The following is a 70,986-nucleotide window of genomic DNA, read 5'->3' as shown; positions in this document are numbered from 1 at the left end:
AACATCGGAGAAGGCGACAGAGAAGACCGTGGATATGTGATTCGCAATGGCATAGTGGTTGTCCTTCGCTGCGCGGTTATTCCTGATGGCAGTATTTTGTGATCCATGGATGGTGAAATACATTTTGCAAGTTTCTCAATGATCATTGATATCTCAGACAGGGCAAAACTAACCTCTCCTACAGAGGCATATTGCTCTCTATCTCTCTCTAGGAGAAAACCATGTGGCCTTCTACTTGTCTAGGAGTATAATTCTCAGATGCAAATAATGATCCATAAGCATCTTGGTTTGCTTTCATGCCAATACATCTCTATCTTGACAAATACAAGGTTCTCGAAGGCTCAGTTTGTTTTTATGGAAAATAAGTGATTTGAAAAATATTTTCTAAAAAATAATTGCTTATATCGCTTACAAATATTTATAAACCAAAAAAAAAAAAAATTCATTGCCTACGCAAATGTTTTAGACACAAATTCTTATTGGTAATGACGATATTTTTTTCATGGACTAATTATCCGAAGCAATACGTGCAATTTTTTTTAGGAAATTATTTTCGAAATCACTCATTTCTCGCGAAATAAACGGAGCCTAAGCATACTGCCTTGTGAATTCGAAGTCACTCAATGGGTTGGGTCAAGACTGCAAAACCCAAAAAGAAAAAAAAGAAGAAGAACGAAATCAAATCATTGACGACATTGATAGATAATCCAAGCAAGAATGACGCAACTACTCGTCACGGTCCATGAGTTGGGGCGTTCGTTTCTCAAAACTTCAGCTTAAACTATACTTTATTCCAAAATGTTCCATCAACTTAGGTCATGTTAATCTAATAACACCCCATGAGTTTGACCACATTGACCCAATATCCCTCGAGTCCATTGCTGGTGATAATGGCTAGCCGACAATCATGTGCTCATCACGTGCATGTTTCATACCTTTCCTAGGATAATTTTGATTCAAGAACGACTGTAATCCTTAAAAAATTGAAATTAAAAAAAAACTCTCAATTGACTATACCCCGTATTTCTATCTATGCTCGAAAAACATGAAACATGTATGTGTCCACTGGCCAGCCATTATTTTCGACGGCGATGAGCTCAGGAACTCCCTCCAAAGGTGGGGATTCGAACCCCCCACTTCTCCCTTCCCAAGTGAAAAGAGTGGCCACTAGAGCAAATCTCAACAGTTAATTGATTGAATTAATAAGGTATTTTAAAACAAAATCGAATCTGCCGGAGAAATTTTTAAAAAGGCACCACTTTCCCAAAATGGCCGAAACACATCGTTTAGAGAGAACTGATTAGATTCGACTGGAAATCCTGGAGATAATTTCATGCAAAGCAATCTTTGATTCTTGAACAAAGGGTGACGTCAGAGGTGCAGAGCTTTCTCAAAGATGGAGAGAAGAATCGGAAGGCAAGGCTCGTTCAAAGCTCGTGGTTTTCATTCTTGGATGGAAAAATACCAAAAAAAACTTAAACTAATTGCAGTTGTGCCTGTTTAGTCATAAACATTTTTTTTTGTCAATTTAGTTATAAAGCTTTTGCATTTGTGCCAATCAAGTCCTTCCGACCAATATTGCCTGGCCGATGCTAATGTGGTATTGTCGGCGTTGACGTGAACCTTTATTAATAGTATTTTAATAATTTTTTGAATTTCTTATAATCTATTTTTCTTTTTTTTTCTCTTTTTTAGTTCTTCTTTTTTTCTGGATTTAGGGTGGCGAGGATCGGGACACCCTCAACGGTTTTGGCCGAGTGCCACGACGTCCTCGCCGGCCAGGGAGAGGGCGCGCAGCCCCTCGCCCAGATTTGGCACAATGCTCTCAGCAGATCTGGCAAGGCAAGGACGCCACAAGGCTATAATGGCCATCGCCAACCCTAAATGCAGAAAAAAAAACTGTATAAAAGAAGGAAAAAATTATAATAATATTACTTTAAAAAGTCCACGTCAGCAATCGAAATATAACTTCCACAACCAAACACATCATAAGTTTACATCTTTTCATACGTAAACGTGAAAGAAATATACACTGATTGGATCGATATTGCCGTGCCGAATCGTAAGTTCGCAAGCGAAGGCTCGCGAAATTTACAAGATTACCGATTTACAAAGGGGATTCAGCGATGCCCCGTTCAGGTGTGTAGAAACACCCGAAATGAACCATCAACAGCCAAACGAAGGCGAGAAGCTCTCCACCTTTGCTCAGCACCTGCACATGTGCCTCTCCCTTAGTATGAACCGCCGCATAACACAGCATCTCAACCCACACTCCGCTCATCACCTTCCACTTCCTTTCCCCGAGCCTTTCCATCTCTTTTGCCAGATTGATCCCTCGGCCAAGCGGTAATTCCATGAACAAATCAGCCGTGAACATTCTCTTGCATAGCTCCTCCACATCTTTGGTCCCGTGATTCATCTTGAGACGCTCTAAATCGACAACCACCAGCTTCGACCTGAGTGGAGCGACACCCACCACGGCAGACACCACGTTGGACCGATTGAGAAAAAGATACAGCATGTAGTCGGAGAGCATCTTGCTGAATTCCCTTTCGTCGTTTCGGGCGGTAAATGGTTTCTCCATGTTGTACCACACTTCAGTAGCAACATGCCACAGTATAACGCTGGTGTCGAAACTATCCTCGGTGACATGCCTTAGAATTTCGCCACAATCGATCTCCCCAAGGCTACTCTTGAGAGACAGAGCACCTCTAGCCTCGACTATGTCCCTCACCTCTTGCAGACTTTCAGCATGCTCGGATTTTTTTCTCACCTCCTCATAGATAAAGAACCATAGCTTCTTAGTGACGGGATTCTTGGACACGTACTTCGTATTCGCCACAGTCATTGTCCACGTACTCAGACCACAGCGTTCGCCAATTGTCTCACCGGCTTGATGGAAACAAGAGATGATCTTCTCCGCCATACGGGACGAAAAACTGCAGATAGTAGTAAAAGCGATGGCGGCCCAGCTCCGACCGCACTTACACATCTTTGGCGGACTCTCCACAAAGACCATGGAAAAAAGGTTGCAAGCAGAGATGGATTCTGACCACCTTCGACATATAAATGAAGGAAAAGTACATTAAAAGTGTCATAACTTTTGTACGGCGTTCACTTGAGTGCCATAACTTTCAAAATATTCACTTAAGCGTCATAACTTTTAAAAATCGTTCACTTGAGTGTCATGTTGACGTGGCAACCGGAAAAGCTGACGTGGCAGCCGGAAAAGTTACTGTAGCACGCCGAGAAAAGTTACTGTAGATGCCGGAAAGATAACGTGGTACTCTAGAAAGCTGACGTGGCACGCCGGAAAAGTTACGGTGGCACTCAAGTGAACGATTTTGCTCCGACATAGCACTCAAGTGAACGATTTTTGAAAGTTATGGCACTTAAGTGAATGTTTTGAAAGTTATGGCACTCAAGTGAACGTCGTACACAAGTTATGACACTTCTAATGTACTTTTCCCTATAAATGATGTATCTAAGGCATCATAAGTAACATTGGCGTTAGGCTCTGGTTTGTACGTGGCGTATCGGGGCGTCCTCACCCGGTACACAAAGTATAGTAACGCTCGGAAAAATGAATTTAGCTCATTTGCGGCAAGATTCCAATCGGAGAAAACGAGCATAAACGAAGCTATAACATCAAGAGTAATACCTCCAAAAAGAAGGATATAAGTAATTTTTACATCGAGTTCAAGGAGCTGATGTTTCTTCATCCGATTGAACATGACTAAAGCTATCACAATGGCAGTGAACACTAGGAAGCAGAAAATGTAGCTCCCCTTGGAATATATTACCAATGCTTTTGTGTGGAGCATCTCATAAATGAAATGGAGTTCGACAGATATCACCCTCAACGCATCCACCGCGGAAACTTTGCGGAAATACTCACGGCTCGTTTCCCGTTGTTGATATGTGAACATGACATCTCCGAGGATGGCCGTAAAGATTCGAAAGAAGGAATAAGCATGATTCACCACAATAGGCTCAAAAAGATTTGCTTCTTCTTCATCAGAATATCCCTACTCTAGAACATCGAGTTGTCCAACAAAGCACTTACCTTCCTCCTCCAATGATGAAACAGTCAACTCCAAATCTTCATCACTAGAAGGCACGCGTATTGTGAGCATCGACTCCCTAAGCCTGTGGAGGCTTGAGCGATTAAGTGCTAGTGTCCTCTCTGCATTTTTTATAACCGCGGCAAGAAACACCAACATTGTTGGGATCACTGATGACTTGTCACTGAGAAATATCTGCACAAAGACATAGATGGCGGCAGCAGCTTGAAAGATGAGAGTGAGCAGGTGGCGTCGCCAAAGCGAATTGTCCTCCAGAGAGAAGGCGGTGATGGTGTCCGGACCGCCAAGATGTAACAAGAGAAATGAGGCCCAAAATGCCTGAAGTGCTCCTTCTACTTCGACTGCACGAGCGGACAAATTGCCTTGGCTGTGAGAAATGAGGCCAATCCCAAATGCAGCTACCCAATCAGCCATCACATAGGCCAACCACAAGAGGAAAACAATGTGTTTGTTGGTTGTTTTCTTTTTAAAGGGGGCAAATAGAATGAGAAAGACCTGAAGCAATAGGCTCAATATGATGGAGCCTCGGATGTTCCAGTTGTTCCACAGGTCTGAAATAAAGCTAAATTTCATGTTTTTGCTCAATGTGAATTTTATCGATGCTCTCTAATGTAATTTCGGGGACAACAAAATGCATAGGAGGAGTTGTGGGGGATGCTTATATACATGTTAAGATGGTTCCTTGCTTCACAGTGATAAGGCAAAATCTATTCAAAGCCAAAGAAAGCAAAAGTATGGTGAATCGATCATTCCATGGATGTACACAAGCAACGTATCTCGTGCATTCAATGGCAGAAGAAAAGTCTCTCATTCACGGATAAAGCTTATCGCTTTATGTCGGTTGATATCTTATCATTCGAGTGGTTCTATCTAAATTCTGCTTGCACATTCAAAAGTGACCATATGAGTTTCAAACTATGAAAATCCAATATCCATCACTAGTTTAGTGAAATGTTTGGTGATACCACATCTCGCATGAGACTTGAGGTTGCTGATGAATAAGATACTATCTAGCAAGTTACATGGGTGTGCCGGTATAGGATAAGTAGGACATCCCCACATAATATCCCTTCTGTTGTCCCGTATAATTTTCAACTCATTCATGGGTCCACTTTGTGCTTGGATTCCTGTGCTTGAGTCTAGTAGAAGCAATTCCAATCAATTCTCTTGCCTTGTGAATTCGAGTTCACTCAATGGGTTGGACAAGATTGCCAAATACAAAAGTAAAGACATGAAAAGAATCAAATCATCCAAGACATGGATCGAACATACAAGTAAAGAATATGAGGCAACAGGGCCTACTCGTTATGATCCAAGGGGTGCTGCACGTCCTCTTTAGGGATTCTTGGAGTGGCGTCCGTTTTCAAAATCACCTTTAAATTTGGCTTTATGTTAGAATACCCTCTGAACTTAGATCATTTTGATCCGATCATCTCATTGAAGTTGATCATTTTGAACCGATAGCTCCTAAGTATTACAGGTGAAAATAATGGCCGGCCGACGAAAATGGGATCGTCTTCCCAGGGGTATTTTGTTCCATTGTCATCGTAACCTAAAAGGTTTCAAACAAAATTTAAAAAAAAAAAAATCATTTGACTTTACCTCGTATTTCTCATGCATAGTAAGCGCCTAGCTGGGTTCCGTTCAGTCCACAACACGACATTCTCATTACAGTTCTCCTTCTACATTGTTTTCTTTCTAATGGGTGCAACTAGAATGAGAAAGACCTGAAGCGAGAGGCTAAGTATGTGAATCCTTGGATGTTCGATTTGTTCAACATATCTGAATTGGAGCTAAATTGCCATATCTTTTGCTTAGCTTGAGTTTTACCTTTGCTTTCTTGAGGACAACAAAATGCTTAGGAGGATTATTGGGCAATGTTTATATACATGTCAAGAACAGTTCCTTAATTGTTTGCTAGAATGCAATATCTTTTAAAAAGGCTAATAATGCAAAAGAATCAGGAATCAACCATTTCACGAATGAACACAAGTAAGGTATCTCATGTACTCAAAGGAAAAGAAAAGTACCTGATGCACGATGTTGGTTATTGCTTTGTGTCAAGTTGACGTTTTAACATCCAATCAATCGTATCTTAGTTCTACTTGCACATCAATATTTGAGTATCTAAATTTCGAACTATGACTATTCAGTATTCATGATTAGTATAGTGAAGTGTTTGGTGATATCACATCTAGAATGACACCGTCGTCGCGACCTAAAATTAAGAAATTCCATTATTAGGTTAATTAGATTAGTTAACCTAATTCGGACTCTCCCAAGTACTACCGGATCGCAACTTAAGTTCAATTACATGCAAAATTTATTAATTTGGAGTCGCCACTAATCTTTTATGGTAGGTAGATTAGAAACCTAAATAAAGTATTCAGGAGAAAATACTTTATTTCATACGAACTAGAGATTAAATGGATTCGGGGACTTGATTACATTAACTTTTCAATTAATTCCCTTTGGTACCCGATTTTCATAAAAAAAAAAATCCTTAATTTGATAATTTGAATTAAAAAAAAATTTGGATTTTCTTTTATTAAATGCAATGCTAATGCAATCTAATTATATAACATGTGAGATGAAATGACATGGCGAAAATGCATGACATGGCTTAATGACGTGGCAAATAAGCATGACATGGAAAATATAAATATGATAATGCAAACTAAATTATACTGCTATGCAAGGTGAATGATATTTTTTGTATTTTTTGTGATTTTCGAATTAATGAAAAATTAAGTTGAGAGACTACCCTAAAATGAAATAACATCCAATTTAATTTGAGAAATTGATTTCTCAAAGTCCTAATTTTTATTTTATGTTATTTTCATGCAAAAAGTGAAGAGAAATGTGATTTAACTTAAGAAAACGTGACATCTTTTTTGAATTTTTTAGGAATTTATTTAAACCATGAAAACAATGAAATTTGAACAAAAGTAAACAATATTGCCCATAAAACACCTTTAAATCCGAAATTCCGGTTTTATTCACAACATTTCCCGAGATTAGGGCTAGCAAGTGAATATATTATAGAATTAGGGCTAGCAAGTAAACATATTATAGAATTACCGTCTGTCTTATATATATATAATTCACACGTACGGGCACAATCGTACTTCGAGATCAAAGTCATATGTTGACTTTAATGTATGTTTTCCGAGGGATAAGGCACATTTGGGGAGCATGTGTTGCGGGCAATATTGTTTACTAATGTGCAAATTTTTAACAACCAAAATAAGATAAACATGAGATGCACATAAAATAAAAAAGATAAGATAAGATGCAAAAATAAAATCCCTTACCTACGGATAAGCGCCTAATTTAAACTATAGGATAATATTGCATTATCGCTAATACAATATTATCTTATCCACAAGGATTTACAAGCTTTCAAAAATAGGCAATATTATCTGCAAAAAATCGTTAGCGATATGCAAATATTCGGCAACAAGTATTCTAAGATTGAAAGTGTTACCTAATCTCACAGATAGCTTTCCGAATTTGAATGGATTCTCGGAGAATCACGGACGGACAGCTGTGGATTTCATGATCCGCAAGGCAAAAGGAGTTCGGGGGACTTGCGAACCCCGACCGTGACGGCTCACCGAGGGAGATTGAGGAATTTTTCTGGGTATTTTAATTTGATTGAATACTCTCCGCCAGCACGACACAAAATCTCTCCACTTTGACCCAAGGCCAACACAATCGACGATGATGATGAGGAGTTGGGCGCTTGAGACCTCAAACTGAACCTGGGCCATAGAGTGAGTTTGCGGTTGGTAGTCAACAGGTAACACCGGATCGTCAGGCTTGACGAAACCCGAGCAAAGAAGACTTAGACAGGCAACTCATATCGATGAGGGCTTGGCGGTTGTCTGCGGAGGCATACAACCTACACAAGGGAAAATTCATTTATGCACTGAACAAGCTCGAGAGACTTGAACTGAAAATTAAAGTATCAATGTAGGGCTTGGAGCACGAAAACTGATCGCCATGTTTGTGGAAAATTCAAAACGTCATCGTTGGAGGGACTCGGAAGCAGCGATAACAAATGCCGAAGATCGCTTCAATTGGATAGGTGGACGATTGTCTCGTCGTCGCGGCTCGGGGATACGTCGACAGGACCAAGGCGAAGCTGGAGCTGATATGTGAACTGGACCGTCACCATATATGAAGAAGCATAATCCATATAAGAAAAAAAGGCACTCTGTTAGTGAAATCAATAAAATAAAAAAAATTTCTTTCTTAGTTGTGGATGTGTCGGATGACAGGGATGATGAAAAGCTCCTTGAATTGCTCCTGATTTCCCATCGCTCCTCTTCGTACGAGTAGCAGGCTTCAAGCCGTGGAGAAGAGAGCTTTGGCCTTCCTTTTTTTTCTCTGCCGAGTCCTTCTGTGAAGCTCCTCAATTTTGCCAGGAAATTGTCAATGTGTTCGGCCTCCCTCTTGATGTGAACCCTAAAGCACCTATATATAATATTGAGTTAGGATTTCGTGTTATTTTTATTATTTGCAAAATTATCCCTCAACTTTGAATAATCGCAATTTGATCCGGAGATAAAATATTATGTCCATAAAGCCTTTTTTTTCTTAATTAATGGGCATTTTTAATTTAAAGGCTTTTTTCTCAAAGTAAATATTAAATTGGCTGATTTAAGCTCAAATTAGATCTCAAGACCTTGATGAATTTTTCGGAATTGCCCTCTAGCTAGCCGAATTTTGCTCTGAGCTTTGGTCCACCGCTTGTCGATTTCAATCCATCTTCTCCCACCGATCCCATTAAATGTAAATGCAATGTCATGCAATATGATGCTAAAAATAAATCTGATTATTTTTTGGTAGGAATTAAAATTATTTCCTAATTTTTTTATGCAAAATAAATGACTAAAAAGATTAGTCAGAATTTAGGTGTCAATTAACTGTATATTATTGATGAATAGGATGCTATCTAATATGTTATATGAGTATCAACCGTGTTTGTCAAAAGACTCAATGCATTCAAAAACCCAATGAGGTAAAAGAATAGTGAACCGATCATTTTGCGAAAGAACATAAGCAAGATATCACTTGCATTTAATGGCCGAAGAAAAGTATCTCAAGCGTTCAATGGCAGAAGAAAAGTATATCTTGCATGGACGACGTTCACTGTTTTATGTCAGGTTGATGTTTTATCAACCAATCCGTACTATCTCAAAAGTACTTGTACATCCATTTGTAGCTACCTGAGTTTCGAACTACGAAACTTTAGTATCCATGATTTGTCCAGTAAAATGTTTGGTGATACCACATGCAGCATGGCACTTGAGATTATTGATGAATAAGATATTTTCTAACATGTTATATGAGTGCACACGTTGATGTTTTATCAACTAATCAGTCCTATTTCAATGTTTCTTGTACATCCATCTATAACTACTTGAGTTTCGAACTACGAAACTTTAGTATCTGTGACTAGTTTAATAAATATTTGGTGACATCATATCTAGCATGACACTTATTTTGTGGGAAGTAGCATGACACTTGAGATAATTGACGAATAAGATACTATCTAACATGTTATGTGAATAACATCTGGCGAGCTCTTCATGGCCCTCGGCCTCGCCGGCCCCAAGGGTTGGTGGGAAAAAAAAATCTAAAGAAAAGAAAAAAAAAACAAAAAAAATTCAGAAAAAAATTATTAAAAAAAGTCTATGTCAACACCAATAGTTCCACGTCAGCATCAGCCCGTCAGATGGGCTGAATTGGCACAAAATGCAAAAGATTTATGACTGAATTGATAAAAAAAAAGTTTAGAACTGAATTGGCACAATTGTAATAAGTTTGGGATATTTTTGGTAATTTTCGTAATTAGATTAGAAGGATGTGGTATGCAAGAATGAAATGGCCCCCATTTTTCACTTCTACCGTCTCGTATAATTTTCAATCCGTTCAAGGGTCCACTTTGTAGTCATGTGCCATTGTCTACAGGCTACAGCTGGTTAGGGAGCAAGTTGGTCCCGAAATTTGCAGCATTGTTTATGAGGAATAAATATTAGTCGCACCAGATTCTTGCTTGAGTCTAGTAGAAGCAATTCCAATAGGGTCGATTTGCCTTGTCGATTCGAATTCACTGAACGGGTCGGGTCAAGATTTGCCAAAAATATAAGCAAAAACGTTAAGAAATCGAATCATCCAAGACATCAATAAAGCATCCAATTAAAGAATGTGAGGCAACAGGGCCTGCTTGTTATCAAGCGAGTCAATGAGTCGGGTCGTGTTTCTATAATACCCGAGCCGAAAAAATGGAGGAATGTGCATGGCCCGGCCCGACACGAACCGGAACACTCTAGAAGACAATGCAAAGTGGTCAGGGTCAGGTCAGGTTTTCGTGTTTCGGGGTTGCTTTTCTCCGTACTCGTCGCTTTTGCCTCCATTGAACATTAATTGCCAGAGTGTCCAACCCTTCCGTCCCTCGTTTGTCTCCTATTTCTTGTGGCCTCAAAACATCCAGCATTGCCAGGCTCTGACCGGAAATCATCAATGGAGGAGTTGCCATCAGCTTCGCTTTCACCCACAGATGCAGAATCTGAGTCTTCGTCAGGATTTTTGGAACTTCCACTCAGCCCCATCCTCGACAGAGAATACACGTCAGTCTTCATAACCCATTCCTCCCTTCGCGTCTCCATCATATCGCCATCGGATTCTCCCTCGTGCTCAAGTGTCAACCCCTCCCTTGGCGTACAGATGAAGTGATCGATCAGCGAGACAATCAAACTGGACAAAATACCCGATCCGATCTGAACGCGACCCGATCCGATCCGAAATCTTACAAATTCCCAGAATTTTAAGTGATTACAAGCCAAGTATCTCGTGCATTCAATGGCTAAAGAAAAGTACTCGATGCACGATGATGTATGTCGACTTTGTGTCGGTCTGATATTTAATGTCCAATATCCATCTGTGACTATCTGAGTTTCAAACACGAAAATTCAGTACCCATGATTAATCCACTGAAATGTTGGGTAATATCACTTCTAGCGTGACACTTGATATTGTTAATGAATAATATACTATCCAACATGTTATATGAGTGCCCACTATGTTTGTCCAGTATTAAAAAAAAACCCCACGACGATAAAGGAATCGTGAACCAACATTTCGCAAAGGAACACAAACAAAGTATATCACGCATTCAATAGCGGAAGAAAAGTATCTCGTGCATGAACGATGCTTATTGTTTCGCGTCAAGTTGGTGCTTTATTAGCCAACTGGTCCTATCTCAATGGTACTTGTACATCCATCTGTAATTCCCTCAGTTTCGAACTATGAAACTTCAATATCCATAGCTTAGTGAAATGTTTGGTGATACCACATACAATATGATGGTCGATATTATTAAATGAACAAGATACTAATATGAGTTTCCATATTGTTTGGGGGAAACTCATGAAAAAGGAAATCTAGGAAAACGGTTTGCTTTCTTTGTTAGGTGATACGTTACCGAAAGCTTTTTCAAGTGTTTGGTTCTCATTGAATAGTGATTACAATCCTTTTTTTTTTCTTACTTTGTCTTCTTCTTTCACCGGTCGTCGTGCCTCGGCAAAATCAATCACAATGCTTATATATTATCAAAGAGTCGTAACTTCAAACTTCAAACCCAACCTTTTAATATATCTTGTTTGATTATCTATCGAGGAACATGTTTAGGGTGCTTAAGATGTGTACAGAATAGTTTGATTTTTGAAATATAATCGCCCATGTCTCGCAAGAAAATAAGTACTTTTCGAGTACCGTAAATTTTCCTTTTGGCAATCGTTACGATCATCCCCGTGAGATGTAAAATCAATCTTTAGGAGAAAATAAATGTCAGTCGCACTACATTCTTGCTCCTTGAGTCAACGGCAATAGGTCAAGAACGCCAAAAATGAAAACAAAAAACTTCAAGAGATCAAATCCATGAGACATCCAAGTAAGAACCGTGGCGCAGTGTCCGTTTTCAAAATCCCCCTTAAATTTGGCTTTATTCTAAAACGCCCCCGAAATTTCATCTTTTTTACCCAACCATCCACTTATGGGGTTGATCACTTTGACCCAGTCACCCCTAAGTTTATTACAGGTGAAAATAGTGGCTGGCGGACGAGCATGTGCTCGTCACGTGCTCCTTTCGCGCCTTTTGGTCCAAGAACTATCTAATCCTAATTTTTTTTTCTTTTTTGTCAGAAATAACATCTCATTTCATTCACTTCCTCGATATATAAGAGAGAAATATCGTAGTTCATCTGCAAATCGATATACATCCCAGATAACTTCAAAACAAAACAAACTCTAAATAACAAGAAGAAACATCAAAACAAAATAGTGGATTACACGCTCAAAGATAAACATGCTTGACTTTACCATGTATTTCTCACATGCCGAAAGCGCCTGACGGGGTTCAATTCAACGCACGGCGCGGCATTCTCATTACAGCTCTCCTCTTGCATTGGCGGCAATTATTAGAAATTTATCATGTCGGCACTCACGGACGACAACATCGACTGACCAAATTGATCGAATTGACATAATTATAAAAATGTTTATAACTCAATTGATAAAAAAAAATAAATTTAAAATTGAATTGACATAATTATAATAAATTTATAACTTTTTTGATAATTCTGTCGAGAATTTTCCCTCCTCTTTTCCCAATATTGCCATGTTCTTCTCCCACCGAAGATGGGGTGCTTGTCATTTTCAGTATATCATTCGTTTCATGAATCCGCCTCCACCTCTTCCTGCTTCTGTTTGGCCACCGCACTTCTCTTGATTTGACCCTCCATTCTAACGTTCTCCGTCCGATCTTCTTTTCAAAATTCTTTTAGTTAAAAGTTAAAAACAATCAAAGTTGTTCCAATTGCCAATAAATTCATGAGAACGGCGAAACCCAGAGAAGTTAAAATTCGCGTTTCGAATCGACTTATTTTGAGCGACTTTATCAATTTGCATGGATGAAAAACTTTACGGCGGTGAGTATTCTCATCCATGAAGTACAAAACCGTGTTTATCTTCCTTTTTATTTCCGGCATTTGACCCACCATGAGAGTACAAAGACGTATGCCTCTAGAGTAGCGTTCGAGATTGCGTAGACGAGGCTATGCTACTAGTGGCTGCTTCAAGAAGATGTAGACTACGATCATTCGAACCTAATTTTTAAGCGGGAAAGATAAACGTGCTTTTACTCGTTAAGTAATCAATTTGATTTGTTTTTTCCTTTTAAATGTGATTACAAGTTCTAGCAAAGTAGTAGCGTTAAACTGCATGGTAAGTACATATAAGCAAGGCATTATAAACTGCAGGCGTGGGCCACCCAACCAAGCTAATCAAGTTGGTGTCAAGATTACAGGTCCTCTGAATTTAGGAGATTTGCTTGCATCCTTAATTATTGCTTCTCTAGATGCTCGACCCATCAACAACCAAACAAAACGGTCCAAATTAAGCCACGTTCCCCAAAATTTTACTCCACTTTAGGGAAAAATGAAAATCTACACGCATATCCAATCGATTGTAATCTCGGATGATGTCTGTCCTTCTCTCAAATGAACCGAGATGTGACGGCAAGCACCCGCGAGCTTATCGAACCTCGAAGGCCGATCCGTCTTAGGCAACCTTCGATCTAGATCACCGAAGACTAATGACTTTAATTTAAGGTCACAGCCGCAAATAAGACCAAGAGGTGCACGCCGATTAGACGTGATGGCTTGGCGGGAGATGAGGAACGTCACAGCTGCGAATTGATTGCACTTTTTTTTTTTTTGTAAATTTTAGATATTCACTTTCGCGACAAATTTTAAGATTTCTAATCTAGATATCTTTATAAATAAAAAAAAAATTAAGAATTGAGGGGATATAATCTTAAATAATTTTTAAAAAAAAAATCCGTACACGATTCTAGAGAGAGAAAAAGAGGTGGGGACAAGACAAGGAGAGAGAGAGAGTCCAGGGGAGGAGAACCTTGGGTTGGGGAGGCAGAGGAAGATGTGAATGAATTGTATTCCAAAACAAGCAACTTTCGTATCAACAGGCAAATCCACCCCCCACTTGACCACCTTGCCATATTCACTGAACCAAACCCATCTTCTTCTTCTTTCCTACTTTTCTATGATTCAATTCACCATAATTTCGATTCATCAAGAGATCAAATACGCTGCACCAAATCCCCATTCGTTCATTCGTTCATCCATTCTTCTCCCTCGGAAAAGCAGAGAATCATTCACCTGCATATCTTTTCACCTCTCTCTCTCTCTCTCTCTTGGCTGATTTCAAACGAGCGCACTCGTTCCTCTGCACTTTGCTTCTTTCCCATTTCTGGGTCTTTTGGATTCTGTGGAGTTCAATACAAAAGGAGACGAAAGTTGAAGCATTTCGAAAGAGCAGGAGAGCTCTGGAGGGCTGAGGATGCGAAAGAGTGAGTGTCCACGGCCGAAATCTGTCTCTGCCTTCTTCTCCTTGTTCTTGTCCGGGTTTGAGATCTGCACATAATAATCGCTGCCATCTCGTTCAGTATCACAGGTACCCGTCTTAAGCTTTGTCCCCCATCTGTTTGGTTGATCGTGTTGGTAATTTGTGGTCGATTGGAGGCGTTTTAGTATATGTGGGCTTGTTCTGATTGTCCATTGGAACTCATCTTTTCATAGCCTTGTGTAAAATTTAGATCTTTGGAAGGAAAAAAGAACTTTCTATAGAGAGAGAGAGAGAGATGCTCGGATCCTTTGAGTTCTCGTTGCCTTTTTAGTTGGGGATATTGTGTTTTAGGATGTAATGATTGTGGGTGGAGGAGACATTGTTGAATTGACTAGGATGAAATGTGATTGAAAGGGGAGGTGTTTTCTCTGCACTGACCTTGTTGCTTCGCCATCTTATTGCAGCTGGATCTCTGGGGATGACGTTTCGTGGCTTTCGTTCTGAACTTTAGCTGGCAAGTGGATGTACAAGACGATGGATTTTGGAAAATTCATGAGATGCGCCTGAGTTTCTGAAGACGGCTTGTTTGTTCTTTTGGCATTTCAGAGTTGTAATTCGCACATATCGGCCGAGCCCTACTGCTTAAACATCCTCAGCGAGGATACTGAGATAAGGGAACTGATCCAACGTTAAGCACCTGGTCATTTGTTCTTCTCCGGTTCATTTGGTGACCAGTCAGATCAGCATTGGCCCCATCTGCGGCGCAGGGAATTTTGAGCTACTGGGGCATTCATAATTGTAGATGAATTCCGGACTTGATCGACCAGATCCAAGACAGAGACCAGGAATCATAAGTCTGGGCTTCCTGATGGATAGGAGAGTGAGAAGAACTACGGACAAGAACACAGAGGACAGCAGGAAAATGGGGTCGGAACCAGGATGGTTGGCTGAGGGAAAGAAGATGGAGTACAGTAGGCAGAGAAGCGCGAGGAGACTGCTCCCGGCTTCGGGATATTTCAGCTTACAGTCGTTTTATGTGTTGATATGCCTGACGGTGTCTTTGCTGATACTACCATTGATACTCCCGCCGTTGCCGCCTCCCCCGTTCATGTTGCTGTTGCTTCCAATCGGCATTCTGGCCGTGCTCATGATGCTGGCCTTCATGCCTTCCAATGTGAGGGACTTGACGTATACATACACGTAAAGAGTATGTGTTCCATTTCGCGAGTCGATCATACCATTCTTGTAAACCCGATCTTCCGGTGTTCAAAGAGGAGAAGAAGAAAGAGAATTTTCCAACTGTTCGTTCCTTGGCACTTCCATACCTCAATCGAGATGCTTGTTAACATAGAATTCTCATACAACGCGCGTCCACGTAACATCGGTTAAATTGCGCATGCCGCGACCTGTGCATGCCATTGTTATCCTTTGCATATCTGGTCACGCTTGCTCTGTCAGGAACTTGAAATGAAATCGTTTAACTTGGCCAGGACTGCTGTTCAGGCAAAGGGGCAGTCACGCCAAAAAAAATTAAAGATTTGGCTAAAACTTAAATCAAGGGTGTGTTTTTCCGCTGAAAACTTCGTAAATAAGAAAATATTTTTTCGGAGTCGGAAGATAAATTTTTTGAAAATAATTTTTCTTCAAATAAACGGAACTTAATTATGACTTCGTCTACTGGGAATTGTGGAATTGACTTGATGCGACCGAGCATGATATGGTGGAATTTATAAAGTGACTAGGATTTGCATCATTCGTTTGACGATCTTATCGTCCGGTTGCGATAAACAATGATGTGATAGATTACTAGTTTTGTGCCACCGGCGCCGAGAGAAGTGACAAATGCCTGGAAGGTTGGTACATCCATCACAAACAACGGCGTTAATCAATTGTCCTCGAAAGCTAATCGAACCCGGGAAAAGGAAGAACGGGAGAGCTCCCTGGACTTGTAAATGACCAATCGGAGTCCTAACATTGCCAAGGTTTCGGACGCACGCTTTGTTCTTTTTAGGTTGTGCAATCTACAGATTGGACTAATAGGAGTAATCAGAAAATGGTAAATAACAAGCATATAGGGCCGTATCTACTATTCCGATGGTTCCTTATAAACTTTTTCGAATGTTCAATCAACTTGAACTTATTTTAGCCAATCGAGAACCTAAACTGTGGCCTTTTGATTCATATCGGTGATCCTTGAAATTAGATGTGGGATGATGATCTGACGCCAACTGGATTGACGCGAAATGAAAGATTCTGGGGCAAAAAAGAAAAAGAACTCTAGGGAGAGAAAAAAACAGAGAGAGGGCATTGGGCCGTCGCAAGACCATAGGCAACGGTCACCAGACCCCCGTAGGGACTCTCGCCGTGCTCAGGAAAGGGCGGTCACAAGTGCCATGATCTCGGCAAGGGACGCCACTCCCCTCGCCAAGTCACGGCAGTCAGGGCCATACCTCCCCAACAAATTTGTAGCCCGAGGTTGGTAGTAAGATGCGCCCCATCATCAGAGCACACTGGGCTAAAGCGAACAAAAGCATAGCAACCGTGTCGCGGCAGCCCGGTCCCCCCTTCCCTCCCCGGAAGAGTATCTTGAGTTGGGTGTTTCGACAAAGCTACCGTAAAAATCACCTTTTCTTAGACATTAAGAACCCATACGAACAAAAGCTTCTGGTTATGTCCTTTCGTTTCCATTCCAAATGGAAGCAATGATGTTTGGCTTACCAAATATTAGTCCTTTTTCAAGCTGGACTCGTTCGAGCCGATCAAACACTCGATGTAAAAGATTGCGAGGAAGCATTAACTACACGACCAATGCAAGTCGCTTTCCACAACCATTGAAGCATCTTTAAGACACGTAAGATCGATAGCTTCCCTTCTTTTCGCCCAAGAAAAGCCACATGACACAAAAAAGGGGATCTTGAGAAGTAAGAAGCCAGCCACGAATATTAGAATACAACTATGGAGCTCGCCAACAAAAATATGGACATCCAAGGTTGCTCTGTCGTCTTACATATTTAGATCAATACCAATACTCCTCAAAAGGTGGCATGAGGATTAGGCGGCTGATAAGCCAAGAGGCGCTAGAGCTTTAGCCAGCAAGGCGACCCAAGTCAATGAAAATCTCATCCACCTTCGAAGATCTTTCTCACCTTCAACCCGCTTTCATGCGATTATTATAAGCAATTCGTAGGAAATATAGAGGGATAGAGAGAAGTGAAAGCATGGGAAAAAAGGGTGCCGCAAGGAAAACTCTTGCTAGGCAACATTCGGAGCGCTGAGCAAAAATCGAGGAAGGTGATGCTCCAAAATAGACAAGAGCTCTCTGCAAGGGCGCACAGGCTCTAAGGCTGCATTCTCAAGCCTTCTCACGGCCTCAACAAGCTGTCCCCTGAGCCTTTGGGACAGCAAGCAGCCACCTACCCCAGTGCACTCCCTGTACAATGGCAGATATGCGATCGCCGCCCTCAGAGGTCCAGGAATATCAGTCAAGCATAATGGAGACTCGCCCCGCTTCAGTATCCTTGTGAAATTCACGTAATGCACTTGGCCTTGCCTCAGCCCATCAAAAAAAGCTGCCTCCGACCAGTGCTCTTGAAGAAAAGCCCGCAGTACAGGATCAATCGACTCATCTTCTGACCTAGCAATGCTGTCAGCGACCGCATATGTCGCAACAGGATCACCAAGAAAATCCGATCGAAGAAGAAATGCTACACCATCCAGAGAACCACCACTTCGTTCACCGGCGGCTTTAAGGATTTCAACACTGAGAGCAGTGAGGTTGTGTTGAGGAACACGAGGGAGAAGATATGCAGCGACTTCCACTTGGCTGCTAGCCGTTGCAGCAGTTAGGGCAAGGCAAAGCTCCATATGTCGACAGCCCCTCCTCACAAACCACTGCACAACCTCCAAACAACCCCTCTCCGCTGCCCTCAACAAAGGACCCAAGAAAGCCATTGCATTCCCCTCTTCAACTAGACACTCCATTGTCCCAATCTTGCAATAGTGAGAAGCAAAACCCAAAGCCAAGTCGACATCAACATCCAAGCTGTTCCTCTGAGCAATCTGATAGAACAAACCAAACAATATGTAATTTTTTCAAAAAGAAAAAAACTACTCATGCGCTATAGTAATGGACAAAGCTACTATTCAATAAAGCTACTATTCAATATCAATGCTCCAAAAATCCCCATGGCTAGTAGTCAAGAAAGCAGACATGTAAACATACATATGAACAAAGGTCAAGCTCTGAAGCACTTCCGACGAAGCATTAACAAGAGATTTCATATTTTCAGTTATTGGCAACAGCTAGCAACCAACCATCTACTTCCACATTGCACCTCATCGAAGAACAGTCGAATCATAAAAGAAATCCAAAGACACACTTCATATATTCAGTTATTTGATTTCCTGTTCACTTCAATTTGCAGCAAAAGCCACTGAAGCCACTACCTTACGCATCAATCATTTTACATTGATCTACCATTGGTAGATATCTTCCTAATTTCTATGTTTAATTGAAGGACACCCTTAGGTTATTCAGACTATGCTTCAAATCTTGCACTAAGGCATGTAGCTAGCTATTTTATTGTCCTTTTCTATAGTTTGGAAGCAACTAATCCACCTAAACTAGAATCTAAAATTCAAGAACTTGGCAAAAGGAAAGAAAAATAAATAGTCGTTTGCACAAGCTGACAAATCCATACAGTAAATGTAACAAATGCTCATTTGAAGAAAAGATATCAGCAACTGGTTAGCCTTATCTCATAGGGTTTGTCAGCTTCAATCCTCTTTTCAGCCGTTGAAGCAAAAGCAACATGTTATGACTATCTGAGTCCACAAAAGTTCAAATGATGAGAATGGCTCGGGTGGCATCCTTTGAGTTAAATAAAGGTTCCCGCCTTTAACAACACTCATTTTACTCCTCAAAGATAAAGGAAGAGCTTTCATCTGTCTTTGAGCAGGCTCTGCCAGCTTGGGCCTATTTTGTATTATTTCTGTTGGAGGTGTCAGAGTTACTTTGAAACAATGGTCTGGTAATCTCCAGATGTTTGTGCCAGCATTTTAAACCATGAAAATTATCAGAGCCTAAAAAATCAAATTGAAAGGGACATTCTCATTTAGTCAAAAAAATTATGGTGGCAAGATGGTGTACCCTGAATAGTCAGATCACCATCAACCTTCTAATTGGGTTTTTATGCAAGAAACCAAACAAATTCTAGTTTTTTTTAGACATCAGAAGCGGATTCCCAGATTCCATAGCACACCAGAATAATTACATATCAAGCGGTACTTAGTGAAGGTGATCAGTACAAGAACCAGAGCACGTTAATATTAACCACACAAATCATGCCACTGCAATGTCATTGATAAGCTTGAGAAGTATGTATCTCGGTTTTCTTAGAAATCATCCACCAAGCAACAACTGAAAATCAAACTGAACTAATATACTCCATACAGCACATTCACCAAAGAAATTCATCTATAAGAAAGATGCGTAAGAATTACAATTGAGAAAAATATTTGCTTCTCATTCATTTGGGAAGACAGGCTTCAACAAGAAACCGTGTCAAAGTAAATTAGAAACAGAACACGACAGGCGAGATCTTCTATGAGAATATTTACACAAAGAGCACATGCAAAATAAAGTGAAGAAATTTCAGATGACAAACAGGTTAGAAAGATCACCTGTAACAGAATGCGCACAAGTTCTGTACTTCCAAACCGTGAAGCTTCAAGAAAACACTGGTTAACATTGTCAGCGCCCCCCTCTACAAGCATGCCCAGCAACCCTTGGATGGCAGTTGCGGCAATACCAGATGCCCAACCAGGATCAAAGGTACTAGAGAAAAGAGTAAGGGGGAAGCAAGCAGCGTCAAAAGCCTCCGTGAAGTCCTTCCCTGTAAGATGATTACCAGCAAGATCCAGGAATGTCTTAAATGCAGATAACTGGAGTTGAATTTCAACAGCGGAGCTGTGGTTGATCCTATCTCTATTTCCTTGGCACCGGGAATGCAATCCTATACACTTCAATGCCCATTCAGAAAATTTTTGGACCTTAGCACCAGCCTCTGCTTTCAGAACCTCATCACCATTACACTCTTTGAGATGCTCGTGCAACCTGATAGAAAGCAATAATGAGATTCTTATACAGAGGGAAATGTACAAGTTCCATGCACTGATTTTTCCACAATTATTGTTAAAGCAGCTGCATATTCATTGCATGCTTTCATTAATTTTTTTTCGCTAATCGTAAGAAATCCTTCTCAACAAACAGCATCTATGTCCAGGATTTAGAAAGAGGAACACTAGCTAAATTGTATCTAACGCCTTATCTCAGCTTTTTTGACATGCAGCTGATCAAATTGACACTAATTCACAAGGCACCAATCCCCAACCAGGCAATATCTATAAGAACTCGAAAGCAGTGTACAAATTAGGACATAGAATAATGAGGAAATAATCTATACAAGCTGCTACCAAAAAGGTCTTTGTGGGACATCTTAGCATAATGGTAACAGATCATAGAATAAGATTTGCACCCAACCAGCACCAAAAGAATACACATCTACTTGCCACAAATTCCAGTAAAGAACATGGCTTCTAGAGGGAGGAGTGGTAGACAAAAAGAACCCAAATTACAACTTTACATAAGCAAGGCAGCAAAATAACTTCACATAAGAGAAACAGAGATAGTAAGAACAGACATAGAGATGCATAGCCATCAGTGATCTAAGATCTACAGAACTATGTCAGCTAAGTTGCAGCACGAATAGTTCATGGAAATTGCCAATCAGACAATCTATTAGCATAAAGGTACAGTTCTTGCCTTTGGGCCATCATAGTTACTGTATCTGCCAGACTCAATGTCCGACTTTGGCAAGCTGAGACACAGGAAGCCAGGAATGAAGTCCTAAGAGCTGCTCTTGTGAAGTCATAAGCGCCATTAGCAATGATTTTCTTTATTAATCCGGTGATCCCGTGTAACTCTTGATGTGTGCTCAAGAACCATATCGAGTCTAAAGCAATGCATAAAGCATCATTGAGTGTCTGGGGATCAGCCAAAAGTATCAAACTCTCCGCAAGTTCCCAGTTATGCGAGCTCACTGCCCCCTGAAACAGCCTGCATAATTCAATCCTGTCTTGTCTACTCAATTTCCTGTCTGGCCCATACTTCTCTTTCTTCGAGAGTCCCGGATCCGTCGCACCTACTCTGGACTTGAGCTTTTTGGAGCTGCAAGGGCAACCCGACAATGTTCTTGCATCTTTGCTTACGAAGGAACCTTCGGTCGAGTAGAGAGTGTTAGGCCCCTCGCCATCTTCCAGACAAGCATCACCACTTCCATCAACAAAATCCCCCTTTCCACTCTCTTCGAGCTTCGGTTCACCACATTTTGCAAAACATTCACCATCAGTCTGATTCCCTGGCTCCAAGTCATTGCCCCAGGCCACAAAGCATTTCTCTTCCTCCATCCTCTGAACTACGGAGAAAAAAGAGAAGCACCCGATCCTGATCAAGCAAAAGCTAATATCTCCCGAGTCGAGAAATTACACATGCCAAACTAACTCCGGCCTCGTGTCATCAAAAAATCAAAAACGCATCATCTTCTCACCCACTCGCTTCTACCAAAACTGCAGTTACCACACTTCCTCATAAGACAACGATCGCAGCAAAAACAAAATCAGATTGCCCGGACTACTTAACCAAGAAAATCAACAGTCTAAGCTGGAATCGGTCCAATACAGCCTGAGACGAGATGGTGGTGGAATAATACGCAATCCAAGCAACCGTCAATTCACTCCGACACCCACAAAGAACATAAAATCCAGGAAAACCTCGATCGTCGCCGACATCACCACATCGGGATCGAACCTCGGCCGCGGAAAGCTCCCTCCAATCAGCTCCACAAGCTCTCCACGCCTTCCTCCATCGGAACCTTCGAAAGGACCAAAAAAAAAACTCGAGAGATCCGCGACCTTTCCCACCGCCGATCGAGAAGGCGAAATCTGCAGCAATCAACACGCATGCACGCTCAGAAAACGCAAGGGAAAGCGCACAAAACTCTCAATCGCGAGACGAAGATACTCGGAGAAATCAGATGCGGAGAGAGAATCGATTGGAGATGCGAAGGAGGAGAGGAGAAATGGAGGGGAAGAATCGAACCTGACGATTTCAGTGAGGCATGGGATTGGGGGAAGACAGAGAGAGCAAAAACCCACACCTTTTTTTTTTTTTTTGGGGGAGTTGTTTTTTCTCGTGGTGCTCTGAGAATTTCGTGAACCGGCAAATGGAAGAGCATCAGAGGAGGAGCTCCAGATATCGTTTTAATTTTTTTTTTAATTTTATTTATTTCTCGACACTTATGACGTCACTCTCTAGAGTGGAATTCATGTGATTTTTTTCATGCTCAATTAAGAGAATGTAATCACATATTACTATCAATATTCGCAAAAAGAAAGAGGAAAAATAAAATCGAGGTCATATCGAAACCGATGAATAGACCGTTCGGGGATAAGTCGATCATCGAGATCACTTCAAGACTTTTTCGTCCCAACGAGTACGAACTCGATCTCACGGCTAGCGTAGCTCGTCGAGATTAATCAGGCGTTTTGAAATGATCGATCGAGCCGGTGGCGTCGTGAAAGTAACGATTCCGGAGGAAGATCATTTGATTGGAGTCGTGAAGTAATTTTTCAGAAGGAGGGGCAAATTTGGTAATTCGACGGGAGAGGAAAGGAACACAAGGGGAGAGGAGCGGACGAAAACGAGAGTCGCCGCAAGAGAACAAAAGGCGAGCGCGACACCACCGCCACCACCACCACATAAAGAGGAGGGGCCGTGACGCAAGCAAAGGAAGGGGACGGTGGGCATGGGTCCCACCTCCGCTCTGTTCCGTTGCAATCATTACACGCGCACCTGTCCTGTCTCCCTCCCTCTCTCTCTCTCTCTCTCTCTCTTTCTTCTCACCCCTCCCCACCCCCCGAACTTTTGCTTATTTTCACTTGTGCGCCCCGAATTCTCAGATATTTGCACAATTTCCCTCTTTAAAGATTTTAATTTTTGCTGATGGCAGAAGAAGGGTCTCCTTTTTCTTGTCTCGCCTAATTCGAGTGTTCGGCATCGGTTGATTCTGTTAATGAGTGCCTTGTCTTGTGGACAGTTTTTAAATAACCAATTGTAAAAAATTTACGGTTTTTATTCCCGAGTCATGCGACAATAGTACTTTGAAAACTGAATTATCCTTGATCGAATATACTTAATGAGCGCCGCCTTTCACTAGCTCCTGGAATACTTCTCGTTAACAAATCGATTTATTTAATATTAGCATATGGGAAGATTTTTTATTTTTTGTTTTGCTTTTATGATACTGAGTGTCCGATATTAATCAACAACGAACTAGCCCCTCACCGAGTATGTCGATTTTTATGAATTGTAAAGATTATGATTTTAACTTTTTGTTGGGCCTGCCTAATAAGGGAATGTATTGTTCGAATACCATTAAATGTATTAGGGAAAGAGTTAATGAAATTGAAAAAATGCAAAATTTTTCTCATTTGGTTGGTGAACGAGTGCTCTAAAAAGGCTTTTTAAAAAAGGATCAAACTTGTAGAAGTTGCATCTCCAAGACTTAAGTTATGCACGACAGTCCTCGTGCAAAGTTAAGAATATTTTGGCGGCTGGAACCCTCGAAACTTGAACTAGCATGGTAAAGATGAACCAGATTTTCCCCTCGAGTACAATCTATCCAAGGATAAGTACATTAGCGGTCTTAAAACGGGTCACGAAAGTGCAATTGAGTCTTACAATTTTCAAAAGCTGCAATCATATACCAATTAAATCCTAAAACTTATCAAATAGATGAAATCAAGTCATTCCATTGATTGCATCTTTTAAAATTTTCTTAATTGTACTTATGTGACAAGTTTTAAGACTCGACTACACCTTTTAAAAGCTTCGATTGCACTTTCGTAACGAGTTGTAAGATTTGATGACACTTTTTGAAAGTATTATAACTCAATTGCACTTTCATGACAAGTTTTAAAACTTTCCATGTACATATTCCAAAACATGTTTCGTAATAAAATCTTCATTTTTGTGGGCATCTTAGTATCTTAGTTGTGCCTTTATTCGTGGTATATTTCAGTAAAACTAAACAATGATGTCTTATTCCATTATTTATGTGATTAAAGAACCCTTCTTTTGTCTCACAATAGTTTCGACGAGGATGATGTGCGTTTTGGGGGAGTTTCTAAGAAATGCAAGCCAAATTTCTTAAAAGATCTTTCCCTCACTTTAGGACCTAGGTACACTTTTTGCAAAAGCACCTTTAAAAGTAAAAAGGGCGGACCGAATCGAGCAATCGGAGCTTACCTAGGCAGACCTCAGGTGAGGCTGGCCGGCTACTAGATCTAGCCTCATTTATCAAAGACTAATAAAAATTTGCATCGGCGACAACTAATTTGCTAATACCACAATCTCATGTCCGATTGTCAAAATATGAACAACCGTTAATTACTAGAAAAATCTCCGAAAACACCGATTGTAGAATTTTAGATAATGAGTTTTTAGACCTAGTTTCGTACTCTTCCCAATCCCATATCATGTTTTAAGAAAAGAGCCATGATTAATTTGACGAGAAGACAAGCGATTTTCTTAGATCGACTATTTGTAACAAGTTTAAATTATACATTGCTTGGGTATTTTACTTGCTCTTAATCGTTGATGGACCACACATATCTCGGCTGTCGATAACCGACTCCACTTTATAGAAAACAGCTCGTCTTACTCGGTCGGCGACGCATCGAGTTCATCGAGACATTTTCATATATGTTGCAATATGAAAAAAAGGGAATTTTTTTTTTTTACCAAATGATAAGAATAGAAATAAAATTAAAGGAGGAGGGGGCAGCTGCAATCAACAACAAAGGCCAGCGTCGTTTGAAAATATCCCGCGACGTAATTGGAGACGACACGCAATCATCATATTCGCCCGCCACCTTCCCTTCCCGGTCTTCTTCAAGCTTCAAAAATCTGCCGCTCTGGTCTTCGTCTCACCTCAGAAGCCAGAGCTTCGATCTGCTCCACCGATCGGCGACCATGGATGAGGAGTACGACGTCATCGTGCTCGGGACTGGCCTCAAGGAGTGCATCCTCAGCGGCCTCCTCTCCGTCGACGGCCTCAAGGTCTCTCCTCCTTCTTCTTCTGCTGTCATTTCCTCGCTCAATCGGTCGGTTCGACTCGATCTCACGGCCTCCGATGTCTGAACCCTGGCAATAGTTGGGCGATTTTTTGGTTTTTCCGGCGAACTTTAGCTTGTGTTGTTAGAGTCGTGGAAGCTTTTATTGGTTTTGCGTCCGCACGCTGGCTTCAGCTTTGAGTTGGTGTTCATTTGGATTGGAGAGTCGGTTGATTATGTTCGAATTAGGAGCTGTGGAAATCGATGGTGAGGAGATCGTGATTGGGACTTGGGAGTATCGTTTTCATGTGAATAAGTGCCTTGGACTTTCGGTTGGTTGGTGGTGTATTGTCTTATGTCCCGTTTGCGTTGGGACAGATGAGCGAACTCTTAAATAGAGTACCTAGCTTTGCTAACCGGTTTACATGGCAATACTAATTCAAGCGGAGATAATGTGTGAAACCAGTCCGCAGTTAATTTGACATTTACCGTAGTATATTTAAGCTGCCGATGAGCTTTAGTGAAATTGTGGATTTGCATCCTGTCATATTTTGATTGGTAGACATTGGACATGGATTCCTCCAGTTTTCACTATCTTCGATGTCAAATGCAGGTGGCTACTTCATGACAGTTGAATTGAGTTAGTCTCGAGTGTATTGACTATGTGTGAAGTCGTTTTAAGTGAAGCACTTAATCTCAAGCTTTGAGGACAGTGAAGGTGGAGTAGCACGTTGTCTTAACCGATTGACTTGTCACCATGCCTTATATGGAGAAAGAAGCACTTCTCTTCCTTCTTGTTGGATAGATAGGAGGATTGACGGAAAGCACCTTGAAACTTAGACTGCTGTAGCAGATAGCATGTCAAAATCATGGAGATTGCCCCTTCAACAATTGGTTGCTTCTGCGAGTTTCATGCCAAAAATTATAGGTTGCTCTACCTGAAAGTTGCTCTACCAGGACATATACACTGCCTAGAGACTCGATAAGCATGTTGTGGCTATACCTATCAGGCTCCTTGGTCTCGAAGTTGAGTCCGACACATGATCATGCGATTGCAGTATATTGACTCCTGCGATAAGACTACCTCCATATGCCGTAGCCCTGGCCTGAACTAATAGGACAGCGGAATACTTTGGTGTGTTGCCCACTTTTAATGGATCCACACCCTTCTACAATTCTAGTATTGGCAAGTGGAATGCAGCCCTCGCTTCACTCTGCTTTTACAACTGGCAGAAAAGCTTTTTGTGGAAAATCACATTAATGGAAGTGCTGAATGTCATTCAAGGCTAGACTAGAGCTTGCTGTTTTTAGTTTTTTGTAACATTATTAAGACTAAATGTTACTTGAATACTCTAGGAACTTACTGAAGCAAGAATTTGTTGAATGCCATATCCATTCCACTAGTTTATTTATGTACTAACATTTTTCTTTTTCAACTTTCATGTTACTTAGCCCTTTCGTGTAGCTTGTCGTGTAAATTGTTCACTCCCGTTTCTTCTTTGCACTCTTATTCTCTTTTTATCATGACCAAGACAAAGATAGCTACTATAGATTGTGGATTTCTCCTCTGTTGCTGACAGAAGAACCTTTCGAACCAGGTTTTGCATATGGATAGGAATGACTATTATGGAGGAGAGGCAACATCACTTAATCTTACTCAGGTCTGCCTTCTTCGTGCATTCCCCGCAATTTGCTGCATTGTTGCATTAGGTTTAATGGGTAATTTGAATAGTTCCTATTGATGACTTGCAGCTCTGGAAGAAATTTAGGAATAGTGATAAACCTCCTGCACATTTGGGTTCTAGCAGGGATTATAATGTTGACATGGTCCCAAAGGTGAAATTCTAAACTTTGTTAATTGGCCTACAATTTAAGTCTGGAGATTGTTTATCCGTACTTATTCTTTGCTGACTAGTGCTTCTGTGTAGTTTATGATGGCAAATGGTACTCTGGTGCGAGTCCTCATTCATACAGACGTTACCAAGTATCTGTACTTCAAAGCCGTGGATGGCAGCTATGTCTTCAGTAAGGGAAAGGTATGGAGATGGACCCTACATTGGAACATACATTTGTAGAATCATTGCAGGTCTGCCTGGTTTTCCTTCTTCAACAATATGGTAGTGCCAATGACAGGTTCACAAAGTGCCTGCTACTGATATGGAAGCACTTAAAACTCCACTCATGGGCATGTTTGAGAAGCGTCGAGCTCGAAAGTGCTTTATATATGTTCAAGATTATGATGAAAATGATCCAAAGACACATGAGGGGATGGATCTGACACGTGTAACGACGAGAGAACTGATGGCGTATGTATTTAAATGTTTTCCTGGGTTGACGTGTCAATTCAATGTCTATATACAATATTAATGCTGCACGACAATTGCAAAGTCTTATGCCTAGAAGTGCCCATTCTCACAACTGATCAAATGATAACTAAATTTGCTAGATCTTTACTTACTTATACCACTTAATGTGCTGCTTGTAGGAAGAAGTGGTCCTCTGCATTCCTATTTTGGATATTGGACTGTAAATGTTATTACTCATCAAAGAAAAGAAAAGTCTAAAATAAAGTTAAGAGTATCCTTACGGTGTTCTTACTCAAATATTCCTTTCATTTTCTCTTCTTCCTTTTTTTTTTTTTTTTTTTTTTTGCGATTTTGTTTCAGCTATCATAATTGGTAGAGGTCATTTTGCTTCTGTTGATTTTTGAACAGGAAATATGGTCTGGATGACAACACCATTGATTTTATTGGCCATGCCATGGCGCTCCATAGAGATGATCGATACCTAAATGAGCCTGCGCTGGATACTGTCAAGAGAATGAAGGTGAATGATCCAGTTTGCCAGAACAAACATTTTTCTTATGCTCGCCAATTGTTATGTTTCCCACTTTGTTTGGAGAGCTCTGAATGTCCTCTTCTTTGTGTTGGCCACTTGATAGCTCTATGCAGAGTCATTTGCTCGTTTTCAAGGAGGATCTCCCTATATTTATCCCTTGTATGGGTTAGGAGAGCTCCCTCAGGTACATCTAGCATCACAGATGCATGTCCTAGCTGCTGCAGCAGTTTCGACACACTGGATCAAATCCATTGCTGATGCCTGACCATTTACTTTGGATTCTGGTTAACTTTATTCATTTGTAATCCAGGCATTTGCACGGCTTAGTGCTGTCTATGGTGGGACTTACATGTTGAACAAACAGGAATGCAAGGTAATCAGGTCATTTGGTTCTCATTTATATTTGGACTAGTAAATATATGCTTATTCTCTGCCAATATCGTGAAAATGTGTTTATTTGTTAAATTTCAAGCTAAATATACTACTTACAGGAAAAAAATGTTGTTTTGTTTTGCCGTTATTGCAGGTGGAGTTCAATGATGAAGGCCAAGTCATTGGTGTCACATCAGAAGGCGAAACTGCCAAATGCAAAAAAGTTGTTTGCGACCCTTCCTACTTACCTAGCAAGGTAATGAATATGATACTGCATCATGATCATTGCAGTGTCAGCGAACATATGTCGGAAATCAGTTTGCTTGATGTAAGTGGTACTAGCTCATGTAGTATAAAAGTTCATTGATTCCGTAAGATCGGTAAGTAATCTTTCTCGAGACGATTGCAGATTAAAAATTTTGTGGAGTTGGTTGAGGAGGTGCATATCGGTTCTATGTGTGCTGCACACCCCCTTGATACTGACAAAAAGACCATTGTCGCTGCGTGCATCAGTACCTATGGTGGTTGACATAAGATTTGCTTTGCACTAAGATATGACTACTTTCTCTGGCCTAAAGGCCCTAAACCTTGCAAAATGTTTTACACCCCACCCTCTCCGTCGTTTTCTTTGTCTTTTGGAAAAAGGTAAGAACAAATAACAAGCCCCGATAACCATGAAGGCGCATCACACACGGATGCACCTTTTTTCTTTTGCAACAATAGTGGACGTCGTATTCAGTGGGAATGTGTAATCTTGTGCAGGTTAGGAAAATTGGGAAGGTTGCCAGGGCAATCTGTATCATGAGCCATCCGATCCCAAATACCAATGATTCTCACTCAGTGCAGGTTATTATCCCACAGAAACAGTTGGGTCGCAATTCAGATATGTAAGTCCTCGAGTATACTAATTGAAGATTACTAGCTTTATTTTCTTACTCCATTTGATTGGAAAGTCTGTTTGAGAAATGAAGGGGAAAAAGCAAATCTGAATGTTTATTGTCCAAAGAGAAATAGCTTCTCACTTATCCATTTATCTGCATTTGTTGTTTTGAGGTGGGAAAGGCAATGCATGTAAGTGTAACAAGTTAAAGTATGTCCCATGAGATCGACAATATTTGAACTAACTTTACGTAAATTATCATTTTAAGGCGCGGAAAACATCCGGGAAAATATTTTTCGGATTTTCCGGCATTTGGTTCGTGGAAAGTAAGCTAGTCAAGCAAAATATTTTCCACTCATGAAAAAATCTCCATCAAAAGTGGGGAAAATGGAAGACATTTTCCTCTTTTTGAGAAGACGGAAACATTTTCCTCATCTTTCCTTCGTCCTCTCTTTTGCATTTCCTTTCTCTTTAATTATTTTTTCACTTTCTTTTCATTTTTTATTTATTTCTTTAAAATTCGAAAATCTGATTGTTTTAAGTTATTTTTCTTCCTTTTTTTAAATTTTTTTCTTTTCCCTTCTTCTTTGGCTAGTCGTCGGCCACGGCCACAGGTGAGTGAGGCCAAGCCTCACCATCCTGGAGCTCGCTGGATCCGGCGAGGCTCGAGCTCGATGGCCGATTGATGTGGTTGATCGCCAGCCAAAAAAGATAGGAAAAAGAAAAGAAAAACAAAAGAGAAAAAAGATAAAAAAATAATTTTAAAAGTGCTTAAAAAAATAAAAAAATTTTATTAAAAGATGTATACAGTGAAAATTGATTTTCCTTACCAAACGGCGGAAAATATTTTCCAATTCGTTTTTAGGTTTCAGCCGAACACTAGAAAATATCGTCATTTTGCTGGAAAACGACTTTCTGGAAAATATTTTCTAGAAATGCCATATTTTCCGCGAAATAAACGGAGCCTAAGTCAGGATCAGAATCTGCTTAAGCTACATTTTACTTCTAAATACCATTTGGTACTTGCATTTTAGATCTTGAATTTCACAGATGGTTCCATGCGCCTGCTTAATAGGTTGGCCTTGGATTACCAATGGTTAATAAAATCCATTTTCATGGCCTTCTGACAATCTAAGCATTGTTCCTTGGTTTTGACTCTTTGTTCAACTATGCCCATGTTTGAGCAGGTATCTTTTCTGTTGTTCATACACTCACAATGTCGCACCAAAGGGCAAGTTCATTGCATTTGTTTCGGCAGAGGCTGAAACTGATCAACCTGAGATAGAACTGAAGCCAGGGGTTGATCTGCTGGGTCCCGTTGATGAGATATTTTATGACACTTACAGTAGATACGAACCAGTCAACGAGCCTTCTCTTGACAACTGCTTCATTTCAACTGTGAGTTGTGTTCTTCTCTCTCTCTCTCTCTCTCTCTCTCTTTGTGATGTATATGTGGATTTCGGGAGCTTTTAATTGTGTTGATATTATGTTAATCTCTTCTCTTGCTATACCTGCAGAGTTATGATGCCACGACCCACTTCGAGTCGACTGTTATGGATGTGCTAAACATGTATACAATGATCACTGGAAAGGTAAGAATTACTTCTCGGAAATGTCCTGCTATCAACTATGACCTTGATGATGAATTTTTCATGGGTGTGGCGAGCATGAGATAATCTTTGACGAGTTTTCATGTGGGTTGGAAGTTTTTGAGAACTCTTCAGAAGCTATTAATATTAGAACTGCATGGGTCTACCCTTCTCGTTAATTTTACCTGATGATTATGCATTTCGGTCTGTTTCCTTGAACTCAGCCTTTAAGTTATGATATAATGTTTTTCTTGACAAGTTTGTCATGCATTTGGAATATTTGCATGATAAGATCAGTGTGGTTAGAAGGGTGTAGGCTATTTGCTATGCAGTACAAGTTCTCAACTTTCGGACCTACTTTCTAGCCCCGTGAAACCTGCCCGAAAATTTTGACCAAAAAAAAAAAAAAAAGAAACTGCCTGAAAGTTCCACCTACTGCACATTTTGTCTTATCCCTCTGCTTATCAAGCCTGTAGTCCCCTTTGATTAACGAGCAAAGATGTCCTGAAAATGTAAAATAATAGTAAAGCTATGCATGATTGAGATGTGAAACGTTTTGAATAGGACAGGAAATACCAAATAAATATAGGGTATCTAGTCGAAGTAATTGTTAAAGTCTTTGGCAGAAGTTAACAAGACAAAAATATGACAAACGGTGGATATTGCTTTGAAATGATTGTTGATCATAGCGAAATTATTTTTCAACTCTTAACATTTTCCATAGCAGCAATCTAAGCTGCCTTTCTAAGACATTGAAGGGGGGAGAGATGCTGACAAAATTCCATTCTTCTGGGCAGGTTCTCGACCTCGGTGTGGATTTAAGTGCTGCCAGTGCTGCAGAGGAATGAGAAAAGAGAGGTTTGGCGCATGCATTGCAAGTGCCTGGTTTGGAGCTCTCAGACATAAGTTTTTATTGTTGATGAATCTCTAGAATGCGTTTCTGGTTATATGTACTATCAACTGTGATATAGTCATGTAAGAATTTACATGCAAAATGTGCAATGCTTATTTAAAATAGTAGTCGCTGGTGCCTGCTTGATAGTCTCCTCCAGAAACGAAACTGTCCATGGACACATTACTGTAATATTATACGATCAATGTGACTGGATTGGTCACACCGTTTTTCCAACTCAAACAGTATGTACTTTCTGTAGACATGGATGACCCAGCTGAAGAAGCCATCATTACTCCGTGCACCGAGCTTAAAGGGAGCTGAGTGCACTGGCGCTAATTGATGTCACGTAGGACTTGTATGATCTGATAACTCACGTGAACCTAGTGCACTCGTAGAGAGGTGACCATTGAAGCTCAGACGAAGCAAAGGCAATTTGTAACAATCGTCTTCCTGCTCGCTTTCGTTGCTTCAAGAGAGACCCTCTGATTTTCTAGCTTTTGCTGACTTTTCTTTTTTCTTCTTCAATGTGAATCGATGGTTAAGGTTCACGAGCTGTGACAGAAGTCGAAGGCGGATATGCTGAGCCAGCTGAAGGACCTCAGGGCTGAGCTCGCTCTCCTTCACGTCACGCAAGGTCACCGGAGGTGCGCCGAACAAGCTCTCCAACATGTAAGTCCAGGTCTACGTTAGGTATCTATGTGCGATAGCGCGTTGCATGGCTTTGTTCGAGAATCTGATTGCATTAGTGAAGTGATAAGTAGTTTGAGCCAATTCGGAGGTCTCTTTGGTTCGGCAATGAGGAGGCGGTTTTAAGTTCAAAAGAGAAATAGATGAGGATTTAATTGATTGTTAATTATCGTATTCCCACCTCCTATACTAGCTGTCTTTCATCTTGTACGTTCTTCCACTTTCTTCGTGCATCTCCTGCTAATATCTTTTCGTTTCAATTAAGTCCATCGTAGATATCGGTAATTCCTTCACTTTCGAATTTCGTTTAATATGACGTCATAAATTAGAATTTATATTGATGAATCGGCGTAGAGACAGTCAAGCATCAACCATTCAATATCATCAAACAACATTTGGTTCTGACTTTTAGCACTTATAATTATCAACGCATAAAAATAGTACTTAATTTTCAATGATCGGAATTACACAAATTCTTTTATTCTTTTTATTTTTTTTCTTCTTTTTCTTAGTAGAAATAGTAGATTAACTATGTATAAGTAGGAAAAAAAAATCGAAGATAAAAGTTAATGTTTCTACATGGTTTCATCTCATACTTTTAGTTATAAAATCTATTATGCCGGAGATTGAGTACTAGTGATTACGAATATAAAGATTTACATTTGTGTCAACCGACATGTGCATTGAAGTGTTCAGACACACATGTATACACATAGGGCTAATATAATGAAAAATTCTAAACTAGTACATCTATGATAAATTTACTCAAACTATTTTTTTGATTACTAAAAGTCCCAAACTGATATATTTGTGATAAATTTATTCCAAATTAGTTTTTGATCACAAAAAATCATAAACTGGTACAACCGTGATAAATTTAATCCAAACTAATTTTTTTATCACAAAAAATCCTAAATTGGTACAACCGTGACAAATTTGCCCTTTGTTAGTTTCCGTTAACTTAAGTTAATACAACAAAAAATCCCAAATTGATACACCTATAACAAACATAGGGTAACGTATACACTCGATAATTGTCATGTATCATCCAATTCAAGAATTTGCCTATTACAAACATAGGGTAATGTATGCACTCGACAATTGTCACGTGTAATCCAATTCAGCAATTTGACGGTCAATTTAACGGAAACTAACAGATGGTAAATTTGTCACAACTGTACTAGTTTGTGGTAAATTTGTCACAAGTGTATCGGTTTGGAATTTTTTATGATAAAAAAAATAGATTAGGTAAATTTGTCACAAGTGTACCGGTTTGAAGTTTTTGATAGTATTAACCCTACACTATATCCGACCAAAAAAAAAAAAACCCTACATTATATCATTGTACTACTTTTTTTGTGTGTGCGCGCGCGCGTCAAAGATTGAATCAATAAATTAACTCGGATTTATTTTCCCCGAGTCATCTTGCATTTTCCAGCTCTCGTTCTTGGTCAGTTGGGCTCTTAAGAAGCCCGAAATTGGGGAAAAGCCCATAATAGTGAAATCATGAGTGCCTTTTGGGACCATAAATCATCTATGGCAAACTAAATGAATAAGCCATAACGGGAATATTACCAAAATTCCGTACATCCGTGTCACATTTATCGGCAGTTAATTTTCTTGTCTTAGCAGGTCCCGAACTGGCATACACCGGGACAAATCCATCTTCTGTTAGCTTTTGTCGAATATCCTATTGAGTTGCACCGTGTTTGTGACTAGCAACTCGTGTGTGGCGTAAATGTCTATCATTTATGAGGAAGTTAAATCTGAAGAAAATGACTGAGATAGACAAATTTGCTAATTTTTCCCTAAGAGCTCCCTAATATTTTCGAAGATCTGCTAAAATTCTTAATTTTACCTAAAATTTTTCCTAAAATAGGGAAATCTGCTAATTTTGTCCTAAGAGCTCATTCATGTTTTAAAAATCTGCCAAAATCCCTATTTTCCCCTTCATTTTGTTTTAAGATCTTAGTAGATTTGTCACTGGTGTAACCTATATTCTTAACCCTTTCAATTAACTCTTTCAGTTACTCAAGTTGTGGACGTTGAACAAGTCCCACCAAGAGATAGTAGAGACTATTTAGTCACACATGTCGACTTATACCTGTGCAATGGCTAGATCCAAACTCTGTACGACATTATAGTTCAAGGTGAAAAAGGCATGGAAGGCAAGATCACTTCGAAACCATGGTAGAAATAATTATAAAAAATATCTCAGAAACTTTAGAAAATCTTGAAATAATTGAACTGTTAAGAAATTCATCTGTTTTCACTATGTTGTGGGAGGGAGAGTAAAGTAAGATCAACATGATTCAATTAAGTGTGTTGTTGTGGCCACGATCTCATATCGAACCATCGAAATATGAACAATTGTCGACCAAGATAAGTTTCGTAACGAGAAATGATGTGATTCTTACGGCCTAGAACACAGAGCATAAGTTAACCTATAGGTTGTTCCTTCCGATTTTTATTTTTTAAACAATGCTTTAAGAAAAACCAAGATTAACTTGAAAAGCAAAAGTAATTCCTCAAATAGGTTATTCCAAAAAATTTCAATGAAAGGAAAACAACCTCCGAATGTCAACATAACTTGAATTGCGCATTGCTTTAGAGTAAATTATCTACTTACTCTTGATTCACAGTGGACCGAATGAACCATAACTATTGATGAGCATTCCCGCTTTATCGATACGGGTCATGTTACTTGATCCGTGACTCATCGAGTTCATTAAGACCTTTTCACCGGCAACGGGATATTTAAAAAGGGGAAGTGAAAAATAAAGTCATTATTAATGAAATAAAATAGAAATAAAAAAGGAGCAGGAAGCAGCAGCAATCAACAAGCTTATTATATGCATTTCTTCGTAATCAAACAACAAAAAAAGAAAAGAAAAAAAAAACAATGTCTTTTTCTATAATTATTCCCGATTTAATTGCAGACAGCACGCAATCATCGTATTCCAACTCCACCTTCACTTCTCGGTCTCCTTCCAAAAGGCATCAGATCTCTCTTGCCGCTCTCCTCCTCCTCCTCCCCCTGGTCTCTCCTCAGACCCTTCGATCCGCTTCACCGATCGGCGACCATGGATGAGGAGTATGACGTCATCGTGCTCGGGACTGGCCTCAAGGAGTGCATCCTCAGCGGCCTCCTCTCCGTCGACGGCCTCAAGGTCTCTCCTCCTTCATCTTCCTCTCCTTCTGTCATTTCCTCGCTCAATCGGTCGGTCGGTTCGATTCGATTCGACGTCATGTCCTCCGGTGTGCGAGTCCTGGCAAGGGTCGCGCGGCTTTGATTTTCTTTTGCGCGAAAATTTACCTCTGTGTCGTCGGATTTTGCGCAAGTTTTCTGGGTTTACGCTGCGGTAAGGATCTCTGCGCGCTGACTTGGGTTTTGAGTTGGTGTTCATTTGGATTGGAGAGTCGGTTGATTAAGTCCGAATTAGGAGTGGAGGAAATGGATGCGCTGAGGAGATCGTGATTGGGACTTGAAAGCATCGTTTTCATTTGGATAGGGTTCTTGGACTTTTGGTTGCTGGTGTATTGTCTTATGTTCAATTCGTATTGGGACAGACGAGCGAGACTCTTGAAATATAGAACCTAACCCTTTGCTCACCGGTTTTACGTGAGAATGGCAATACTAATTCAAGCGGAGATAATATGGGAAAATGGTCTGCAGTTAGATTGAGCTTTACTGTAGTAGTTTTAAGCTGCGGATGAGCTCGAGTGAAATAATGAATTTTCATCATGTCGTATGTTGATTTGTAGACATTGGATATAAATGCCTCCAGTGTTCACTATTCTCGATCTCAAATTCAGGTGTCAACTTCATGATAATTGAATTGAGCCAGTCATTTTTGTGCATTATTTAAATTATTTGAATGGTCTAAGTAAAGTACTAAACCTCAAGCTTTGAGGATAGTGAAGGTGGAGTAGTACATTGTCCTGTCCGATTGACTTGTCACCATGCCTTACATGGAGACAGAAGCACTTCTTTGCTCATCTTGTTGGATGGAGAGGAGGATTGACGGAAAGCTCCTTGAAACTTAGACCACTGCCGCAGATAGTATGTCAAATTAAGGAGATTGCCCCTTCAACATTTGGCTGCTTCCGTGACTTTCATGCCAAACATTATAGGTAGCTCCCCTGAAAAGTTGCTCTACCAGGACAAAAAACCAGTCCCTAGAGACTTAATAAGCGTGTTGTGGGCTATACATATCGGTCTCTATGGTCCCGTGAATCCAGTAGGATATTGACTCCTGCCATAGTATTACCTCCATATTGCCATAGCTCTGGTCTGAGCTAATCAGACAGCGAACACTTCATTGGGCTGCCCTCAATGGATATACACCCTTCTACCATTCTGGTATCGGCAAGTGGACCACATTTGGTAGCCCTTGCTTCGCTCTGCTTTTACAAATGTCCAAAAAACTTTTCATGGAAAATCACGTTATGGAAGTGTTGAATGGCCATTCATGGCTAGATTAGAGTTAGCTGTGTTTGCTTCCTCGTAAAATTATAAGACTAAATGTAACTTATATACAATAGGAACTTACTGAAGCAGGTATTTATTGAAGAGTGTATCCATTCCACTAGTTTATTTATGGACCTTTTTTTTTTTCCGTGCTACTTTAACCCTTTCATGTAGCTTGTCATGTAAATTATTCACTCTTTTGTCTCTTCTTTGTAATTATCTAAGGGCATGTGGATTTTCTCTTTTAGGATATGTTGCAAAATATGCAATGAAATAACTATTCTCAGTTTCTCTCCTTATATTATTTTTCATAACCAAAACTAGGGCAATTACCACAGATTGTGAATTCCTGTTCTGTTGCTGACGAAAGAAACTTTTGAACCAGGTTTTGCACATGGATAGGAATGATTATTATGGAGCAGAGTCAACATCACTTAATCTCATTCAGGTGTGCTTTCTTCAAGCGCTCACAGCAATTTTTTTGCGTTGTTGCCTTATCTGTAATGGGTGGTTCGAATATTTTCTTTTGATGACTTTGCGAATTGCAGCTCTGGAAGAAATTTAGGAATAGTGATAAACCTCCTGCACATTTGGGTTCTAGCAGGGATTATAATGTTGACATGGTCCCAAAGGTATAATTCTCACACTTTGTTACTCAGTGTACAATTCAACCTGTGGAAGATTTTTTATATTTTCGTTGTTTATTCGTTGCTGACTAGTGCTTTTGTTTAGTTTATGATGGCAAATGGTACTCTGGTGCGAGTCCTCATTCATACAGATGTTACCAAGTATCTGTACTTCAAAGCTGTGGATGGCAGCTATGTCTTCAATAAGGGAAAGGTATAGAGACAGACCCTATATCCAAACATACATTTACAGAATCATTGCAGGTCTGCTTGGTTTTCCATTCTCCTGTAATAATATAGTAATGCCAATGACAGGTTCACAAAGTGCCTGCTACTGACATGGAAGCACTTAAATCTCCACTCATGGGCATGTTTGAGAAGCGTCGAGCTCGAAAGTTCTTCATATACGTTCAAGATTATATTGAAAATGATCCAAAGACACATGAGGGGATGGATTTGACACGTATAACAACGAGAGAACTGATAGCGTATGTATTGAAATATTTTGCTGGGTTGCCATATCGTTGTAGTCTCGGCTGCACTGCAATTGCGAACTGTTTTGCCAAGAAATTCCCATTCTGACTACTGATTAAATGATGACTAAATTTTCTAGATGTTTGCTGTCATACCACTTTATGTGCTGCTTGTAGCAGGAAGTGGTCCACTGTGTTTCTATTTTGGATATTGGGTTGTAAATTGATATTACTCATAAAAAAGAAGAGAAGTCTAGGACAAAGTTGGAGAGTCCTTACTCATATATTTATTTCATCATCTCTTTCTCTGCATGAATTTGTTCCAGCTGCAGAATGTGTAGAATGATGTTAGCTGGTTGAACTAGGGAATTCTTGGTCATCTTGCCTCTGTTGATGTTTGAACAGAAAATATGGTCTGGATGACAACACCATGGATTTTATTGGCCATGCCTTGGCGCTCCATAGAGATGACCGGTTCCTAAATGAGCCTGCCCTGGATACTGTTAAGAGAATGAAGGTGAATGATCCTGTCCAAGAACAAACATTTTTCTTATGCTTTAAAGAGAAATGTTTCCCATTTTGTTTGGAGATCTCTGAACTAACATTCCTCTTCTTTCCATTGGCCACTTGATAGCTCTATGCAGAGTCACTTGCTCGTTTTCAAGGAGGATCTCCCTACATTTACCCTTTGTATGGGTTGGGAGAGCTCCCTCAGGTACATCTATCATCACAGATGCATGTCCAATCAGCTGCTGTAGATACAGTGCCTTAAATCCATTACTGATGTCTGGCATTTACTTTAGGTTCTGCTTAACTTTTTTTATTTGAAATCCAGGCATTTGCACGGCTTAGTGCTGTATATGGTGGGACTTACATGTTGAACAAACCGGAATGCAAGGTAAAAATGTCATTTGGTTCTCATTTATATTTGGACTAGTAATCATGTACTTACTTTCTGCCAATATAATGAAGTGGTGTTTACTTTCTATTGTTAAATCTGCTACTAATAGAAAAAAAATGTTGTTATATGTTGCTGTTATTGCAGGTGGAGTTCGACGATGAAGGCAAAGTCATTGGTGTCACATCAGAGGGCGAAACTGCTAAATGCAAAAAAGTTGTTTGTGACCCTTCGTACTTGCCTAACAAGGTAATGAATACTTTCGACCAAAAAAAAAAAAAAAAATGAGGTAATGAATAAGATACTGCATCATGATCATTGCAGTATGTTTGCAGACTGACGTTGGAGTCCAGTTTGTTTGATACAAGTGCTATAAGCTCATGTAGTATATCATTATATTGATTCCGCAAGATCGGTTAGTGATCTTTCACGAGACTATTGTAGCTTATATTTTTTTGCAAATTTTGTGGAGCTTGGTTGAATAGGTGTGTATTGGTTCTGTCAGATTCTTTGCATGTAGTTCTTGTGTGCCAGCTGCACCCCCTTGATACCGATAAAAGGATAATTGTTGCTGCATCAGTGCCTATGGTTGTTGGATATAAGATATATTTTGCCACTAGCACATGACTACTGCTCTGCCCTAAAGGCCCTAAACCTCGCAAAATGTTTTACACCTACCCTCTTGGTCCTTTTCTTTTTCCTTTTTAATAAAGTAAGAACCAGTATCAATCCCCAATTTGCAATGACATTGGACATCACACTCAGTGGGAATATGTAAACTTCTGCAGGTTAGGAAAATTGGGAAGGTCGCCAGGGCAATCTGTATTATGAGCCATCCGATCCCAAACACCAATGATTCTCACTCAGTGCAGGTTATTATCCCACAGAAACAGTTGGGTCGCAGATCAGATATGTAAGTCCTTGTCTTCACTAATCGGAGATTATTGTTTTTGATGTCAAAGTCTGTTCCAGAAATGAAAGGGGAAAAAAAGCAAACCTGAATGTTTATTGTCCAAAGAGAAATAGATTTTCTCACTTATCCATTTGACTGAATTTGTTGTATTTGAGGTGGGAAAGGAGATGAATGTAACAAGTTTAGTATCTGTCCTCTGAGATCAATGATATTATTATATTGAGTTTACGTAATCAGTCATTTTAACTCACGATTAGAATCTGCCCGAGCAACATTTCACTTCTAAATAGCATTTGATACCTGCATTTTGGATCTTGAATTTCACAGATGGTTCCATGCGCAAGGTTGGCCTTGGATTACTGATGGTTTAAATCCATTTCATGTCTTGATAATCTAATCATTGTTCCTTGATTTAGACTAATTATCCAGCTATGCCTATGTTTGAGCAGGTATCTTTTCTGTTGTTCATACTCTCATAATGTCGCGCCAAAGGGCAAATTCATTGCATTTGTTTCCGCGGAGGCTGAAACTGATCGACCTGAGATTGAACTGAAGCCAGGGGTTGATCTGCTGGGACCTGTTGATGAGATCTTTTATGACACTTATGATAGATATGAACCAGTCAATGAACCTTCTCTTGACAACTGCTTCATATCAACTGTGAGTCTCTCTGTCTCTCTCTCTCTCTCTGTATATGTATATACATATCTGCATATATGTGATATATAGTGGAGTTCAGGAGCTTTTAATTTATACTGATATCATGTTAATATCTTGCTATACCTGCAGAGTTATGATGCGACAACCCACTTCGAGTCGACTGTTGTGGATGTGCTTAACATGTATACCATGATCACTGGAAAGGTAAGAATCACTTCCCAGAAATGTCTTCTGCTATTAACTACGATATTGACGATGAATTCTTTGTTGGTGTGTCGAGCATGAAATAATCTTTGACTAAGTTTTCTTGTGTGTTTGCAAGTGTTCGAGGACATTTGGAAGCTATTAATACTAGAATTACTAGTGTTCTACCCTTCTTGCTCATTATACCTGATGATTACGCATCTGTCTGTTTCCTAAGTCAACTCAACCTTTAAGTCATCATTCAAAGTTTGACTAGTTAAATGACTGCCCAGCCATGCCCTCCCGTTCTTCTCATGCCCAATTAGTGCAATGGAGGTGATTGGTTTGGTTAGTTAGAAGGGTGTTGGCTATTTATTATCAGTTCTCAACTTTTAGATCTACTTTCTAGCCCTGTGAAACCTGTCCAAAAGTTTCAACTACCGCACAATTTCTCCTTTCCCTCTGCTAATCAAGACTGTGGTCCTCTTCAGTTAACGACCAAAGTGGTCCTGAAAATGTAAAAAAATAAAAATAAAGCTGATGCATTATTGAGATGTGTACCAGTTTAAATAGGACAGATAATACCAAATAAATATAAAGTACATCAGTTAGTCAATGTAGTTGTTAAATTCATTGGCAGAAGTTGGAACGCAAAAGTATGAAAAACAGCTAATATTGCTTCAAAAATGATTGAAGATCATAAAGAAACTAATTTTCAACTCTCCATAGCAGCAATTCAAGCTTTTCTAAGACATTGAGGTGGGAAGGGGGTGGTTGTGTGTGTGTGTGTGTGTGTGTGTGTGTGTGTGTGAGAGAGAGAGAGAGAGAGAGAGAGAGAGAGAGGGGGATGCTGAACGAATTACATTCTTCTGGGCAGGTTCTTGACCTCAGCGTGGATTTGAGCGCTGCCAGTGCTGCGGAGGAATGAGTAAAGAGAGAGGTTCGGCGCATGCATTGCTAGTGCCTGGTTTGGATCTCTTAAGACATCGGTGTCTATTGTCAACGAACCTCTAGAACGTCGACTTCTGCTTACTCTATGTACTACCAACTGTGATCAACTCGTGCTTGATATATTTTTTTTTTTTACCTGAAGAATTAACATGCAGAATGTGCAATGCTTATTTAAAATACTAGTTAGTGTTGGCTTGACATTCTCCTCCGGATATGAAACGGTCTGTGGAGACACCACTGGTGAATGTGATTGGATGGATCACACCCTTTCCAACTCAAAACAACTCGGGTTTTCGGTAGACAAGGATGACACGGCCGAAGTAGCCATGTGGGTCTTGTTCTCATTATTCCATGCACCGAGCTAACGCAAGCCGAGTGCATGGGTGCCGTTTGATTTGATGAGACTCACGTGGGATTCATAAGGTCTCTGATGGCTCGCGTGAACCTAGTGCACATGCTCATGCCGACTTGGGTTAAAAGAGCCTGTGAACAATGCACAAGAGACATGTCTCTGCATGATTGTGGCATGGAAAAACTGATCTAAGAAGATGATCTATAAAACTACGTAGGCACATTTAAGCACCCATTGAGTTATAGCTTAAGACAACATAAATTGCTGTTCTCTGCAGTTTTCTTTGATGCCGGTTCACGTTCCAATCCTCGCGCATTTCCTTTTCTTCTATGTCTTCTGGTCCGAGTCCTTCTGATTGGCTGTGTTCGCTCAGCTCTCTCATGTGCTTCCTCCGAAACCGAACCCATGGAGCCTTCCTTATCAGCTGCTTCCCTCGAACTCCTCTTCGGTTTCGCTCCTTGATCACAACATATAAGAATACTCTCTCGTTCACGTTCTCCAATGGTAATGGTCCTGTGCTCACCCATCTTGGTGAACCAAGAAAAGCGAAAAAAGACATCTTTCGTAGGTCCCATGGATACTTAACAGTCGGTAACCTGAACATACGTGACGTTTCAGGACTCCATATAGCGGCAGTGTGCTGTTATTACAACGAAACAGGATGAATTCTCTAGCTCTACCCAGAACACATGAACAGTCAAGTGCCAGGCTTCACAGATTGGTCCTGTATGTGAATAAGTATCGGATAGATACAAATCTTGCTCAGCTTATAACAAGTCTCGCTACAATATCCTGAAACTGGAGCACCAAAGAGAGCATTAGTTCAGCATGCGAGCGTTAAGGGGAAAGCTCTGTAATAGAAAAGCTTTTCTCGTGCCAGTTTATTCTCGCCAATACAAAGAAGAAATAGGCTAGTCCGAAAGAGGATTGGAAGAGTGCGATGTGAATCGAGCGGAGGACAAGCCGAACCCCATGGAACCAGAAGTCTTCATCTGAAGGTTCAATTGTCAAGTACATCTGCATGCGGCTGCTCCATGCCTCTAAAACAGTCTCTTGGCAGTCGGATTTCATTCGGTACCAGAGCAATCTCCGCTCTGCATCAGTTAAGTCGCACCGAAATTGGCTATGAAGTAGCTCCCGGATTCGATGTCGCGTTTGAAATCACAAGTCCCATTCTTCTCTTCTAGATTTATCTAACAGTAGTGTAATCATCATCCGAGAAGCTAATATCAGCTTGCAGTCTGCTCCACGCTCCACTGATTCGAGTTTACCAAGATACAACAGAGACCGGCATAAACACATGATGCCTGAAAACTTTGCAAAATTAAGAAAGCTTCGAGGATCTTTATGGCTACTTACGATTAATAGCAAGAAAGACATCCTTTCCGCTCTTCTTCTTCGTTGTCTTCTTCCTCTTCATTCTCCCGCTCAAAGCCCTAAAAGGTAAGAAAGCTGTTCCTCGTTGGATATCCTTTCCACTCTTCTTCGTGTATCCAAGTGTGAGGGAAAACTGTTAGGAATGGAAAAGAACGAAGCTTATCAGTGCGAGTTGCTATGATGTTGAAATCTTGTTTCCTTTTCTCGTTGCTAATTGTATGTATACTAGTATATTCCTTTGTGGTCTGTCCTATATCTAACTTTCTTCTCTCTGACTTTTGCTCTGCTCCTTTGCAGAGAGTAGGAGTCGAACCCACACCTACGAAACTAGCGTGCACGAGCTAGGAGCAACATTACTCCATTTCTGTTGCTTAAGTAAATGGTCTTACACCTAGCCCTAAAGTGCATCTGCATTATGTATAATGTTTCGAGTGAGCTTTCTAATTTTTCCATCATCTTCGGCCTTCTATTTAATAGCTTAATTTTTCGGAACCGAATGCTCAAAATGGATACCAAAGCAAAATTTCAACCTCTATGCCTCCATTTGTAATTTCACTTTGCCTTCGATTCTTATACATCTTATATTCTACATACGTCAACTTACTCCATTTTTGTTGCTTAAGTCCATGTTTTTACATCTTATCATATTCCATCAATTAGATAAGGTTGTGATGATTACCACCAGAGGATGATGGCTTAATGCCGACCGGGGCCGACGACATGAAAAATAGTATGACAAAATAGAAAGTTGTTACCTAGGCGGGAGAACCATTTGGCGACACCCTTTTCTTCTACCTCGTCTCCCTTTTTCTTCTCTTTCGCCTCATTTCCCGCTCCCTTTCTCTCTTTTCCCTGCAGCAATTTCTCTGTCCCTCTCTCTCTTTGCGGATATGGAAAGTCGCTCGCTTGCTCTCTAGCCTCCCTTGCTTCTTTCTGCCGCCATGTATCTGCATTACCTACAATGTTTCTAATAAGATTTCTAATTCTTCCGTCATCCTTGACTTTCTACTTAATAGCTTAATCTTTTGGAATTGAATGCTCGAAATGGACAGCAAAGCAAAATCTCAACCTCTGTGCCTCCCTTTGTAATTTCACTTTGCCTTCGATTCTTCTTCATCTTATATTCCACATACGTCAACTTACTCCATTTTCGTTCCTTAAGTCAATGTTGTTACATCTTATTAGATTCCATAAATCAGATAAGGTTGTGATGATTACCACCGGAGGATGATGGCTTAATACCGACCGGGGCCGACGACATGAAAAATAGTGTCACAAAATAGAAAATTGTTACGCAGGCGGGAGAACCATTTAGCGACACCCTTTTCTTGTACCCCCTCTCCCTTGTTCTTTTCCTTCGCCCCATTCCCCTCTCCCTTTCTCTCTTTTACTCCGAGCAATTTCTATGTCCCTCTCTCTCTCTTTGCATTAGATGATGAGGATATGGAAAGTCGCTCGCTCGCGCTCTCTCGCCTCCCTCGCTTCTCTCTGCCGCCGTGCATCTGGATTAAGTACAATGTTTCGAATGAGATTTCTAATTTTTCCATCATATTCGACCTTCTATGTAATAGCTTAATCTTTTGGAATCAAATGCTCAAAATGGATACAAAAGCAAAATTTCAACCACTATGCTTCCATTCGTAATTTCACTTTGCCTTAGATTCTTATTCATCTTATATTTCCACGTATGTCAAATTACTCCATTTTTGTTACTTAAGTAAATGGTCTTAAACCTAGCGCTAAAGTGCATCTGCATTACGTATAATGTTTCTGCTGAGATTTCTAATTTTTCCATCATCTTCGACCTTCTATTTAATAGCTTAATCTTTTGGAATCGAATGCTCGAAATGGATACCAAAGCAAAATTTCAACCTCTATGCCTCTCTTTGTAATTTCACTTCGCCTTCGATTCTTATTCATCTTGTATTCCACATAGGTCGACTCACCCCATTTTTGTTGATCAAGTCAATGGTCATACACCTAGCGCTAAAATGTATCTGCATTACGTACAATGTTTCTCGTGAGATTTCTAATTTTTCCATCATTTTCGACCTTCTATTTAATACCTTAATCTTTTGGAATCAAATGCTCGAAATGGATACCAAAGCAAAAAATTTCATCCTCTACGCCTTCATTTGTAATTTCACTTTGCCTTCGATTCTTATACATCTTATATTCCACATACGTCAACTTACCCCATTTAATGATATTACACCTAGCGCTAAAGTGTATCTGCATTACGTACAAAATTTCTAATGAGATTTCTGATTTTTCCATCATATTCTACCTTTTATTTAATAGCTTAATCTTTTGGAATCGAATGCTCACAATGGATACCAAAGCAAAATTTTTGCGCATGGTGACGAATTTCAAGAAGTTTTAGTATAAACATAAAAGCAAAAGGACTCATAGTCTGTTAGGGGGAAAAAAAACAAAATAACGGAACAGAGCTTCATACAGACTACTAGTGATAAAGTCACTATGATTCTTCCACTTCCATTTCCGAATCACAAAAGAAGTCTCCAAAGACATAACTTTGCGCGGGATGTCTATTCAGGTTTTGGAATAGAATCATGCGTGAATGCATCAGACCCTTCTAAATAAGTCCGAGATTCGTTCCGACATACGCGTCTTCAATGTCTCTAAACAATTTTTTGCTAGCATTCGAGCTTAAACAAGTCGGTTTCCGCCGTTTCACTGTTGGTTTCAGGTAGGAATTAGCTCTTTGTTTATATTCACTCAGTGAGGTAAAACATCTTCATCCCGTCTCCAAGAAGAGTAGTTTCCTGATTAGGTAAGCTGGGCATCTAAAGAACAGAGGATCCGAGTAGCCACCTATCTTTTTCTTGCTGGACAATAACATGCTTGCAATCTTCAAGCTTGAGCTGTTCGTCCTTTCGGAACTCGGCAGCAACCCACCGCCTCCATTGCCGTATCTTGGAGCGCATGAAGTCAAAGGTACAACATTGCAGTATTTATCCGAGAGAAATTTTAAGAAATTAGGAGGCCGGGTCTTGCCAAATCAAGTAACGGTAACGTCATGCCTTTGTTTCGGCACGGAGAATTACGGAAACAGAGACAATCAGGTGGACAGCGGCGAGCACAAAGATGAAAACGTGTCGATGATGTAGTGCTGTAAGTGATGACAATGGCACCTTCCGCTGAAAAACCAAAAGGAAAACAGAAAAAGCCGCAGCAATTATAGATACTGGCACGGCCGAAAGTCCTAAACTTTTATGTGTAGAACGCAAGTCAAGTCATAAAACCAGTTGAATTGCTTCTCTGTGTCAGTGTGTAAAAATAGACTTTTTTCCCGGCACGGGAGACCATTTGCCTGCGATAATCGGTCGCAAGATAGGCTTCAGCCAGAAGACAGCATCATCCTTGGCCGGTTCCACCGAAAAAAGAGTCCGACTATCTGCAAGGAAAGTGATGAAGGTGGATATAGAGAGTTTCCCGCTAACAAGACCCGCTGAAAAACCAAACATTCTCGTATAATTTATGAACCACGGTTGATTTTGTCCATCGCATCATTCATAAATAGAGCCCGTTTTATATCTTTTCTGCAGAAACATTGTTGGAGGGCCCGAGTCTGAAACAATTGAATCCTATCGTGTCGAATGGTCCAGATGTATTTGGATGGATGTCCCCGTTCCATCCAATAGTGCCTTAAGATCTATCTATCTCTCGTTCTTATGTTAAAAGTCTTCTGCAATTTTAGGATCCACTTGCCTCTTGTCCTGTTGTAATATTTATTCTAGAGTTAGATCCATAATTAGAGGGCTAATTGATGGAATATCGTAAATTCCATGATTAGTGGGCTAGTTAAAGGGATTTCATATTTTAAGGGTTTTGATTGTCACATTGTTGGGGATTTTATTGTACGTGATTGATTCACTTATTAATATAAGTACAGGATGATGCTCTAACAAAAAAATCATCAATCCATTCCAAAAACTATTTTCTTTTTGCATAAAATTCTTCATGGTATAAGAGTTAGTTTTCCGATTCCCACCTTAAACCACTTTCTCCGTTGCTGTACCATCACCAGCACCACATCTTTCACCACATCTCTTTGCCGAAGCCTGCAACTCTCTTAGTTAATCTCACTCTCATTTATTTTTTGGCCTAACCTCGGCCTAAATAAAGGTCACTTTTTATGATCTAATCAGATCATAATCTTTTTCTTTTTTTCTTCCATCTCGAGTTATTGTCATTTCGCGGTGATGTCCGAAAATTCTGGTAATAAGGTCGATCCTCTTACTTCGAAAACCGGGCGGAAATATGAAAAAATTCTCTTCCCCCCAGTTTGGTATAGCGTGATGACTTTAATTACCTACTTTGGCCATAATCTATGATGATCAATATTGCATCCGGAGAATGTACTGGTTTTCTCAAAAGGGAGAACCAAGACCCACTACTCCTCCAACGGCCCTCTTGAGATGGTTGGCTGGAGATGCCTCTGTAAAGCCATTTCTTTTGAATCATATGATTGATGGTATTAGTAAACGATATATTTTTATGCAAATAGCACAGGATATTTAGGTATCGCTTAAGGATACCTATTCCGAGATAGGAAATGATGTTCAGATTTATGAATTGATGAAGAAAATCCAGGAAATTCGACGGGGAGGTATGTCCATTAGTGTTTATTTTTAGAGCTACGTACTTTGTGTCGGGAGCTAGAGGTTTATGATGACACTTATGAGGGACTTGCTGCGGATGTCATTGTTTGACTTCAACAAAAAGAAGATAAGAAACATGTATATCAATTTCTTATGGGTTTGAATCCAGAATTTGATATCGTGTGTCAAAACATTTTGCAAAAGGATCCTCTTAATACCCTTTAGCCAGCCTATGCCTTGGTCCATAAGGAAGATAACTGGCAATGCTTATATTCTATGACTCCTACTCTTGCTCCCGACTGTTCGGCTCTTATCATGTCTTCCACGTTGAGATCCTCTCAAGTTCATATCCCACGATCAACAGATAAGTCATCTATTCGCTGTGATTATTGTGGTAAACCTTATAATATTAGAGAGCAGTGCTGGAAACTTCATGGAAAACCACCAGGAATCGGTAAGGGCAAAGGTGTTAATAAGGGTCTTTCACAAGCTCATGAAGCTAAGGTGGTTGGGCCGATTAGTTCTGAGTCCGCAAATCCTAGTGATATTGAAAATTTTGTCACCAAAGATGAGATGCAGCAAATTATCAGGGATATCATTAATTTGAAGGGTCCTAATTCCTCTCATGTGGCATCTAGTACCAAAATGGTGCACCCATGGTAAATTTATCATAAATTATTTTTTGACCACCAAAAACCCCCCAAACCGGTATATTTATGACAAATTTACTGTATGTTAATTTCCATTAGATTTGGTTTATACCATGAAAGACCCCAAATTGGTACAAATGTAATAAACACAAGGCAAAAATCCCAAACTAGTACACCTGTTAACTACCACATGTCGATCAAATCAGCAATTTGGCTATAAAATTTAAAGAAAACTAACGGATGGTAAATTTGTCACGGGTGTACCTTAATATAATAGCCACTCTCCTTTTTAACTAAGTTCTTGAATTGTTTAAAAGTGTCAAACACTTCTAACTTTTCTTTTAAAAAATATACCCAAGTTTATCGAGTAAAACCATCAATAAAAGTAACAAAACATCGATGATTAACACATGAATGAGGAGTGATGGGTCACACATCAGAATGAATTAACTCAAGTGGCTTCCTTACTTGATAAATTGTTTCATTTGGAAAGCTAGTTCTAGAATGCTTGCCGAGAACACCCTTCACATAATTAACCAGGATGGTCAATATATGGTAAGTCATAAACCATCTACTTGTGGGAAAGCATATTGAGTTTACCAAAATTGAAATGGACAAACCTCAAATACCACAACCATGAAGGATAAGCCACGTATGCCTTTAAGCATTGAGTCATTTCATTTTTTATATCACGAATAAACATCCTGTTCTTCGACATCTTCACATTGCAATCAATTTATTATTTTGATGCCTTAGCACAAGGCTAAGATCTCTCATGTGGACAGTACAACCTATTTTCACAAGCTGTCTCAAACTCAAGATATTGCTTGACATTCTAGGTACATAATAAACATTAGTAATAACCTAATGTGCACCATTCTTTAAGAGAATCGGGATGTACCTTTCCCTTCGACAAGAATTTTGGAATTAGAATGAGATTTTCCCCTTGATTGTCTCATCTAACTCAACAAGCATCTCCTTTTGCTCGCACATCTGGTTGCTTGCACCAGTGTCCAAGTACCAAGTATCATATTTGTCCACCTTCATTTTCTTCTAATGCCATTAAAAGAACTTGCTCCGCATCATTCACCAAATTTGCCTTTTCATCTCCACTGTTACTTTCTTTGTACCAACCCTTTGAAGCATAATGACCAAGTTTATTGCACTGATAACATCGAGTTCTATATTTATATACCATTGGCTTCTCGAGTTCTATCCTCTTCCATGAACACCTCTTTGATTTTGGTATCTATTGTTATTTCAAATAATATCTCCTCAGTCTCATCCATGACCTCCGCCTTGAAATCAAACTCCGCCTCGACCTCGGCCATTATCTTGATTAGTCCCTCAATTTTCGAGGATCTCTACTTTGGTCCTTCTCATCTCGGATCGTCAAATTAGTTTCAAGTACTTCCTTCATTGGCTCATGCTTGTTTCTTCTAAGTCTTTCTTCATGGGCTTGCAATGGACCCAGAAGTTCATCGATCATCATGGTATCTAGATCTTTGGACTATTCGGTTGCAACGCCAATGTAATCGTACTTATTGTCTATGACGATTTGAATTCCTCCTAATGAGATTAACGAGCAGAATAGTTAATTTTGGGCGTGAATTAACGGCGATTATATTTTTAGATTTGTAGTTTTGGCGTGGTAGTTATTGGACCAATGAGATGTCGAGTACGACAAAAATATGGGGCGATAGAACTGTTGTTGAATGATATTAGTTTTGGTTCCGATAGAACGGTCTCCGCGAAACTTGCTTCAGGGAAGTCTCCAACCGCCTTTAGCCCACTCACCACTGACTTTAACCCTCCCCCACCTATAAATAGCCTTCATTTTCTCTCTCCTTCAGTTGGCGACAACTTCCCTCAACTCAAACTCTCTCATTTCTCTCATCTCTCTCGGTACGCTTTCTCTTGCCCAGCCTTGACGAGCCACTAGCGCTGACGAACTCTCAAGCCCTGGCGACAGTCTTTCTTCGACCTTAGCTCGCCCTCGACCACCCGCTCTCTCTCCCCATCGCCATCGACCTGTGCGGCGCACGGAGGAGGAGGAACCGCGGCTCAATTCGGCGACAATTTGACTCGTCTTCGTAGTTTTCGGACCTGAGGCAAGTGGACCTCTAACTCTTCGGCTAGGCTAGCTATTTGTCCCTTGATTGGGCGCGACCCTTGGTTTTTCTTGTTGGGTGTGCCGAAGTGGTTTTAAGCGTGCATGTCTTGGGAAATGAACTTGCATGTCAGTTCTGTCTGTTGAATTGTTGTCGTGTAGCTGTGGGTGGACGGAAATTAAGGTCTGATCATCTTGCATGTCCACAGACCGGTGCAAATTGAAGTTAGACTGTGTGTAGGGGTTCGGCCGTGAGCTTTATGTCTTGCTTGTGCAATTCTGTGTTTCGCATACTGATATTGACGAGCTATTTGGCGTCTCATAGTACTGGGTGGTTGGACTGCAGTGTCTGATTGTTCTACATGTGAGTCTCGTGGTCCGATTTGGTCTTAGAACCGTGTAATTGAACGGTAGTGGACATGGGATGTGGATAATTGGTCTCTGCATGTTAATACGGACATTAATTGTGAAATCTGACTTGATTGTAGCATGTCATGAGTTTTGTTGTTGTTGTTGTCCATTTATGCCTAAGCAATATAGGTTGGCAGGTTCTTCCATTGAAGGATAAAATGAACAAATGAGTGTGCATGAATGAGAATCGAATACGCTACTTCAGTAACGTCACATCCGATTAGTCCTAATGTGGTTCCGTCGGATGTGTTATGACGATGCCTCATGGGAGCGGGAGGAAATTGGGGATGCTGTTGATCGATGCTTAATGGTTGCATATCATCAAATGCTGCAAAGTGCGATGCTCGGGTTGGTCCTGGAAGTGATCGCTAGGTTGGTCCTGAAAGTGATCATTGGGTTGATCTCGAGATGCGGGTTGGCCCCGTGAGATGGGTTGGACCCAATTGATATCATTAATGATGAGGCTAATCGCATGTGATATAAATATCGATTGCAAATCTACATTACATTGTAGAGGTCTTGTGGTACAATAGAATAGCGAACCACGTGTATGCTCATGTGTGTGCGATTCATGGTACTAGTAGAGGTCATATGGCATGGTAGTCAGATTCATTGTCTGATCTTATTATGTGATTGCCTGTGGTTATTGCGTCGTGTTCACTAAAGGTCATTACTTGTTGACTTTTCTTGTTTGGGTGATCAATAGATAGTATAGTCGTTCGTTAGTGTTGAGAAAAATTCCTAATTGACTTTGAAGCTGACAAAACAATCCATATTCTCTAATATCTAAGTTAATGCAATAAAATACTTATTTTGCAGATTATCTTTATATGTATGAAGTATGCTACACAGGATTAATCCGGCAAGATAGGCTCAAATGATATTCTAAGGGACTCGGACGCCGTAGAGGGCTCAAATGTTGAGCGGGGAGCTCGGGCGTTGTAATGAAACTCAAGCTCTGAGGAAGTACTTCATGTACAACGACCAGATTTTCAAGAGACGTATTCAAGATTATTTAATTGACATATTGTCGCGACCCTCCGATCGGGTTGATTTTATATCGAGAGTTAACGGGTCATCGTCGTCCAACTCGCAATGGATGGATTTCGAATGCGGGCCCCTCCTAAGGCTCATTACCCAAATTGCAACGGAGGAATTTAAAATCGAGGTCAACCTTAGTGTGGTCGGGTGACATGTGCGTAGTGTGCATGCCAACGGAGTCGCCACCGATCTTTTTTTGGAGGGGATGATTGAAAACACTATCGAGCGCTTGGAAGAGTCTGTTCGATTCCATGAAAATTAGAGAAAAGGGTCCGAGGACTTGGTTACATCGACATTGTCATCGTCGTTCTTTCGGTATCTAACTTGAGTGATTTCCTAAGCTAAGAATTCATGTAGATGTGTTGGGAGGTGAGGTAGGCTCTAATAATCTAAAGAGTTTCGTGCAAATGAGAATTTTCTACCCTATCAATCACAATCAATAAAGAAGGTGCGCAAATCAAAGAATCAAGAATATGCGGATAAAATGCATCAAATCATCAATCAATGTCAACATTTCATGCCTAGTATGGCCATATAGGCTTAGAGAATGGCCCATTTAAGTTTGGGGATGGTTCGAGAAAAATTTAGGATGAAGTATCCATAGGGATAAAACGGTAATTTTCGAAGGCTCGAAAATCTAAAAATACAAAATTGGGTTGTGCCAGATAAATGTGGTCATTTCCCATTTTTTGTGATTTTTTGAAAATTTTCTGAAATTTTTCCTTTTTCTTCTAATTTTTTTTGGATTTTTTTAATGATTTTTATGAATTTTTATGAATTTTTCTAATTTTTTATTAATTTTTTTTATTAATTTTCCGGACCAAGTTGACTTGACCCATGCTAATCGAATGCCCGACCTAGACCAGAAAAGTTCCGAGTTAGCCTAAACAACGTCATTTTTGTATTTTTTTTTTCTAATTTTTCTGATTTTTATCTATTTTCTAAAAATTTTAAATCTAATATTGAATCCTACGACCCAGAATTGCCCACGTGGCTAAGTCACAACCCTTGGATTAGATTACTAAATCCTACGGTCCAGATCAAGTGACGTCTAAATCCTGAGCCGTTCAATCAACATACTAAAATGGATGGTAGAGATCGAACGGGGAGACTTACCTCTCAGCCGTTTGTTCTGCATACTAAATCCTACAGCAATGATCGCATGGCGAGATTAGTTCTCGACCATCCAATCAGATTTTATTTTTTTAAATTTCAAAAAATCATTTTAATTCTCGAAAATTCCCGGATCATGACATGTGGCCTAATGCTAACCATCTAATCCGGGTTTTATTTTGTATTTTAAAAGAATTCTATTATAACCGCCTTGCCGACGTGCACGTCACGTGTTAAGCCACATGGCACCACGTCGGTGCCAAGTTAGCGTTGAGTAGGTCAACAAGCGTTGACTCGATCAACACCGACCGGAGAAGATGATCAGCATCGGCGATTTAGCGTTGGCACCTTGTTGGAGATTGATTCCGACGCCAAAACTTGAGCCAAACTTTGTGATTTAAACACCATTCAAATCCTAATCTCTTCCCCATCAACATGTGCCATTTTCGCAGCAAAACAACACCTTAAAATCCTCTGATAGCTCTGGCCGAAGCTAATCTCCGGCGAGAGCTCGACCTAGCCATTTTCTGCGCGATCGAGCCAAACTAATCAATCGAGAAGTATCACAGAAGCATAAGAAAACTTACCTGATGATCAAGGAAGCTTGATTTGGTCTAGAATGAGCTCGAGAGCTCGCGATCAGTCGAGGAAGGTTGGAGGTCAACTTGGAGAATTACACAATGAAAATGCACAAAAGAGGTATGGATGTGATCATCAAAGCATGGAGAGTAATCTAAGACTAATCTCACTCAAACTGATCAACTAAAATGCTAGATGCCATGTGAGCACCTCTTAGTAGCTCAGAGCTTGATCATACCTTTTTTGAGGTCAAAGTGCGATCGGATGAGTTCGGTAGCTTCCTTAGGACTTCAGGATGCTTGTCAGCCAATGGTATGCTTCGGTTTTGCTGGAGTTAGCTTGGCGAAGCTTCCACAAGTTCGGCGAAGCTCGGCTCCAATGGCAGTCCTGCGAGCTCGCGATCGCCTCTCTCTCTCTCTCTCTCTAGTCTGTTGGAGTATGGCAAACAGAATGAACCTCTCTTGGACGGAAACGCGTGGGATTGATATATCCCGAATTCGAACAAAAAATCGCGCAGGAGGGTGGTGTCGCTAACTTGCTCCCGCACGTACCTACACGTGCTCAATGGCACTAACGGTGCCAAAGGAAGTTTACAATTTCATCCAGCCCGTTTGCGCCTCCGTTGAGTGCGAATGGATGGCCAATTTTGCCAAGTTGTGTAAAGGTTGACTTTACACATTGTCACGGCATCGACTAAGCTCGCCAGCGCAGCTTCGGCAATCCTAGGTGGCGAAAGTTGGGGCATTTCAAGCGGGAGGGCGAGGGCTTTAAAGCCCACCCCTTGGCATCTCCGATCATGGCCAGGAAGGGGTCCAATTCCATCGTCAAAGCTCGGCTTGCGTTGGGTATTTGAACCTGTGCGGGAAACCAATTGGGGGAGAAGAGGTCCAACTAGGTCACTGGGTCGGATCCAGTTCGACCCGACAAACTAGGTCGACCTAAAATGACCAAATCAACCCCTAGGACTTTCAATATTTTCAAATTAAATGTCAAAATTGATCTCAGGAGCATGAGTTCTATCAGAAGATGTGATTTTCCCCAAAAATATGTGATGAATTATACAAAACCCCCAATTTTTTATTTCAACTTGATATTGAAAATTGTGCAATTCAAACCCTAAATGGCCAATTCAATCGAAACTACCCCCACCATTTGATTCAGTAGGTCAAAAACTATAGGGTAGGGGTCATCCTTTGCCATGGTGATCCCTAGATTTTGATTAATTTCATTTTAATTGAGATCCACGGACTAAATTTGTAGAAATTTATGCAATTAAGTCGAATCCGTGCCATTGTCCAATTTTCTAAAATTTTTGGGCCAAAGTGAATAAAAGGGACTTGAGGCAAGTGCCACAACTTGTAAAAAAATGAATTTTAAATGACTCAAAAGGTATTTTTCAAGTCAATTCGGAATTATGCTCAATGAAGTATTCTATAATCCCAAATTGACTTTTTCAAATATTAAGAGACCAAAATGAAAAGGGAATGAAAATAGAAATATTGACTATTTTTTAAAAAAATTTCAGCCTCGAACACTATTTTTCCTGATTTTCCAAGCTTTTTTCTATTTTCGAAAAATATTAAAAAATACGAAAAATACAAAAAAATATTTTTTGTTCAAAAATGGTTCTTTAGGCTTGACCAAGGTTCCTAAAGTTGATTTTGCAATTTTTTTTTTTATGAATTTTCTAAAAATTTTCTAAAAAATAAACTGAAAAATATTAGGTGTCAACACATATTACATCATCAAAACCGGTAGCAAATCAAGTTGGATTCTTCTTGAATATTATCAATGAAGAAGATCAATCAAGGATGTGGATTAAGGGAGACGAGGATGAATTACCTAATGAAAAATTCTATCTATGGAAATCCAAGATTGTAATTATATGGGTGATTTGATTTAATGGGAGATTCTTTGCTTTGTCAAACCTAAATGGCTACGAGATCATTTGTATACAATCTCGTTCAAATGGGAGGTTTGAGAGTGATTCTCTAGAGATATTGCAACGGGCAATTAGAGATGGAGGAGTTAAATTATCTGTCAGACTAGTAGAAATGCCGACTCCTCCCGGTCCTACTTATTACCATTACGGTGCACCTGTCCGCATCTCACGTACGTGGTAAGAACATACTGAGCTGCACTCTCCATATCAGCGATATCGGACACTATGTACCACCCCGACAGTCAACGTAGGACCTTCTGTTAGTCGTATTGAGTACCATTTTACTGCCACCTATGTGCGGGGAATTGACCAGTGGTAGGGCCTCTTCCTCCTTCCAAGTTAGGCGCTGGAAGTCGCAGCAACAACGTGGCCGGTATTGGTGGTCGTTGGTGGATAGTTAGGATGTACATGCAGGCTTTTGATGGTGGCGGCACAGCGGTTACCTTTTGACGATGGTTGTGAGGTGTAGATGGTGACGGTGGTGGTGGTGGTGGTGGTGGTGGTGGTGGTGGTAGTATAGGCATGGGAAATTATAGATCGGGAGTAGTTGCTTTTTGTTTTCCCTCTCAGCTATCTTTTGAAATGAATAATGTACATAATTGGTTATATATACAAGATTAGGTGTTTATGATATGTGTGCTATGATAAAAATGCATGGCAGGTGCATGTTAGATAAACCTCTAAAAGCCATCCTCTTTTAAGCGCTCGTGTTTATTCTTGATTGTTTGTTATGGTCTATTGAGTGATTTTATTTTTTCTTCTGCATGTGCCATGTCATAATTATAACAGATTATAAGAGCACGTTAGTAAGTCACGACCTAAGACGTCACATTGTCTAAGGACCGAAGAATTTTCTCAATAGCTTGAACTTGAACATCCGGGACGTGTTCACCATTTTTTTCATCTAATTGACAATCGCCAAAATTCTTGTGAAATTATTAGCAATCAATATAGATTCCTTCATATGATTACCTTGAATTCACCAACTAATGTTTAGAGGCGAATCTTCTTAACTTTTTGTACTCCTTGATGCGTGTTGTGAAGAATCTCCCATGCCTCCAAGTATTAACATTCGCAACCTTCGCGAAAATAGAATCATCTAAAAGCTTGATAGATGATCAACAGAGCATATTGATCTTTTGATAAAACCTTTTCCAAGGTAGTCTTCTAATTTTGACTCAAGGTGGCTTCGTCCTCTGGCTCATCATGACCCATATTGACAAGTTCCCATACACCATAGAAGTCGAGTAGAGCTTTCATTCTAACAACCCAATTATCAGAATTTTCTTTGTTTGTTGGGGCCATGATCATAAACTATATGCTATACCAATTTGATGGGATAATTTGAACGTGAAACACTCACAATTTGTGCAACTCAAAGAAGAGAAGGAGACGAATATGTTTTTTTCATTTCACCTTAATGAAATGATTGCAAGACTTGCCTTTATATAGGCTTATTGCATGACTTTTCTTCTTTCTCTTAAATGACCCATAAATATATCTAACATTCCAAGGAGATAGGCTCCTAAGAATTTATAAAACATTAAGCTAGACATAGAACTATGAACAAACTCTTAAAAACAACACTACAATAAAGACTCTCAATTCTCACATTAGTCTTGGAAGCCAAACAGACACCGATAACCGCCTAGCTGATTGACAACTTTTCCACTGAATCGATAACCTCTTTGCATAATCAGCAACATCCTCCGAAATGAATTTGGTTAAATTACTAACAGCCCACACAGAGTAAGAATCTATCAATAGCTGTCAAAATGCTTGATCCGGAAGGAGTCATGGAGGCCTGTAATACCAATTGGAAAAGCTCATTTTGAATGCAATATTGTACCCAAATCAGGACATTCATTTGAGAACATATTCGGCCTCAAAATTCGTTTATTTGACATGATTCGGGGTAGTTTTTGGATTTTGGAATATTTGATTGCACATTTTCATGCCTTATGTCATAACAAATAGGATTTCTTTGGGATTTCCCTGTTCATTGTGCAGACTTGCGTGTTGCGTTTCTCTACTCGTGTTGCGAATATACTGTAGTTCGAGATTAGCGTTTTTAATTGTCTGTTCCCTCTGGCTCATTGTTCCTAGCTAGTCAACGGGGCTTGTGGTCAGTTTTTGCGTGTCCATGACTACAATTTAATTTTCTGAACGAGTTGGCCAGGAAACAGAGGAATTAAAAAAGACCAGATGGGAAGACTTGGACATATATAAGTTATATGAAACCTCAACTAGTCATGTTCATCTTACACCTAATTTCGCTGATTAAAAAATACCTAAAAATTAGCGAGCTTTTCTGCCGAATCCGCTTCCAACAACGTTAGATTGGGAATATTTATTGGTCCATGTCAATTGGTCAATTTTTGATTGTTAGTCCAACTATCCAGCTTCTTTCTGGGGGGATAATATAGAATGGGGGGAACAAATATCGATGTTTAGCTGTGATTGTCCAAAGATAAGGGAGTTAACTAAGGTTTTTGAAAAGAAAATATTATGGGATAAATGCATTGAAACTTGTGACAAAAGTGCAATCGAGTCTCAAGACTTGCAAAAAGTACAATCAAATTTTAAAACTTGTTAGCATTTTTTATTTGTCAAGTTGGACAGAGTTATTGAAACGACTTGATCGCACAAACTTGATAAGTTTTAAAAATTGATTACATTTTTTGAAAGTTTTATGACTCAATCACACTTTTATGACAAATTTTAAGATTTGATTATACGTTTTGAATGTTTTAGGGCTTAATTACACATTCACGATAAGTTTTAGGACTTTTAGTAGATTTATCCTAAAAATTACTGGAATGGGATGCTAACTTAAGAAAGAGGTATCCTAATGTTAATCTCTCTGACCTCATTTATCGGATAAGGCTCTATTTTTTAACAACAAGCGTGACAATCAAAATTACGCTGAGCGAAAGATCCTTTAATGCATAGCTCTTGTCTCATCACATTCAAACTAAACTTGACCGAAAATACAAGTTTTAACGCTCGGTTATTACCTGAACTGTCAATCATTGATTATCTATGGGGGAAAAATGTATGGAACTTTCTTTCTAATGTAAAAATCAATAGGCATTATGCTATATTTCTTTATGTTTTATGCGATTAAGTTGACTTAATACAAAGAATTTTGATAATATCTCTTTGGTGGCAGCCTTCCTCTCAAATTTAAGCAATATAAATCTCGTCTGTCCCACGTTGGCTCAGGTTTAATCACGTTATTTTTCTCTCATAAATTCATTGAATGAGGTAATGTTTGCATCACCTTCAACGATCAGATGGGCATCAGCAAAAAGTTATCAGCACATGCAAATAACGAGGAGAAAGAAATAAAGAAATAAATAAAATTACAACAAGCTCGAAGTCAATGGGGGAGTCTAATCCTTCTTCTTTTTGGTTAGTGTTTTGTGGGGATTCAAAGAGATAGATGAAATTTATGGGCAAGTCATATCAACTATGTTAAAATGTCAAATCCAAAAACTTATGTTAATAGGTATAAAGAGATTGCGTGAATATAAAGAGCATTTAAGATCCGTTGTCAAGTGATGTGAGACGATACTTTAATAGACTATACTGTCTTAAAGAGTGATATCTCCGATAGGATCCATGATCCAGTGCCGTTGGCTACAATGGAAATCATGTCCCCAGGATACAATTCCCTGGCCCCAATCTTCCTCACTTATCATCTGTGAACCAAGCGAAGGATGAACACTATTTAAGCCTTGAATTGTTAGCCAATATAAAGAGTGATATCTCCTATAGGATGGTACTTTTTGCGTGTCTATGACTTTCATCCAATTTTCTGAAAGAGTAGACCAGCAATATTAATAATGCCTCCACGTTTTTGGTGCTGTCACCTAAACAGAGGATTAAGAAAAGACCAGCATGAACAGACTTAAGACATGTCCAAGCTAGTATGATCCTCAAGCAGGCATGTTCGCCGTTTAAAAGTTTTCTTATACTTTTATTTTGGAAAAAGAAAATTATATCTATCAGTTATCAAGTGCGATGTCAATTTCATGCTTTGGTCACTCATTCGAGCTTCTTGTTCATATGTCTTAAATACTGATTAGTGGGGTATTGATGAATTCGAAGTTTTTTAATACGAGGGTGAAGTTTCAAGTCACAATTAAAAAATATTTTATTTTTGCCACTTAACAAAAATAAAATATAAGATTGGCTAGCGCACTACTAAATTCGCTTCAAATAACGTATATTGGGGAATGTTATTATGAATCGTCAACTTAAATGGTCGGTGTTAAGGCCGAAAAATATTAGCTGGTCAATGTCAACTAGTCAATTTTGACAACTTTGGCCCTCTCCTTTGGTCCTTTTCATCTTGGATTGACAGCCGAGTTTGGAGTACTTCCTCTACACGTTCATCCCTATTTATTTTGAATCTTTCTTCATGGGCTTGCAGTTCATTGATTGTCATGGCATCGAGTCTTTGAACTCGTCAATCGCAACGCCAATGTGGTGGTACTTCTTGTCTAAAGACCGAAGTATCTTTTCAACAACTGGAACAACTGGAACAACTGGAACATCTTCACCATTTCTTTTCATCTAGTTGGCAATCGCCAAAACTCTTGTGAAACAATAAGCAATCACTTCAGATTCTTTTATATGAATTACTTCGAATTTGCCTCTCAATATTTATAGACCAATCTTCTTCATTTTTTGTACTGCTTGGTGTGGGGCGTGGAGAATCTCCCGTGCCTCCTTAGAAGTAGGAGCTTCCGAAACTTTCTCGAACATATGATCATCCAAAGCTTGATAGACGCAAGTTGATCTTTCGTTCGAACCTTCTCCAAAACATTCTTCTAATTTTCACTCAAGGTGGCTTCATACTTTGGCTCATCATAGACAGTGTTGACAATTTCCCATACACTATGGCGTCAAGCAGGACTTTCATTCTAGCAACCCAATTACCATAATTTTCTTTGGTAAGTCAAGGGTATTGAGGAGAAAATTGATTGTTTGTTGAGGTCATGATCACAAACCGTAAGCTTTGGCATCGATTTGACGGGATAAATTGAAGGTGAGAAACGCTCAACTCACACAATATTCAAGAAGAAGGAGCAAACGAATAGCCTTTTGGATGCTTCTTATGTCACCTCAATTCACCAAAAATAAAATGTTTACAAGACACTTGTTACATAAGTCTTGAACTGACTTATAGATGACTCTTAAAATTAGTGCTTCTATAAAGACTCTTAGAAACACGAACAATCAACATAGAAATATGAAGAGATTCTTGAAAACAAGTCTACGATAATGACTAGTTTTGGAGACAAACAGACACAACACGAACATTGAATCGACGATTCATACACTGAATCGATAACTTATCAGCATTTAATTTGATTTAATTTCCAATACAGTTTCTGTCGGCTCAGCTCCAACAGATCCGTCTCTCGAACCAGTTCGGGTCAACTCAGTATCTGTGGGCACCACTGCTGATCTTGGCTTCTTTCGCTTATCGATCGCTTCCGAAATCCCGGTCATATCTTGGTCTTCGTCCATCTCATTCTCCTTCAACCGTACCTCAATATCGTCAAGAACAGCAAGACACTCTTTTATACGTTCCTCCTCCGATTGGTTCTCCTTCAAGAGCATCCTAATTTTCTTAATATCAGGACACGTTTTGTTTTGTTTCTCCGATTGCTTCTTCTTCAAATGCATCTTAATTTCATTGAGTCAAATAAAAAGAACTTGGCAACTTCAGTTCCACGATTTAAACTCAAAGAGAGAGAAGAACCCCCCCCCAAAAAAAAAAAAACTCTACCAAATCTTGAGAAAATGTCGTAAGTTCAACACACCTGTGATTTAATAATCGCGTATAGAGGTAATGTTCGGAAGGTGCACAACCACTGGACAAACGCTCTGAGAGTGCAACAAATGCCACATAAGTGAAATTGATTGTTAGGCCCCGATTATTGATCACATACAAAACCAATCATAGGTCATTGCTAATTCCTTGGGAGCAAGTGGGTCAATTTAAGTCGGATCATTTTCAACCATGATGTAATGGACATGAGCAATAGGTCTTACCCAAGTACTATTCTCGGGACAACAAAACCAACCTTCCCCATGATGCAGGAGTGAAAACCATACTGGATCTGCACAGAGACACCAGAAGGCATTAGCTGGAATTTTCACCGAATGCTAGAAACTTTGCTTACCATTGTCAATGACAATGATAGTTTGAGCTATTTATGACTCACCAATATAAAGAAGAAGAAAGTAAGCTGCAAAGAGTTCTCGAATAGCACGATGTGAATCAGGTTGCCGACCAGATGAGGCTTATTGAACCAGAAATCATCGTCTGAAATTTCAACAACCATCTCCTTCGCACCATTTTCGTTGGACTCCTCTTCATTTTGTGTATGCTTTTCGGCAATATCTTTTGCTAGTCGGCTTACAATACCCTCCAATTTGATGTTGACAATGACCCAAATCTGCGCACAATTGGCGAGGACGCCTTAGATACAAAGCTAGACTCTTCTTCTTCTTCTTCTTCTTTCGACATTCATTTGGAATTTGCAAGACATAGCGGCTCAAAGGGGGAGTTTTTATCACTACTTACAATCAACGGCATGAAAGATATCCAAAACAAGGCGTGCCATCCTGCAGGAATCGTACCAAGAAATGCATTCGATTAATGATGTCTTTCTTCCCAAAGGCAAGTAACGTAAGAAAGATGCAATCGAGCTTCAATCAGAATTAATAGCGATTGGTATCGAAAAAATCGAACTTTAGTTGAGGAAAAACATCACTTCTTTTTCTGCTAGCACTTGACAAAATCAGTTTGACGTGCCTTGTTTCCGGTTTTGAGCATGAAGACTCACTGTTCATATTGTTTGGATTCCAACCAAATAATTTAAGCCAATAGGTAGAAAGAGATAACATGTATATAAAAAACATTTAAACCCCATTGTCAAATGATATGAGATATTTCAACACTCTCTCTTAAGTGCAAGCCGGATCGGGAATGACACATGTAATTTTTTAATAGCGGGGTCGACAAAAAAGTTTAGGCTTATAGGTGAAAGAGGACCATGCGTATATAAAGAACATATAAGACTCGTTGTCAAGCGATATTGGTTATTTTTCAACACATAAAATTTCTACAATGCACTAGTAATAAGATTCAAAACAATTGTTTGAGGGTGACTAATTATGATCTGCTCATTCTTGATGGCAATTTGCCTTGTATTAGGGCAACACTGCTTCATGGGATTCGTTTTTGCTTCCATTGCTCTATGGTATACGTTACAATGCGGAAGAGGCTAAATCTAGGTGCAGTAATAGAGAATCATGTGATCCAGGTATTCTATCTGTCACAAACTATGTAGTTTCTGCTAATGTTGCAATGCAGAATAACAATGCTTTTATGTGCTTAAGTCACTCACCGGCAACATTCACGAGCAAAAATGTCACTGCGAATAACCACAAGTACCAGCTGCCACATCGGTTAAAATTGCAAATCAGTAAGTCTGAAGAGGAGCTAAGCATTCTCTGGTATCTACAGTATTATTTCCGTGAAAAAAAGTTATATCGTATTGTTTTTCCATGAATTTAGTAAGGCCAGATAAAGATTGGTTGATGCAATACCGTTCTCCTGTTAACATACTGTCGTCTGATGCAAATTTTTTCTTGTTTTTTTTTCCGGCCAAAATAGTTTTCCGATAACATCCTTTGTCGGGCAGAGTTAGGCAAGTAAAACTTGTAACTCATTATTTCATCCAAGCAGAAACAATATACTTCTTTCTTGTAAAGAAAACAAGGATGGTTTTCTCGGCTTTCATCATGAAGGGGCTATAAACTTACCTGATTCCAATCATATTCTCAAACTCCTTTTTCAAAGTCCCGATTATACAATCTTGAAATTCTTTCCCCGGATCTTCCGGATCAAGTGCCTGTGACATGACAGAAGTTACAGCTACTTTAACCATCTCAAGGTAGAACACAATACAACGAGGACCAAGAGTCAAAACCTTATTCTTTGAGTGCAAGACCTCGATGAAGTTCAAACGAAGAGTAACGTACTCACGCACGGTCATAGAAGCAAACCCTTTCTGAAAACCTGTTGACTGCAGAAGAGGAAAAATGCAAGACGATGTTGGGCCTTTCGACGAAGAACTCGTCCTTCCAGGTGATTGTTAAAATCGCTTTACCTAAGGATTATAGAATATGTGTTGCTCATTTTAAGTTTCTAAATACCCTTAACTCAATATGTTTGAAAATACTGTGTTCATGAACAAAGATGTAAAGTTAAAAAGAAAAAATCGAAAGGATAAAATTTATATAAATCCATATAGCTAACGTTGAAGCTCAGTATGATCCATAGGATAGTTGAGGTCGTAATGATATACTCAATTTTGCGAGAGCCATAGACTCAATGACTTACCAGAGATGAGACGATGCCAGGTGGCTTTTTATAAAAATCCACCGTTTTCGTGAGTACTGCAGATCCACACAGAAAGAGATCGTCAATCAGATTAGAAATTATATTTTTAAGACTGTAGAATCTTGGGTTGAGGACGACAATGGAAGGTGAATTCAACAGCATTACCGAGGTCTTGCAGACGATCATTAACTTTGAGAAGTTTCTCATATAGCTGCAGATTCCCCCATTGATTTATCTAACAGCATGGAAGGACGACAATGACGTTACAAAACTGATCCAAGACATGCCTCTCATATTTTGGTGATTCTCCTAATTCGGACGAGTTATACTTTTCACTTTATAACTTTTGTAAAAATTTGGTAAACTCGAAAAAAGAGATACTCGAAACACTTTTTTTGGGGGAGGTGGGGGGGTGTTGAAAAATACTCAAAACACTTGAAAACTTTTGAAATATCAAACAAATTTCTCGCGCAATCACATATTAATTTTCTCATGTTCTTTTCCGAAAACTGTCAAGAGTTTGTGAAAGATTGTGTGCAAGTGCGTGTGAAATTTAGAGAGAAAAGCAGAGAAATGCCGAAGGATTCACGAACAGGGACAAAGGCTACGTTAGTATGGCGACAAGGGTGCACGAGGAAAGAAAGGCCTATTATTCTTTAGTGATATTACAAAGGAAGTGGATATCTTTGCTAATTGGTCTGCCGGTTTCTTTTCTATGTACTCATCTGGATGGCCACCAAGCCTAATTATAGTCTTACATCGCCGACTTAGCCATGCAAATAATCTCTGTTCTTGTCAGAGATTTGTCTTTCTTTTTCATCGCCATTCTCATCACTTACTTGGATAGTTTTAAGACCACAAATTCTAACTACCAAATCTTTTGTCTAGGAGTTTCTAGATAGTTTTAGCTCTCCATGTTTGGCAAAATATCTTTTCCTCATTTTTCAATGTTTGAATCGCTGAGGAAAATAAGTCAACGGCTAACATATACTTATTCCAAGGCCAATGATTTCCTTTCTAAAAGATCGAAAATCTTTCTTCAATATATGGCTAGATTTCACTGCCTAAATCATGAACTATGCACCTGGGCATTGGAACCCTCATGCTCATTCCCGAATCCTTACACTTAGGACTAGGTCCCCTAGTGCCCCATGCTCAGGTCCATTGAGGTCAGGCCCAAGATCCCAGTGTTGGTGCCCGAGTCTCCAGCGCCTGTGCCTTGGTCCATCAAGGCCAGGCCCAAGGCCCCAATGCCCATGCGCGATGCCCCAGCACTAGGATCTGATCCACAAAGGCCAGGCGCTGATCCACAAAGTCCAGGTGCAGAACCTCGATACTTGTTTCATGATCCTCCGCGCCTAGGTCCTAGTCCCAAAGGCGGGATTAGGTCCTCGGTGCCCATGCTCAAATCCCTATGCTCTATCCTGGGGAGAAAATATTAGGTGCTCCTTGAGTGCCACGTCATCTCTAAGACACCTCATTCAATGAACGACACGTGTTCAGCGGGGCCCACATTTCCGACTTTTTTAAAATCTGTTTTTCTCTCACATTTTTTTTTCCGTAAACACCCCCACGGCCTACACTCTCTCCCTCTTCAAGTGACAGGATCCCTCACCTTCATCTTTGTTTTTTTTTTTTTTCGTGCCCGAATCTGTGGCCAGCGGCGAGGGAGTGGGCGGCGAGGGAGCCGGTGGCAAGGGAGCCGCGGGCTGAGCCACTGAGATCGCGGGAGGCAAGGCCGAGTACTTGAACAGAGATTAGAAGAGAGAGATCGGGGGCGGCGAGAAGAGATTTTGCAAAAACTTGGAGAGAGAAAGTGGGCCGTGAGCTGCAAACGGGCGCGAGGGCCCCCGCCTCGGCCTCTCCGGCCCGCGTCCTCGCCGCCCGCGATCTCGGCCGCTCAGCTCGCGGCTCTCTCGTCGCCCGCCGCAGACGGATGCAAGGTCGCTTCAGCCGCGATGAGCGGCGATCTCGAACGCGAAGGTCGCCCTCAACACATCTTGACCCCCGCCGCCGCCGCCTCCACCTCGGCCTCGCCGCCGCCGTGCCCTCGCCGCCCGCGATTTCGGCGGCTCAGCCCGCGGCTCCCTTGCGGCCGGCTGTTGGTTGAAGATGTGAAGATGAAGGTGAGGGGACTGATTAGTGTGAAGGAGGCTTTGCTCCCGGAGGGTGTCCTGGGTGGCCCGCCGTAGGCCGTGGTTGCCCCCCCTCTCCGTTCGACGGCGGCGCCTATGATTTCGCCGCCCAGAAATGCCGTCCTACGTTTTGCAGAAACTTGGAGAGAGAGGGGGGTGGCTGTGGGGGTGTTTACGGAAAGAAAAATGTGAGAGAAAAACAGATTTTAAAAAATCTGAAATGTGGGCTTCGCTGGACACGTGTCGATCATTAAATGAAGTGTCTTAGAGATGACGTGGCACTCCAGGAGCACCCAATATTTTCTCCTATCCTGGGACCTTGGTGCCCATGGATGAATCCATCCCATGCCCAGCTTCCTGGCACTCCTGCCCAAGTCCAATTAGGCTTAGGACTTCGGTGGTCAGGCTCGAGTCCACAAAGGTCGGGCCTTGGATTCTTGTGCTAGTGCTTAGATACCCCATGCCCGAGCCTAGGTCCAACAAGACCGAGGCCTTGGTATTTGTGCGTAGGTATATTGAGGTCAAGCCGAGATCTCGGTGCCTGTGCTCGAGCGCCCGAGGCCCAAGCAGGAGTCCATTGAGACGAAGCCCGAGCTTGAGACACTAGTGCTAGTGCCTTGATCTTCCACGCCCCAAGCCTAAGATCCCGGTGCTAGAGCCCGGATTACCAACGTCCAGGCCCGTGTCCATCAATGCCGGGCCTGGGTCCCAGCAACTGGGGTTTCCGGTCCCAACTTTGATGGACACGAGCCAGGTTGCTAAGGACCTGGGCCCGAGCACCTGTGTCCTAGGGCTAGCCTCGATGGATACGGGCCTTAAATACGATATGTTTTTTCGCAATACTGGAGGGTAAGTCGTAAGCGGAAGTAGGAGAAAGTAACAGAAAGATACAGTTGAAGTGAAAGGGATGTCATAGCACACCATAGTCAGTACTTTGAGCACACAGAGGACCACGTGAAAGGTGGCCAGCACAAATATGAAAATGTGCAGGTGATGGACTGCTTCAACAGACAACAATGGCACCTTCCCCTGAAACCGAAGAAGAAGATAAGACAGTTGCACCAAATATTTGCTATGAGAGATCGTATCAATTTGTGGTAGTCTTTAGATCTCTCTTAACAATGGAGATATGCAAAGACTTGTATAGAAAATTAGTATAATAAATGATGAGGTAGACTCTTAATCGGTCACAAAATACTATGCGCATATATGCTATCTGTTATAGTTTTGTATATCAGTCTTTTATTCTTGGCTTTGTGCTTTTAATATCTCTAAAGTTATAGAAGAAGAATCAGCTGTTTTGGTAAAGTTACTTTTTGACTGCAGTAATCAGTAGTATCAGACGCAATGGCGAGGAGGCGGCGTCCTCCCGTTGCGACGGTGGATGGAGAGTCGGGCTTCTTGCAGGGAAGCCAGACGTTGTTGAGGTGCTCCGATATGCAAATCTTCCCTATGCTAGTTTGGAACACCGCTAAGAGAAGCGATATGATACCCAGTAGCATCATTTCTGCCATTGTCGTCATAACCCGAAAAAAAAAAAAAAATTCATGCGCATGGACGTTAGTATTGTGAAAAAAAAAAAAAAAAAAGAGAGAGAGAGAGATCCCTCACCATCTTTGATCTTCCGTGAGGCGCCGATGAGCGGCCACCATTGGTACTTCCTCAAACGCTGCATTTGACAAGGAAACTTGAGTTAGATCGCGATTGACATGCCCGAGTTAGACTTTAGGAGACTATGGGAAGCAAGAGTAATCACCTTGCCGGCCCAACGAAAGAGTCCATCAACGATGAGAGAAATGGACACTATGATGGAGCAAACGACAGCCACCACCCACGTCGGCGTGAACTCTAAGGATGTCTGGTCTCTTCCCGCATCCGCCATCTCTCTCTCTCTCTCTCTCTGCGTGTTTTTAATGCCTCCCCTCAAAATCTCATATGGTACATTTTCATAAACACACATATATATACAAGTTAAGGATGCACAAACGAGAATGCTTACGTGATGTTCACACGCACACATCAACGACTTCCTTTTTGTTTTATTAGTGAGAACCCAAACGAACCTACGAGGAACATGGCCAGTTCTTCCGATGTCTCAGAGTAACTGCAATTATCAGATAAACTCATCTGGTGGAGTGAGCTTTGTCTTGGTAAACGCCAATGGGAGTTGTGGTAGGTAGCTAATCACCCCCTCCGCCTCGTATGGCAGAGTAGTAGTACCTCGAGTTGACTCCAATTCTATCACCTAACCAGAGAAAGACAATACTTTTACTAAATTCAGCAATCAATATAATAAGGGCCGCGCTTTTTCCACTCCTATTATGGCTTAGACGCTTCCCTTTTTTGTGCTTTTATCATTCTATCCCTCGTGTGGCCAATACTTTTGGTACAACTCCACAAAATAACTCCTTTCTTTTATTATTTGGTCAAACTCTTTTTATTTTGTCTCTTCTGTTTTTCCCCCTTGCGGGTCCCGCATCCCTTCTTCTTCTTTCCATGACTCCCAAAATCGTGTCTCTGGTTTCTCTCTTGCCGGAGATTGCCACGGGTATCGACTACGCGTGCAAGTTGATCACAAAAACGGAAATTAATCTCTAGGTAGGATGTGCAGGATATTAGGATGGAGATCCAGATAACGAACCAATTGGCTGGTCTAAAGAATATCGTCGCGATTAAGGGTGCTTACGAGGATCCATTGTACGTCCACATCGTTATGGAGCTCTGCTCTGGCGGTGAGCTGTTTGATCGGATTAGCCAAAGGGCACATTATAGTGAGAGGAAGGCCGCTTAGCTGACGAAAATCATTGATGGGTTGTCGACGTTTGACATTAGCTCGGAGTAATGCTTAGAGACCTCAAACCTGAGAATTTTCTTCTGGTCAACAAGATGATGATTTCTCTCTCAAAGCCATCGGCTTTGGACTCTCTATTTTCTTCAAACTCAGGTATATATAGGAGCTTGTTTTGCCCAAGTGTATTATCATAAATTAACCCGAGTCAGGCGCATGAAACAACAAGATGCTATTTCTCTCCAATTTCACCTACAGCATCTGAGCAATCATACTTGAGCATCTAATTTTGTACATTTGCACAAGCATTTGAGCAGTTTATTTCTGTGGCTATGTGTATCTTGTTGGCGCTCCATACGAGCATGTTCTATTAAAAAAAATTTCTTGCCCAGATTTGATGGAGATGGACTTTACTTTCGTCGGTGCATTTGTGCCTCTAACTCGTGAAAGAAAAATCATAAAGCTTCATATTGAACGGGTGGTTCTCTTGCAAGTTTATATTTGGATGACAAATGTCACTGATTCGTCTCAAGGAGCCAAACATTGTTTCTCAGCCTCGCTTTTAGTGTTTATTTATAAAAAAAAAAAATGCTCCTAGCAACGTATGAATCCAGCAGTGCTAAAATGGTGCTAATGCACTATAAACACAGGTTTCTTGCTTCATCTGGGATAAAAAAAAAATTGACACTTCCGATCTAGAAAGAAGAGAATGGTCTGCAAGAGAAAAAACAAAGAAACGATTGGGAGGCATGGAAAGAAAAAAGAAGGAAAGTGGGTTTAGTAAAAAAAAAAAGAGAGAAGAAGAAGCAAAATATAAAGAGTCAACCAAATAATAAAAAGGGTTCACTCTTGTAGAGTTGTACCCAAAGTGATCGTCATATAAGAGATATGATGGTCAAAACAGAGAAAAGAAGAGTGTTTAAGTCATCAGAGGAGTAGAAAAAGTGCAGCCTTTTTTTTTTTTTTTCCTGATGTAAACAACTATTGAAATTTAGCTATAATTGCCCAAAGAGAAGGGAGTTGACTATGAATATTGATAAAAAAAAAAAAATTGACACGAGAGGCAAAGTGAAAATAGAAGTTTCAAAAGTTTGTTATTAGGCCATTACCAGTCTTTATGTTCCTATTTTATATAGACGCAGCTACTGAAAACTTTCTAGAATGTAGTTCTTGGCAAATAGACATCTACTGGAATTAGCTTATCGATTCTCCGAACAGTACTATAAGAATCGATCCTGAACATCCAAAGGGATTTCCCTATTGGGCCAGATCATTTCCGGGCAAGCGGATGATTTGTGATGAAAAGGAGGA

The 70,986-nt window shown here is 40.3% G+C and overlaps 6 protein-coding genes across 6 annotated transcripts in view; 4 read left to right on the top strand and 2 right to left on the bottom strand.

Moving 5' to 3' along the window:
- The window catches only part of LOC115739275 (inactive glucose-1-phosphate adenylyltransferase small subunit 2, chloroplastic), a 3,683-nt gene extending 3,581 nt beyond the window's left edge, over positions 1-102 (top strand). The window contains 1 exon segment of the mRNA XM_030672282.2: positions 1-102. This exon segment is cut by the window's left edge and continues 15 nt beyond it. Within this exon segment, the coding sequence (XP_030528142.2) occupies positions 1-102 (102 nt within the window).
- Positions 103-15,283: 15,181 nt separating this feature from the next.
- Positions 15,284-15,869, top strand: LOC115739278 (ARGOS-like protein). The gene has a single exon (XM_030672285.2). The coding sequence runs from the start codon at positions 15,319-15,321 to the stop codon at positions 15,718-15,720; it is 402 nt and encodes a 133-aa protein (XP_030528145.1). The 5' UTR covers positions 15,284-15,318; the 3' UTR covers positions 15,721-15,869.
- A 1,477-nt stretch (positions 15,870-17,346) lies between these two features.
- On the bottom strand, positions 17,347-22,793 carry LOC115739274 (ankyrin repeat protein SKIP35). The gene is made up of 4 exons (XM_030672279.2): positions 22,675-22,793; positions 21,340-22,517; positions 20,199-20,631; positions 17,347-18,575 (listed from the first exon to the last, which is right to left on the bottom strand). The coding sequence occupies exons 2-4, from the start codon at positions 21,981-21,983 to the stop codon at positions 17,769-17,771; spliced, it is 1,884 nt and encodes a 627-aa protein (XP_030528139.1). The 5' UTR covers positions 21,984-22,517; positions 22,675-22,793; the 3' UTR covers positions 17,347-17,768.
- A 2,650-nt stretch (positions 22,794-25,443) lies between these two features.
- On the top strand, positions 25,444-32,502 carry LOC115739277 (guanosine nucleotide diphosphate dissociation inhibitor 2-like). The gene is made up of 13 exons (XM_030672284.2): positions 25,444-25,695; positions 27,287-27,349; positions 27,441-27,524; positions 27,617-27,724; positions 27,822-27,994; positions 28,403-28,514; positions 28,630-28,710; positions 28,837-28,899; positions 29,053-29,154; positions 29,661-29,785; positions 30,966-31,176; positions 31,296-31,370; positions 32,165-32,502. Exons 1-13 carry the CDS (start codon positions 25,609-25,611, stop codon positions 32,213-32,215), a joined length of 1,335 nt encoding a protein of 444 aa, XP_030528144.1. The 5' UTR covers positions 25,444-25,608; the 3' UTR covers positions 32,216-32,502.
- A 3,378-nt stretch (positions 32,503-35,880) lies between these two features.
- On the top strand, positions 35,881-42,390 carry LOC115739276 (guanosine nucleotide diphosphate dissociation inhibitor 2). Its single transcript, XM_030672283.2, has 13 exons — positions 35,881-36,119; positions 37,806-37,868; positions 37,969-38,052; positions 38,153-38,260; positions 38,362-38,534; positions 38,925-39,036; positions 39,154-39,234; positions 39,355-39,417; positions 39,565-39,666; positions 40,206-40,330; positions 40,780-40,990; positions 41,120-41,194; positions 42,051-42,390. Exons 1-13 carry the CDS (start codon positions 36,033-36,035, stop codon positions 42,099-42,101), a joined length of 1,335 nt encoding a protein of 444 aa, XP_030528143.1. The 5' UTR covers positions 35,881-36,032; the 3' UTR covers positions 42,102-42,390.
- Positions 42,391-60,773: 18,383 nt separating this feature from the next.
- Positions 60,774-68,784, bottom strand: LOC115739308 (MLO-like protein 15). The gene is made up of 15 exons (XM_048271799.1): positions 68,644-68,784; positions 68,499-68,556; positions 68,201-68,394; positions 67,779-67,916; positions 64,918-64,987; positions 64,753-64,808; positions 64,340-64,435; positions 64,173-64,261; positions 63,755-63,804; positions 62,929-62,969; positions 62,567-62,800; positions 62,394-62,461; positions 62,162-62,225; positions 61,722-62,012; positions 60,774-60,905 (listed from the first exon to the last, which is right to left on the bottom strand). Exons 1-15 carry the CDS (start codon positions 68,767-68,769, stop codon positions 60,774-60,776), a joined length of 1,707 nt encoding a protein of 568 aa, XP_048127756.1. The 5' UTR covers positions 68,770-68,784.
- Positions 68,785-70,986: the final 2,202 nt, after the last annotated feature.

This window comes from Rhodamnia argentea, chromosome 10 (genome assembly GCF_020921035.1).
Source record: "Rhodamnia argentea isolate NSW1041297 chromosome 10, ASM2092103v1, whole genome shotgun sequence".
Classification (NCBI taxonomy): Eukaryota; Viridiplantae; Streptophyta; class Magnoliopsida; order Myrtales; family Myrtaceae; genus Rhodamnia; species Rhodamnia argentea.
This window is presented reverse-complemented; position numbering and strand designations above follow the sequence as displayed.

Coding starts and splice junctions, on each gene's coding strand:
- LOC115739277 (XM_030672284.2), top strand. CDS start 25,609: ATGGATGAGGAGTACGACGTCATCGTGCTCGGGACTGGCCTCAAGGAG. Junction 29,155..29,660: donor CTTCCTACTTACCTAGCAAG/GTAATGAATATG, acceptor AATCTTGTGCAG/GTTAGGAAAATTGGGAAGGT. Junction 31,177..31,295: donor ACAACTGCTTCATTTCAACT/GTGAGTTGTGTT, acceptor CTATACCTGCAG/AGTTATGATGCCACGACCCA.
- LOC115739274 (XM_030672279.2), bottom strand. CDS start 21,983: ATGGAGGAAGAGAAATGCTTTGTGGCCTGGGGCAATGACTTGGAGCCA. Junction 20,632..21,339: donor GTAACTATGATGGCCCAAAG/GCAAGAACTGTA, acceptor GCTTTCTATCAG/GTTGCACGAGCATCTCAAAG. Junction 18,576..20,198: donor TTGTGCGCATTCTGTTACAG/GTGATCTTTCTA, acceptor TTGTTCTATCAG/ATTGCTCAGAGGAACAGCTT.
- LOC115739278 (XM_030672285.2), top strand. CDS start 15,319: ATGAATTCCGGACTTGATCGACCAGATCCAAGACAGAGACCAGGAATC.
- LOC115739308 (XM_048271799.1), bottom strand. CDS start 68,769: ATGGCGGATGCGGGAAGAGACCAGACATCCTTAGAGTTCACGCCGACG. Junction 64,809..64,917: donor TGATCGTCTGCAAGACCTCG/GTAATGCTGTTG, acceptor GTGGATCTGCAG/TACTCACGAAAACGGTGGAT. Junction 62,462..62,566: donor CTTTCTTCTTCTTTATATTG/GTGAGTCATAAA, acceptor GTCTCTGTGCAG/ATCCAGTATGGTTTTCACTC.
- LOC115739276 (XM_030672283.2), top strand. CDS start 36,033: ATGGATGAGGAGTATGACGTCATCGTGCTCGGGACTGGCCTCAAGGAG. Junction 38,053..38,152: donor ATGTTGACATGGTCCCAAAG/GTATAATTCTCA, acceptor GCTTTTGTTTAG/TTTATGATGGCAAATGGTAC. Junction 38,261..38,361: donor ATGTCTTCAATAAGGGAAAG/GTATAGAGACAG, acceptor TGCCAATGACAG/GTTCACAAAGTGCCTGCTAC.